The sequence below is a fragment of the Papilio machaon genome, chromosome 20, assembly GCF_912999745.1.
Source record: "Papilio machaon chromosome 20, ilPapMach1.1, whole genome shotgun sequence".
Lineage (NCBI taxonomy): Eukaryota > Metazoa > Arthropoda > Insecta > Lepidoptera > Papilionidae > Papilio > Papilio machaon.
The window spans coordinates 6620982-6692724 of NC_060005.1; the positions used below are offsets into that span (position 1 = coordinate 6620982).

Sequence of the window (71743 nt, forward strand, 5' to 3'; positions counted from 1 at the left end):
TGATGGCGTGTTTGTTAAACGTTTTTATGTAATCTTGTTTAGTTTTGTATCGGGAAAAAGTTTAATCGTTACGTCTGATGTCTGGCAATCAATCAAACTTTTCTTTTTAGGAATACATTTTGTTGAGTTTCATTTAATTATTAATACTGTAGTATTCTACTGTTGTGACGCTTGTATTTCATCCCCTTTTCTCTTTTTTACAAAAAAACTGCAGATAGTTGTTTAAATTTAAAAATAAAAATGTAGCCTATTACATGCCCGCGTGCATCAGCTCTAACTTCCCGTTAAAATCGGTCCAGCCATTCTGGAGATTACAGATAGAGATGTCAGATTTAAATTTTAAAAATTTGTTTTTCATAAATACGTAATAGTGAGTTTTGTTGACTTCTACAATGTACAAAATCTTATTATTAATGTAGAAGTGTTTTTAACACATTTTGTAAACTTAAAAAAAACCTAAATAAACATTTTATTTCTGCATGCTCTCAGTTTAATTTACAAATGTCATCAGATAACGCAATCCTATATTATTATACGATACGATACGTTTTCATTAAAGTAATTTATAGGAAACAAAAATAGTGATTATTTTTTATCTTTTCAATAAAAAATACGAAATGCTAACATTCATTCAATTAATTAACTAATCTTACTTCTTACTAATATTATAAATGCGAATATTTAGATGGATGGATGGATGTTTGTTTGAAGGTATCTCCAGAACGGCTGTTTAGATCTCAATGAAAATTTGCGTAGATGTAGAGCATAGTGTGGAAGAACACGTAGGCTACTTATTACGTTTTTATTTTTTAATTCCGTGCGAACTGAGTGGCGACCAACAGCTAGTATTTTATTAGCCGACTTCAAAAAGAAGGAGGTTATAATTGTTTCCGCTTGCGAAACATAGTACAGACACTCCAATTTCATAATATATATTATGTTTAGTTAGGAATATGTATTTATATGTATAATTACTCAGTTAATCTTCTGAAATTACTGAAATAGATCTTCTTAATCTGATTTCCCTTTTATACAGTTTGTCTTGATTTGGGTGAATGTAAAATCGAGTAAGGCGATTCCTTATGCCCTTAAAGGTAGTCTAGTTTATTACATTACTTTGTAGGGCTTGATAATTGATGATGATCGCTTTAAAGTAGAAAGTCTGAACGTTTGAGTAAGCTTTTACTTATTAAAGACATAAACGGGTTAAGAAATCAAGAATTACAAATTTTGATCTTTAATTCCGACTTCATTTGTTTCATATTACTCCCCAGAGTGTTATAAAGCATCCGGACCTCATGATTATATATGAATGTGGAAGAGACGATAGAGGTATGTCAGGACTGTGCCAAATGAAAGTCCGTAGTCTCTGTATATCCCTCTGGGTTACGTGCGTGATAGTTGAGCGGGCATCGTGTTTTAAATTTATTATTATTTACACTCTGAATCGAACCTAAGATTGGCAATAAAAAACACTCGTATGGTAACAAGAAATCTAGTTTATGGTTGTTTATGATTTGTAAAAATTTCCATAATATTTTAATTAATTAGATAATAGACTAGTCGACGGTGACACATATCCTGTTCTCTAGCAGTAGTCGGCGCCGCTTAACTCCATTATGATTATTTCACACGAGGACAAAACACTACAGTAGGACAGGGCAATACTGAAATGAATTGGTTGAATGCACAACGCTGATACAGGACAGTACCGTTTTGGTTATAGAATCAAACAATATCTGGTCAGATGAGAGAGGCGCTACTATCGCTTTTAGTTCTGGCAGAAAATATTAAATGAAAGACTTGACCTCACAGCTAAAGTGGAAAAAGATCCTTGTGACACTCTTTTGGAGTACTGCTATCGTGATTTACTTTGACTTATGCTCACCAGGTCAGATATCCATGTCGGTCTATAAGTGTACGTTTAAGCAATGCAGTACATCAATGTGTACTTCGCCTCATTGTTCTGCGCATGTGTGAAAATAACATTGACAATTCATATTTCAGTATTAATGTCTTCGTTGATTTTTATTATGACACTAGCTGTCTGCTTCCCTTCGCGCAGAAATAAAAAATAATAAAAAGTAGCCTATGTTTTCTTCCAGACTTTGTTCTCTATCTGTGCCAAATGTCATTAAGATCCGTTGAGCCGTTCCGGAGATACCTTCTAAGCAACATCCGTTCATCCATCCATATAAACTTTCGCATTTATAATATAGAAATAGAGGTTTCATCTCAAGTGTTTTATTTTTTATTCGTGATTCACACTTTGTGTTTGGCATTTGGTGCTAATGTATAACTTCTTTTTGAAGTCGGCTAAAAATAAAATATTTATACACGAATAAAAAAAAACAATCAATATACATTATTTATTTTATACTAATATTCTATATCGGATTGAATGCACAACTTACTAATATTATAAATGCGAATGTTTAGATGGATGGATGGATGTTTGAAGGTATCTCCAGAAAGGCTGCATGGATCTCGCTGAAATTTGGCAACAAAACATAGCCTGAAAGAAGACATAGGCTACTAATTAGTTTCTATTTTAATTCCGCGCGGACGAAGTCGCGGGCGACAGCTATTATTGTATTAAACAGCGGTGACCTGGACCATTTATATTCTACATATTTTATCATTCCAAAGTGAATCTGTTATCTAAATAATATCTTAATTGTTTTATAAGTGACTTTATCAATTCTAATCGCCAATTTATAACATAGTCAATGACTTTGTTTGTTTAAATTTTGTTATTGTATAATTATTATTTATACATATTATTTCATATTAATATTATAAATGCGAATGTTTGGATGAATGTTTGTTACTTACAGAACGGATCAACGGATCTCAATTAAATGTGGTATAGAAGTACATAGCCTGGAAGAACACATAGGCTACCCATAATCACATAAATGTATACGGTCCCTGTGAGATACGTTTGAGTATGTTACTCGATAACTCTGCAACGGTTCAACATATCTTATTGAAATTTGGCACAAGAATAGAACATATTTTCAAATAACTTAAATTACTACTGTACATTGTATTATTTTAATCCTGCGCGGATAAAGTCGCGGACAAAAGTTAGTTGTATGTAAATTACATTTAGGTAAGAAGAAATCAAATGCCAACTGAATACAACTATATCATGGTAATGTTCTAAATAGATTAATCTATATATATAAAAGAAAGTTGTGTTAGTTACACCATTTATAACTCAAGAACGGCTGAATCGATTTGACTGAAAATTGGTGGGCAGGTAGCTTAGAACCAGGAATAGGACATAGGATAATTTTTACCCCGTTTTCTATTTTTTATTCCGCGCGGACGGAGTCGCGGGTAAAAGCTAGTTTAGATTATTTGAAAAATCTATTCAATATCCGTTTTCTAAAAATACTAAATTCAATCAAGAACATCATTACAGCGTAGACAAAAGAAATATTTTACGTCTACGACGACAACGAAATTTATCTTATCGGCCTCCAATATATAGTTTGCGTCCAAAAATACATTCAAATATCCGCCGCCATTCCACTGAAATACACCGAAAACAATACGTCTGAAATAGGAATGATCTTTTGACACAATTCCTATTAAACCCTTATTTATAGTTAACAATATAAATTACAAGCGATTTTAATATTTATGTCCATACAAATAAAGATCTGACGCTACTTTGTCAGCCGCAAGATTACATCTGTTAATCTTACTCGGAGAAATGTCAGAAATATTCCAATACGACGCCCCACGATCGTAAACTTGTGGATTAGTTGTGGAACGCTTTGCGTTTTACTTACTAGTGTGACAAGATAAATATATTTTTTTTGTTTTTTTACTTATCTAACCACTGTTAAAGTATCCTGCAAAATATATACAGAGATGTTAAAATAACAGGTAAATAAAAAACTGTTAAAACTTAATATATATACTTATACTTAAATAATGTAGTAGCCTTAAGTCAAATTAAAATTATAAAGAAAATGCCTTGTTCTCCCTTAAGATTGTGGTCACCCTATTCAAAACAATTTTAACCTATCGCTATACGAAGTGTGATTGGTCATCCTCAGTCCTTGAGTAATTCCCGATAACAAATTACGTTTCCTTGTCACCCTAAATCAATATAAGCCCAGGCGTAAATCAGAGTCGCGTCTTCGAAATTACATTTAGTAGTAAATTTAACATCAAAAATCGAATCAAAGGAACGTTAATAAGAGATTCAGAGTACGGAAATTCTTTTGTTTTCACAAAATGGTTTATACAATTAATTGCCAGTTTATTTAGTCGCTAGTCGAGCGATTTGCGGGTGGTATGTACTTTGTGCACATGCTTTCGCACCAGTGGAAGTTAGGATAAACGACTTCATGAAAACGACTATTTCACGAACGCCGTGGCTTTTGGGATTTGTAGACTTTTTTGTTTGGGTAGCGAACTCTTTGATCAAATCACAAAACAGCTTAGGTTTTAACTAACAAACAGAATACGTACAAATAAAATAGGAGAAAATTAGTGTACTGCGGCAGATAGGAAAGCGGTGACAACTTTGTGACGGCCGGGCTCGCCTTTCGTCTGTAGGTATGCAGTACGACTCCGATGTATAAATAAAATCACATGTTTATTATGAAATACATTTAAACACAAGAACATGGTGATGAAGATTTGAAAACGATGAAGAAGTGAAGAACACATTTTAAAAGTTTGAAGATGAAGTTATTGAGTTCTTTAAATAATTCTAATTTTAACTAATATTATAAATGCGAATGTTTAAATAGATGGATGGAAAGATGTTTGTTTGAAAGTATCTCCAGAATGGCTCAGCGGATCTTGATGAAATTTGACATAGATGTGGATGATCGTCTGGAAAAACACATAGGCTACTTATTATGTTTTTTTAATTCTAAGCGGATGGAGTCACTGGCGACAACCAGTAACTAAATAAAATTATTCTTGTAAGATAAATATTTTTACTTATAACAGTATTTTAAATAATTCAAAAGTTAAAGTGAAGTCTTTATCGAAAAATTATTTTGACTTATGACCGAAACTTAAAGTTAAAATTCATTTCTTTTTGTGATAATTAAATGGAATTGTCCCAATTATATTAAATTTATTACAAGAAACATTCCCTTGTTTCCAAGAAAAGAAAAAGTATTTCATAATAAATATAAACGACATTTAAATTTAACTGCATTAATTTAAGGTTCATATTTGTAAAACAATATTTTACAATCACAAGATCAAAGGCAGCAATTTGTCATTAGTTTTAGAGCGATATTTATTTCTTAAAATCATGTAAAATGCCGAATAAATTACGAAATCCTTTACGTATCCACTCCCGCAACACCTGTATTAAAAACATAAGAAATAAACGATTAATTAAAATTTATTTAAGATAGGAAAAAAAGAAGTGAATATTAAATACTTTAAAATATCAAAATTAAATTAACGTCTCATAATTTTATAATACAGAAATAATCTAACTACTCCTTCGTGTCACACCGTCATGGTAATTTAAAATAATTTAATAGTTTTTATAATATTTCTAAAATATAATAGATAATATAAAATATATATAAATGAAAAAAATATTAATAATATTTAACGAGCCATTTTCACAGAGAAACGTAGAAACTTTCCTCAACACAAAGAAATTCTTGCAATAATTCTCAAATGTTTCTTTTGATCTCATTTTTAGACAGTTATTGTTTGTTGAAATATATTTTTGAGAAAGTTATCTTATTTATGACGATGTTTGTGAAAGATAAATGATAACTACACATTTACCTGGATTTTGTGATAAAACGAAGACGACAAATTAATTTGCAAAATTTATCCTAATTTATCTATTATTTTCGTTCCTTTATTAATTATTTACTCACATAGTATCCTCTCCTTCATATCAGCTCACTGTTATCTGAAAAAATAAACAAGTTTCATTAATATTTATTAAGAAACTAGCGGTTGCCCGCGACTCCGTCCGCGCGGAATTAAAACTTAATTAGCAGCTTTTGTGTTCTTCCAAACTATGTTCTATATGTATGCCAAATTTTTAGGAAGATCCATGCAGCCGTTCTGAAGATCCATCCATCCACCCATCCATCCATGGATCCAGACATTCTCATTTATAATATTAGTAAGCTAGATATTTCTAAGTACTTTCTTGATAATGTTGTAATTACTATTTTGTATTATTTAACAAGACGTGTTATTGCAAAACTAAAAGATTCGCTAACAATTCCGCTCGCGACTCCACATATAAACTACGACGTCTAGACTAGTGGCCGGCGTCGGCGCGCCATGCCCTAGTAATGTGGTAATCAATTTCTGTACTCCAATACATTACGTACTCTAACGCCACATAAATGGGGTAGATAGACTAAAAGCTTGTTCTTTTATTTGGTTTCAACACCAAAAAACCCGTGATATGATATGGTTGTGGATTATTGGTTGGCAGTAGAGTAAAATAGTACTACAGAGCAATAAATTGTCTAGAAGTTATTATTATTTTTGGACGTGAATGTTCGTTTCGTTGTGACTTCTCTCAGAGTCGAGTTTTTTTATTAATTAGTACTTTTCATTACCAACCAAGGTCTAAGTAAAGCATTAAAAATGTAACCTCAAAGCAAATTCTCGTCATGCCAACTTTTGATAACTCATGTGTAACCGCACTGCATTCAAATCCTAGGACAGCATTTAATAACGTTATTAGAAATATATACAAACAATTTATAGACCATACGATTCGAATCGACTATGAGGTGGGTTAAGACGCGCGTCATTGTATCCCCAATCACGTAGGTCATAAAGCCCATTATCGCGTGTCATACCAAAGTGTCAAAGAATGCCTGCCAGTGTCACGCAATGTCTTACTGGACCATGGCGCCAACTCAGGTCTTCCACAATTAAATATATCAATCGAAAAAAGAATTCTAAATCTTATTGTTCAGACTATATAGGTTGTTTTCCTTTGACGTGTTGTTTTGCAATACATACATGTAATGTTGTTTCGCATACGCGCTGCGACTCCGTCCTCAGCCGGACACTATATTGGCTCATTTCGAGGCGGCCCGTTCATACAAATTGCGATTTTAATGCCGTTTTAAACGGACCCTTTCCTTTTTCCATTTGTCATTCCGAACCGTTTCGTGTTTACAACGGGATGGAGAGAATTAAGTACATTCAGTAAATGGGCGAGGGACGTGTTCGGGAAGGCAACTGCTCGCTTACTATCGCGAAGAATCGATTTACTATCAGCACGTATCGATTCCGCATCGCGATATCGATATTCGCTCGCTCTCTATGCTAATCGAGTGTTAAGAAGACAGATTTAAGGACTTTCGAAGGTACGTCTTCCGTACTAATTTACTCGCCGTCTAGACAATGTCTTTAAATGTTCATTATTTGTTATACAATGGGTAGAACTATAACTCTTTAGAATATATTACAAATAAATATATCAAGATGCAATATTTATTTGTAATTGTGTGCATTTAAATATCAACTTTATATAACACTTGCTTTTGTCCGTGATTCTATTAGCTCGGAATTTAAAAAAAAATAGTCTATGTGTTCATACAGACTTTGTGATATATTAATGACAAATCTCATCAAGATTCGCTAAGCCATTCTAGAAATATCTTCTGACAAGCCTCCATCCCTACATCTAAACTGGCATTTACAAATACACATATTAATTGATTACCTTATTATCTATATAATACATTTTATAAAAAACTAGCTTTTACCCGCGACTCCGTCCACGCGGAATAAAAAATAGAAAACGGGGTAAAAATTATCCTATGTCCGTTTCCTGGTTCTAAGCTACCTGCCCACCAATTTTCAGTCAAATCGATTCAGCCGTTCTTGAGTTATAAATGGTGTAACTAACACGACTTTCTTTTATATATATAGATAGTATGCCACTGGTTGTTTGAGTCATGGGATTCCGCAGCTTCTTAAGATGTTGGTTGAAGCTCTTCGCTATCAGTCCATTCACCGATACGACTATCGGAATAATGGTAGTCGATTTCATACGCCACATCGCGGTAACCTCGTGAGCCAAGTCTAAGTAAACAGTATTTCATTTTAAAAATTTTAAATTTTTGCGTAAAATTGCAATTTGTTGATGATTCAGGGTTTGGATTGAAACTAGGTGTAAATGCAATCATTGTAAAATATACTTCTAATGATTTATTTTATATCAACAATGAGAACCTTATATTAAGTAAAGTGCTTTTCAGATATCTTCTCAGCTTAAGGTCATGCGTACTGAGCAGTACCTACGTAAAATTGTATTCTGCGCAACGACTCGCGTGAAGTCAAGAACCGCCATCTGAAAACTACTATATTCTGCTATTTGGCTAATATCTATAACTGGTACAGATTAGTTTTTTATATTACAAGTAAATATATAATGTACTTTACGAGTCTAATTCCAACGAGTTCTTATGCTAGGCAAAGCTTTGTCTACTTAACAACCAAATACTACACTTTACAAGCAATAATTTATATTGGATTAGTGGTATCTTTGCAGTGCGCTCCTGCCCACCTATGATTTTTAAAAACATCGTTATAGTATTAAATCTTATTACGTACGAATAGAGTTCAAAATAAAGTAAGCGATAACATGTGCTACAGATATCCGAATCTAATTTTGACACGTGTCAAATGATGTTAAATAAATTAAATAGTTTATGAGCCCGTTCGGATATTTTGCCCTAAAGTTTGGACTTCTAAATTAATGGTTATAAATATGTGAAACGTTTTACGCAACGACACATTAGTGTAGTGATGTTAGACCACATTGATCAATAAACAACATGGAACTATTGGTGGTTATTTATAGGAGATTTACATTTAACTAGAAACCCTTCCAAAGTATGACGATTATTTCGCATTTAGAATATTACGCTGTCGCGTTCTGATTTTAATCTATATGTAAAATGTTGAATGATTTTTAGTTCTTATTTACTCAAAGCGTCTTTTAAACTCAAACTTAACAGTAGTAGATCCCGCAACAACAATATTTGTTGGGTGCACGAATTAGTCGGGTCGACCGGTGAAATACCACGACCACACAGAAGACAGGCGTGAAGTGGAAGCAATTCCGCGTTTCGTCTGATGAGTGTGGTGCCGGAGGCCTAATTTTAGTCCTCTTTCTTTTCCCACCCTTTTTTTAGGAAAGGATGGGACGGGGAAGTGGATTTGGCGGAGGAGGGGACGCATAGGAAGGAGAAATATCCTCTTTCTGAGCGTCCCCTTCTCCGTTGATTAAAGGTAGGCAACGCATCTGCATTTGCGGATGTCTATGGGCAACGGTCGCCTCGCTATTTCGTCGAATCCAGGTGGCCGTTTGCTCGTTTGCCACCTTTTGATATATTAAAAAAAAAACTAGCCCTTATTTACCTTGCCTCTGACTCACAATCTCCTGTACATCGATTTAGAGGAAGAACAAGCCTTAATTTTGGATCCGCGCTTGAGCAAATTTCGTTACAATTAATTTAAAACGTACAGAGGACAAGGTCTGTTACTGTGGCGATAAGCAAGGTGTTGTATGTCGAGACATAACAACCTTTTCTTGGAATTATAAGTTCTTACATGACAAAAATTACGTCAACGCATTTTTGACTTATAAAACCATAAGCTTAGATATTTATACAGCGAGTAAATATTGTAGATGTCTATAAAAGGAGGGTCACAAATTTAGCTGATATTGTAACATCCTGTATATGTATATTTATTTATACAGATTTAGGCCCTAACCATTTAAATATACTATCAAAACAATTCCTTGATTTTACAGTGCGGTAAAATAAGTCCAGAAGCTCATTGGATATATGTAGCCCACCCAGCTGACGATAGAAAAGCTTCAAAGTAAGATAGGATCGATACTTGTGAAGATTCGAACCCACGACCGCAAGTAGTCTATACCCTAAACCATTGAGTTATTGGCATTTCTTATTATAAACGATTAAACAAAATTGATGTTCATTTCAATTCAGTTACAGATTAATATTTCAATATTATGTTGATTTTATATATTTAACACTTCGTCTCTACTGACTGTTTTCTGTTGTTATTTCACTTCAAGTTTGATCAAAGATTACATGAAGTTGTACGCTGCATTTTGTTTGTAAATTCGCTTCCTTGTTTACATTCGCTTTAGCAACACGCGGGAACATGTTTCATTCACAGAAATATTATGTAAGTGACTGTTTACAATGGTAAGATAACTGGCACTCTGAATGTAGACCATCCAGTGGCCTCAAAAGTTACTTGGATGACATTTCTTTGATGTAACAAATATAATCCAAAGCAATCACTTTAAAGCATACATCATGCTAGGGATAGCGAACTAATGCTTCGTCATCATAAAATGTTTTGAGCACGTAACTAATTAAAAAATGTCTTATGAACTAGGAAAAAAAGTAGGACAAGCGTACGCGAATGATCCTAAAAATTACAAAATCTAAATTAATTAATGTCACATGTATGACATCATTTAAAGGTTTAATTTTACGTCAATTGAGATAAAAACTGTAATTGTTAACCGACGTGCACATGCGTATATGTACGAATGTAAAAGACGAGAGAGGTGTGTCGGGAACACGCTATATGGAAGTCCATAGTCTCAGCCTACCCCTCTGGGTTACGAGGGTGAGTTATGTTGTTATTTGTTTTAAAGAAAAGATTATCGAAAATATTCACAATTGATACAGACTTCCAGCAATAACAATTCAAATATTTAAATCAAGAATAAAACAAACAATAGTCTATAGAATCACGTACTACCCTAATTCATACAACAACATACAAACATTACGAGCGGGAGCTAAGCAACAGTAACAGTGCCCAAATACGTACACGGATTTACTTCGTCAGAAATAGAAGCTGGAATACGTGTGTTCTAAAATGTCGGCAGATCGCCTGATTGATATATGGACCGATCCGACACGCCAGCGCAAGCGCAAAGATTAAATAACAGAATCGACAAACTAGATCATTAAAATAATCATAATTTCGAAATGGAAATTTTTAATGTATTACAGCTACTTCAGTAAAAAAAAATTGATGGCACATTTGATTCATTTTTTTAAGCATCAGCTTGGAATAGTACTTTTTTATATTAAAAACTAGATAATAAAGTCGTCTATATGCGTAGTGGTGTGCACTTCTACAAATTTATTTTGTACCAACTTTCGCGTCTGTTACTTTTAATTTAATCTTTGCCAAAAAAGTAAACCGATGAAATTCGGAGAAAACACAATAAAGTCCGTATTCAAATATCCGTATTTAGCTGTAAATGGATTACTTTTTTTTAACATTTTGTTTTTAGAATGCGTAAAATGTTTTTAATTTATTCGCAACTAATAAATTGGATAGAAAAATAGTTTTGTTTTTGAATCAATTTGACCAATTTGAATTAACGTTGCGTTAAAACTACTAAAGAAAGTTATTAATTAAACATTAAAATATGTATTTATACAAAATACAAAGTATGCGTGTCCGTGATATTAACAACTTGTATTTAAATCACAAAAGGACCAATATATATCTATTGGATTTATATGACCGCTTATACCCTTATTTGTGCATTTTGCTGCGACAGTAAATTGTAAACATGCACTTACAGAGCAAAGCTATTATCCGAGCTGTCATTTCGCATTGATTTGCCTGACATTACTAATTTACCAAGACTTATTGACGATGAAAAGTCGATTATAATGTGCTTTTAATATCTTATACCGGATATGTCGTAAATTATTTGTAAACATCGGCTGACATCTTGTGTTAATTGTCACGTTTTGAAAATTACCGTCACGGTTTATAGGAAGAAAGTGAAGGCCCACATAAATAAAACGAAGAGGACTAACAAGCGAAAAGGAAAGTACTTTTGTAAGTAGATGTATATTTTCAATATTATTATCTAATCTGATTAGATTGTATTTGTTTAAACTTTGAGACATTATTAAAACTCTCTCGAGGGTCAGGCCGCAACCGTGATATAACCTAGATTCCGCTTACCCTGAAGAAGAGCCCCCAAACTAGTCAGTGTCTTCACCGGATTAAGTACATATAAATGCAGCCGTTTTCAACTAGTTATAATTATATTGTACTGGCAAAGTAATTTTATCAAGAAGCTTGTAAGCGTTGCTATTTGAACAATCTCTGATTGATATTCTATTCGTCTTACTAACGGTTAAAGTAACTTTTATGGACTTAAGAGAGTGAGTGAATTTTTATATTTTTATTCTTACATAATATGCATAATTAACAAGCTAAGCTAAGTACTTGGACAAGTGACTAAATAGTGTTGGTGCATAAATCAAGTGCGGGCGCGACCCGCGGCAATTACTGTCCCGCTCGTGTTCGTTGACAAGCCACTTGCCCGACAAACTGACAACTGGCAACAACGCGTAACCATGTTTGTAGTAAGCTTAGTTTAGTTCTAATAAACACCAGCTATTGCTGTTACGGCTTTATCAATGAAGAAAAGTAAACTAAAATTTGAAGATGATCAAAACTTTTTGAATATGTGAGTATAGGTTGTGCGTGTTATTTAAAATTTTGTGAATACTAAACAATGCTATGTTTACCTTACTCCAGTCCAGCGTTTGAAATCAGCACTGAACTGGAATTATATAAACTGGACATAATGGTATCAGTTACTTTCTCAATTTTGTAAATTTAGAAAAATTAAGTGATCTTAAAAAAACTGAAGTAAATAATAATTTCCAATAACATTCAACGAAGAAAAAAAGATGTCAAAAATTGGAAAATCTTCAATTTTGATAAAACGAAACCAGTTGTGCAAATCTCACATAAAATTGATAAGCAGGGAGATGATGTTTTGAATTGAAATTTTATCGGTATTTGAATTCAATTTAAAAGGCTCGCTGTAACAACTGAGATAATTAATGTCATTGCTATCAATCAAAGTTTTGCAACAATAAGCTCGTTAACATATACAGAAGGGAGTATGGAATAATTTAAACTAATTGTTGTAAATACAAAATTGCAAAATACCTTGAAATGTCCTCACAAAAGTCAACGTTTACTTTGAATACTTTAATTGGTTAGTGTCAGTTGACATCCAAACATACGCAATTTGAATAAATGTTAAATATAGTTAAATTTCTAGCAAATAATTTTAATATAAATTCCAATAAGTAAAACAAAATTGTTGCCAACAAACTTTTAATTTTTAATCTGGCTTCAGATTGCCATAGTCAACTTATTTCTGAACATTTTAAGAGTTAATTTTTATGAGATAAAATCAGAAATCTCTTTAAAATATTCCAGTAGTAGCTGTCGACTGCAACTTAGTACTAAGAAAAAAAACTGACTTTAGTTCCATCTCCATTCCAAACATCTGTCACTCTCCAAATTTCACCCAGGTCCGTTCCGTCGTTCTGTAGTTACGTGGTTATAAAAAAAACAAACAATAATATTAGTAAGATGTATTCTGGCTACCGAAGTATTTATTTTGCAATAATTTATTTAACAACATAATTAAAGATTATAAATGAATACCAAACAATTATAAAATGGTGTAGAATTGAAAAATAGAACCATCAACAAATATTGATACTAAACATTAAAATCTATTTAATAAAAAAAGACTTTAAGGTGTTAATAATAAGAATGAAAATCAATTGTTTCAATTAGATGGAAATACGCAATCTGTGCGTACAGTTGTATGAATTAATTCTAAATTAACACACTGTGGCTGCAAACATATTCAGTAACTAATTAGTTATGTTATGTTAACTAGCGCTCGCGAGAAGGTTTACGTAAAATGTACACAATTTGTATGAATTGCGTACACGTGTCTTTAAAATAACTCTGAACATTTAAACGTTAAAAAGGAAAATCATTTCGTCATAATTCTTCATCAAGCATTCGTTTTCTGAAAAACGTTTGATCGTCGAAAGATTAAAATTTAAATTCATAGCTTTAATTTACTGTGGGCCTCAAAACATATTGTGACAAACGCCATCGTATCGTCGTCGATAAAATTTGTTCAGCGGGCGTACAGTTAACCAACTATGTAATTATTTTAGAAAAAAAAAAAAAATGGGACCCATCTGTAAGCACTTCCTTTCGATTAAAATAATTTTTATCAAAATCGGACCACCAGGGGCGGAGTTTCGCGGTAACACACATAAAAAAAATACAGTCGAATTGATAACCTCCTTCTTTTTGAAGTCGACTAAAAATCTCAGACTAATTTTGACTCAATTAAGGATGACGATACGAAGGCGATTGTCACAAAATTACGTACTAAGCCCACTGGTTAGTTTATTACATCTTTCTGAGTATCATTTTTAATTGGAAAATATTAAACGTTTTATTTACATGTTAATTACATATTTTTCTAATGAAAATTACTAAGCTACGATAAGCAATGTACTATTTTCTTCTAGATCTTATCAATACGAGATTGTTCCGGTTAATTTAGGTTATAAAACTATTGCTCTTTACCTATAGATGTAAAAAAATAAAAATATATTTTGTTTAAACTATCATTACAGCTATCTTCAACGGAAAAGATTTCGTCTAACAAATATATAGTCTCACGGCGAGTCCGTAAATAATTCTCGCGTGCAGTTTATTTCAATTAGTTGGCAAAATCGAATGGCGTTAAAAGAGGGTGCGGGGATTTATGTATTTTATGATCCCGTCATCGGCCACCGTGCGACGCAAAAACTGTCCGACTGTCCGTACGCTTGCGTTTATTCATGTTGATTTATGACAACTCACGCCGTTGCTGTAAAGAGGTTATATTGTTTGCTTTGATAATCTAGACCCGTCAAAGACCCGACCAGTGGCGCCACCTGTCTACATTTATTTATTAGATTTTGAAATAAATTATGACTAGACGGCGACGTTAATTAATAAATATTATTATAATAATTATGAAATTATTAACATTGTGAGTCAATAAAGGTTTAGACATAATTAATATGAATTACGGGAATTGAGCAATGAGCAATAAAGAGGTAAGGAGAGACACAGAGAGGGGAAGAAGAGAAGAGATAAGAAGAAGTTAATATTTAACAAAAGACAAACTCAGATCTGCCAGCTGTAAATTAAATCTTACTTTCACAAGTAATTTTAACAAATAGTGGTGGTAAATTGAACCATTATCATGTTAAGTTAAAAGCCTTATTTATATCAGTACTTAAGCAAAATTGAGTAAAACGATGTTATTCCTTGATGTCGTTGCTTTGCAAAAGACTGTTCAGAATAGTTTTCTATAGCACTGAGGGTATAAACCGAAAACTCGTGAGTTTATTAAGGAATTTTTAACTGGCACAAAATGTTTTCGTCAACGGAGACATTTTTAACAAGCAAATTACAGATCACAATCGGTTGTTGCTCCACGTTCCAATTAATGAGAAATAACACCGATTACAACTGCTATTATTCAATCTAACTTAATTCCATAGATTCAATATCATTCTGTTGGAATTTCAATTTTGGGAATATCAAATAATATCGAATAAGTGGACGTCAAATGCATGTTGTCCAAAAGACAATCCGAATTCTCATTTAGTTTAATAAAAAGAATTCACTTCCTACTACTAATGAAAAATATATTATCATTCAAGGCAAGGCAAAGGTATCACCAGCCGTTTCTTATTCGAAAAAGGTGGAAAGGTAAAGAACTTCACCGAGGTGGGGTATTAAGAAAGGAGAAATATCCTATTTTTGTACGTCCAGTCCAATGTCCTGTACATTGTCTAGATAAGGAAGCAGCTGTCCGAAGATTTGCAGCCTTTCAACTAATAGCAGAAAGTTGTTGTGATGATTGTATGGTCGTAATGCACAAACTTCTATTTATACTAAGCCACCGTGCATCTTGTTTTCAACGTTCCAGACGCTAGGTTTATTGGACGTGTACCAAAAATCGTAGTAACACTCGGACAGTAAATTTACGTTACTCAATTTTTTTTTCACCAAAGACTGGGATTTTTATTTTAATTTGTAATAAATTTCAACGATCGCCGGTTGTTGACAACGCAACTGGTATTGCACTTTATTCTGTCGTGTCGTTGTGGTAACAATTCATTAGAATAAAGAAAACAAGTTGATTATTTTAGTGAAAAATATACAGTGGTTCTATTACACTGAATTGTTTCATAAACTCAGGCATTTTTACTGCGTATTATCACCGCTATTTTGCATATGAAATATACAGCAAATAGTGCAGAAAACATTAAAACAATCAAGAAACAGACAGGAAATATGACCAAATTAAATTCTGTGTTAAACGTTTGTTATATTGTCGAAGTAGAAAAGACATAAAAAGAGAAAGAAGTGATATGGATCACACTAAGATTATATTGTGTTATTTCTACTATTCTTCAGTAAATTACAATTTTATCTGTTGTTAATTTAAAAAAAAAACTACCTCACGACTGTAAATAAAATCAAAAGCAAAAAAATGTTTAACATGATAAAATTAAAAAGAATGGCCGTTAATAAATCACGGCAGCCGCATGATATACGTTCGATTAAAAAAGTGAAAATTACGCGGGAAAAGAATAATTTATCAACAGAAAGTCCTCTAGACGTTCTACATACTAGACTGCAGAGGCGTTCGTCTGAAATTCTACGTGACGTGAGGTAATACGATGAAATCTTTACAGCGTGTAACACTTTCTTTTTATTCCTCCGTCGTCAACGGCCAATCGTCTGACGATAAATAAAGCTGCACAGACTATCCTAAGTCTCTCGATTGCATTAACTGTTTTAAATTTAGTCTGTAGGTAAAAATATGAACTAAACTTTTTTATCAACGATCTGTGGTGTTTTGGTTAAATGTTAAATTGACATAACCTAGTGATTACGGTGTTCTTTGCTCTGTAGATCACAAGTTGCGACTTATAAACCTGTAAAAATGTTCAGAAATAATACAAAATTTGTTTTCAACTCAGATTTTCGGTTTATTAAATATGAGCTATCTTTTACCTTTTCTTTTCAAGCATAAATATACTTATCTGTTTACAGTATTGAACTTAAAAGTATCACCTGGGGTGGTACATAGACATAATAATGACGTCATAAAGAGAGACCACCGCGGTAAGGGAAGCGTGCTTCGCGACTGATGATAAATTCAACGCTTTACGAGCTGTGCCACACTTGCCATTATCTGTCACCTTTGAATAATGTTTTAGTTTTCCTCTATATTATATTATCGCTGTAGCTATTGCTTGTAGCATTTTTTACTAAATTAATAGCCAGAACAAATATTCCCAAAAGTATTTTTCCCGTATACCTCTTTCAAAATGGTATACGGTATAAGCTAAGAGTTGAATAGCATACTTCATTTTCTTTTGGTGCCATCTCTTAACGAAGATTGGCGATCATCATAGCAATTTGAACTCTGGACACAGCAGCTCTAAATATAGAACGTGTACTTTTATGGTACCACTGGCGCAGATTTTTAAACCAAGATGTTCTTCCCCTTCGTGGACTTATTTTCCCTTATAGCATACAAGATGACATAATCAAGAAGGGAGACACCGCAATGACGACTCAAAGATTGATTTGGAAGCCTAGTTAAAACGTGTTTTCTCGAATCCAAATAGAGTAGAATCCCCGGAAAACCCCGATGAAACAAACCTGCTAACTGCGGAACTATTAATATGTAGATTTGTATGGGCATTTCAAACAATACAAGGGGATTTCTAAAAAGTTCATAGTCAACAGTTTTACCATCCCTAATGCTCTCGTGTGGCCAAATTAAAAAGGCAAAAGGAACATAGTTGGCAAATTGGCGCTCAGTCTCCGTCGCGTCGCTTGTCCATTTCCGATGGAGCGTTTTATGAGCGACGGCCGAGTTCATTGTTTAAGATTTTAATAATAAATCACCTATTGTTTCAAGCAAACTGAGCTCGACGAAAGAAACGCACACCCCAATAGCTTGTGTCAGCCACTATTAAACCTTGCTATGGCACCATAAGCTGTATTTCAGCGCAATAAGAGTTTAAATTGCTTAAACTTGGACACGAAGAACAGGACACGCTTGTTGAAACTAGGATTTAACAAATAATAAAAGTGTACAATTTGAAAGCGACCGGTGTTAAGAGTTGCAGTTTTAAATTCCTTTACAAAGAGTAATTATCGTAGTCGATAAAACTGGTAAAGCTTCGATAATTTTAGTTGAAGAATTTTTCCACTTTAAAATTGGACAAATCGCTATTAATGTCAAAGACTAAAAAAGGCATAGACCGATCTTTCTTTAAATTAAAAATGAATGCACAAGACAAGTACTTATAAATGTTCCCCTTTAATAAATATACAAGGTCTTTCAATTTGATAAAGTATATTTGTATTTATTGAAAATCAAAACCATAAGGTAGTTCTAGTGTATACAAACGTACAGACATGTCGTAAAGGATCCGTTATATTTGCAATAAACCGAGCCACCTGATCATTCAATTTGCTGTTAACATATTTAATGTTTATTTTATTTAAATTATACCTTCCTTCTACGCCTTAATATATTTTACTGTGGGAATACTATTGTGACCTATATCTTTTGTATTGAAACTTAAGTATACATAAATTGAAATTAATTTCTCTGAGTATGTTTTTACGATCAACACAACTAATAAATACACTTAGATTAATTTTCTATAGTTCTTACAAACAGATTAAAGAGACATTGACATGATTTTATGCGAAAAAACGATATTTTTAACTTCTTACCGAAACATTTTATAATTTAGCAAGAAATTGATATTTTTTTTGCAAATGAAACCATATATCAGTTATAATAATTACCGATTAATATAAGAAAATTTTCTAAATAACAGAATCTAAAACACACATAGAAAATAAAAGTTCTGTCGAATTGATAACCTCCTTCTTTTTGAAGTCGGCTAAAAATACAAACAAAAGAAAATATTTAAAGAATATTAACAAACTATTATTGATGAATCGTCTCCATGCATGTCATAAGGCTAATTTGTTAGTATAAGTTACTGCATAAGCCAAGTGTGGCAATACGTTTATTTATTGAAAGAAAATGTTTAAATTACACAGAGTCGGTTGTCATTCCAACAACACGGACGACGTTATTAATTTGTAATTATAAACATGGCATTGTAATCCAAACGGTTGACATCTCTATCGAATCGTAATATTGATTCTTCCTCAATGTTTACAAAAGTCATCAAAGAAACTCGATTATCGTATCGATTTATCGTCGATCATAAATTCATCGATTTAAGATGCTTCGTGGAATTCAATTCGATTTAGAACATCGATTGATTCTTGCTACTGTTTGATTGAATCCATTTTCTATTACGTTAAGTTTTTAAGAACGTAGTTTATTAGTGTATTATTTTATTGCATATTTTAAATATGTATAGTTAAATCAAAGCATACGAAACTGTCGTACATGTATACGTAGATAACCATGGAAGAGGAAATAGGTGTGCTAGGACCTCAGTAAATGGAAATCCGTAGTCTCTGTCTACCTATTATTATTATTATACTTAAGTGAATATGAAAAAATGAAAGAAGCATACTATTAGGGTAATGTGTTGTTTAGTTGGTTACGCTTATAGATTCATTATTATATAAAATACATGGAACCGCGGGAACGAAGTTAGTCTAGAGTAATATTAAAACAACAGTTCAAAGACATCCAAACAAGTTTACATTCGTGCGGCGAGCCGGCGAGCAAAGCGCGGTGCATTTCTCCCGCTCTCTCCGCTCTCCGCCGATAACGAATTAATGCAACCAAATTATGCAAATGTATTCGATATTCCAAAAACTGTCTAATGAATAGGAAACGATTCTAATAAACACAAAATCACGTTAACAAGCGTGTGACAAAGATGATTTTCTTTAAAATATTTGACTGGTATTTTATAATTAAAGTAGAATACAATATCAAATTAAAGATAATTATCAGAAATTATTGAATCACTCTGATTTGTAGCATTAATATCTAAATTAGTGCAGTTATATAATAAATAGCTGTCGCCCGTGACAATTAAAAACGAAACTTATTAGTAGCCTAATTGTTCTTCCAGACTATGCTCTACATCCATGCCAAATTTCAACCAGATCCGTTTAACCGTTCTGGAGCTACCTTCATACAAACATCCATCCATCCATCCAAACATTCGCATTTATAATGTTACTAGCTGTTGCCCGTGACTCTGTCCGCGCAGCATTAACAAAAACAGTACAACCGTGCACAATTTAACAAGATCCTTTCAGCCGTTCCGGAGATACCTTCAAACAAACATCAATCAATCCATCCATCCATGTAAACATTCGTATTTATAATATATAATATAATATTCTATAATATACCTATATACTGTTAGTAAGATTATAATTCAATAAACAAAAACAGTAAACATTAATCAAGGTGCGGGAGTAACAAAACGATATGGAAAAATTTACGACCGCCCAGAGAATAGCTACCTAACAACATTTTTATAAAGAGCCTCCATTAATTTATAAGTTCACGTAATGACCGAGTGGCTCGACTGGTTGTCGGTGGGGCGATACAGTCGTGGAAACCAATGGCAAAATGCTATACAATGTCATTTTGCCGCCATCTTGGCCATTGGTTGACAGATGGCGCGAACGCAACGCGCGCTCGAATCGGATCTTAAAAGGAAACAGTAAAAACCCGTAAAAAGTGTCACGCGGGCGGGTCTAGTTTTTTTTATAACGAACAGAAAAGTATTAATGTTCACCACAAATTTTCTTTCAAGTAAATTATAAATATAACAACTGAATAAGTGATATTATTTATAATTTACAATATGAAAAGAAAGTCCACGTATTAACCAGAAACCTGAGTGTGGAATAAAACATTCTGCCAAAGAGGTGGCATACTGGCCACAAAGACCTTTGTCATTTTGTGTTAGAAAAAGATAGACGAAAAATATAAAAACGCGCGGGAAGTGTTAACAAATAGATGTAGTAGATTTTAGAGTTTAAATGAAATGTTAAATATGTATATACTTTTAGTATAAGGGATTTTAACAACAGAATAAACGCATTTTTACACTATTCGTTTTGTTATTGTTTTCATAATATTGCGATAATCCTTACCCTCACAATTCGATAGCAGTTGCTATTATAAATCAGTGTAACCCGCAAAGGAGGCTTAATGCAAAGCACGTTCGCATATGCTAATACGTCGATAACCGTTTCGAGTTTAGACTAACACGTAATTGCTACACCTAAAAGTCATTATAACCAATAAAATGGCATAATTTATTCGAGATTAATGCAAATTTTATTTAGAGTTATTAATTGAAAATTGCTTTAATGTCTTCAGTAACGTATGCATTACAAGTTAACATTTGATAGATGCATCCTTATATGTTATATTAACTTCTTACATCATAAATATATCAAACTAGTTGTCGCCCGCGACCCTGTTGAAATAAAAAATAAACTTAATAAGGCCTATGTGTTCTTCCAGACTATGTTCTACATCTATACCAAATTTCATCAAGATTAGTGATGCAACGGATGTCTGTTTCCGTTTCCGCAAGTGCGGAAGTTCCGCACGCTTTTCAACATCCGTTTCTGCTTCTGTTTCCGCAACTTTTATAACGGAGATAAAACGGAACTTTACGACGGCTGAGATCCAAATGCGCAGCGCGAGGCGCGCAGTCCGTGCGCGGCCTTTCAACACTTGTCGCATTTGTTTGTTTACGTACTTTTTAATCGTACGTAATATTTTCTGCTGCTGTTTGAAACAATCAGTTACTCTTGCTGGAGTAAACTGTCTAGTTGTTGTCCATATAAAATTCGACAACTGGCAAAATGTGACTATTTCATACTTACGAGTTATTAAATGTACTTTTGAATAAGTGATAACCATGTAATATGTCATCATCATTATTATCATCAGGTCACTATACATCCCCACTGAGGGGCTCGGAGCCTACCCCAAATTAGGGGTGACTAGGCCATAGTCAACCACACTGGCCCAGAGCGGGTTGACTTCACACATATCATTGAATTTTTTCTCAGATATGTGCAGGCAGCATCACTATGTTTTCCTTCACCGTAAGAACGTCGGATAAATGTACATATGTAAATCGAAAAACACATTGGTACATGGCGGGATTCGAACCCAGGCCCTGCAGATTGCAAGTCAAGTGCCACGAGCCACCGACGCCTAATAATTATATCTTTTTCTAATCTAGATTTGGTGTATTTGATACTTAACACATTCACTGTTTACAAAATAAAAAAAGGTAACAGCTGGGAGCCAAAACTTTTTATGGTGAATTTTTATTTAGTATCTGGGAATGTTTGAACATATGTATAATTATTTCAATAAAAAAAACACATTTTTTGCAATTGGTTTAGTTCACTAATATGTAGATATTTGTTCCACGATCCCATTTCTGTGTACTAATATGTTACAAGATTTTGACAAAGTCAAGTTTTTCATCAAATTCCAGAATATTGAGTAAAACATGTAAGGATACTAATCAAAACAAGCTTTTATCTTCTTGGTTCAAGATCTTGTAACATTTCATACACATCCACACATACACACACGTATACACACACATACACACACATACAGGACATACATATATTTAAAAAATATACATACATAACATAAAGTTCAGACTTAGCTTCATGTGATACAAGATATTTGTATGTTTGCCTCCGTACGAACGTGGTACTAATCACTATAACACTGTAAGAATGAAACTAATACTCTTTTTCGTTAGTTGACTATATTGCCAGAGTGGCCACCCACACAAAGCAACATGGACTCGCTTCAAACGCCGGCGGCTTACCGGCTACTACAAAGTGAACGGGCCCCTCGCTCGGATCCGAGGGGGAGGCGCTGCTACTAATAGCTCTGCCCACTCGGATCCGAGTGGTCAGCAGTGAATGTATTAATAAAGAAATATATTTGTAAAATGGTTTTAATATTTAAAAGCCTCCGTTTGTCAACACGTATTTTAACTTATTGCAGCACAGTAAAAATACATACATTGAAGGCCAGACACCGATATCCAATGCCTTAATAAATTAAAATATACAAACTGTTTTTACCAAAAAAAAAATGTAAATATGTTTTTTTTTCATATTATTTACACTTCTGTTTCCGCATCCGTTTCCGTTTCCGTTTCTGCCAAAATTTATTTTTGACATCTGTTTCCGTTTCTGGTTCCGCTAAGACACTTCCGTTGCATCACTAATCAAGATCCGTTGAACCGTTCAGGAGATTCCTTCAAACTAACATCCATCCATCTATCTTCGCTTTTATAATATTAGTAAGATTATTAACACAATTTTGTTTGTTTTTTATACCTAAAAAACTATGGAATTAACCTATAAATTACCTAAAAAGGTTCATTGTTTCATTATTGAATGAAAAGATGATCTGTAGTGTACTAAGTGAGATCTGTAATCAAGTTAGAATAGTCTAAGTAATGGTTAAGTTACCGTCGCGTATTGCACCGTGCAATAAATAACTAATACTGCGCACTTTATCGCTAAACGTACAAAATTGCGAGATTTTATCTTTATAGCCTAGCTTAATAGCTTCGAGGTTGGCCTTAACGGGTTCTTAACGAAATTCAGTAGCCTCCCTCTCTCGCTAAGTGATCTAACTTAATGTAAACTTAACCCAAATGTATTCACTATCATTGCTTATTGCTTGTACATTGCTATATATGGAGAGCAATGCTTTATAAAGAGTTACAATTCTATTTCTAATCGATACAAATTTAGATTTACTTATTGCAAAAATATAGAATATCAAACTGTTTATTTACAAAGGAATCAGAACATCGAATGATAATAAAAAACAATCACTGATACATTGAGCTGTTGTTTTTTTTATAGGAGAAGGGGGCAAACGAGCAACGGACCGAAATATGTTGTTGTAGTTCTAATAAGACAGCCATAATGATTTCAATTAATGTTTATAACCAGTGTAATACAAAGCAATACAAGTGAATTTGGCGGAAAAGGGGACATATTCTCTTTCTTTGCGTCCCCTTCTCTGTTGATTAAAGGCAGGCAAAGTATCTGCATTTGCGGATGTCTATGGGCAACAGTTGTTACGCTATTTCGGAGACTGCAGATCGCCGTTTGCTCGTTTGTAATTTATGACAATTTTACTAATAAGTTTACAGACTAAAAAGCAGAACGCATTCGACACCATTAAAAATAATATCTCAATTCGTAAGATATATGCTTTTATCAAATGCAATAAATTCAAAAATATATATGTACTTATGTCTTAGAGGGCTATAAATTACATATTGATTACATACATGGTGTTATATTTTGAACTATAGTGGAGTTAAAATTTGGTGTTATATAGCAAAATGTGTTTAGTTGAGCAGATTCTGCAAGATTTAAAAGGTAGAGCTCGCATCAGCGTTGGCTCGAATTGCATGCTCGATCAATACGACGACCACACAGAAAACAGGCATGAAGTGTTTCGTCTCATGGGTGTGTGTCTCGGACTCCCATTCTAGTCCTCTCCTCGCCCCAGCATGTTTCTATAAAGAAAGAATGGAAAAGGGAAATGATTGACAAGTATTTATTTTAACATTTGTAATAAATAGATCTATTAATTGATTCAAGTTCACATCTCAAACTATGTCGTGAGTTTTAAATCTTTAGTTAACATCGACCAGTTTAATTCGATTAACACGTCATCGGAATGTTACAAATCGATTTTCCAAATATTCAAAATAAATTAGTTGACAAATAAAAATGTTTCAGCACCCATGCCGTCGCTATTCGAAGTAGGTATATACCGATCAATCTAAATATAAAAATTATAAAATCGCAGAGCATCGAAACAATTTTAATGTTGTGATTAAAATCGATATTTATATAAAACTGTCGTAACACCGATTTCGGTTTGGCCGAATCGTTATTTTGACAGCTGTCACATTGTTCAAAGTCTTTTATGCAAATTTCCCGTCACATTAAGAAGTTAAGAACGAGCTGTATTTTATACTTTTATATTTTAACTCCATTGTGTACGATATCTTCTCACGTTGTTCTCAGAATGTTATATTTAAATTTAATCTTTTAAAAATTCTAAACGGAGCTACTGTTATTAAATAGCGAAGTGAAGAATGTTAACTATTTTCCTCAATAGATTGTATCAGCTTTAAGGTTAAGAAATCTTACATATCTCGTATTAATAAACTAAGAAGAGTAATAAAATGTGACATTGGATAGGAAGTGGAAACGTTCTCTTTCTAAGGGTCTCCTCCTCCGTCGATTAAAGTTAGGCAACGCATGTGCATTAGCGGATGTCTATGGGATGCGCCATTTCGCCAATTGGCGAATTCTGGTGGCCGCTTGCTCGCTTGCCACCTTATAATATTTAAAAAAACTTCCGTCAATACTTCTATATTGGGCTTTCCCTAAGTTGTTATTATTGGTATAATCGGATGGATGATTTGGGAACATACAGAACAAATCTACAAATATTTTTTTTCATAAACATTATGATTTCGTAGAAATACAAAGTGATATATGGCGATATGTTTGTGACGTAATATTAAAGAACGCATTACGAAACGTGAGAAATGTTAAACAAGGAATTATGCTGACATTCCAGTCAAAATTGTTGGCCACTAACAAAATTTAATAAACCGTTTGCTAGTCGACGATTATTCGTTATAAAAATACCGAAAGCGCGCGACGGAGGACGGAACTATTTTTAAGAAATACAATAAAGTATTTCCTAGAAATCGTCTTAATTCTTCGGTGCTGTATCGACGGTGTGATTGAGTTTATTTGCAGAATACAGCGTGTGATATTTTTTGTGGGGACCGAGTCGTCTGCGGCGCGGCTTGGCGTCTTGCCAGCCACATATCTATGACACTATCGAAGTTTGTCTGTGTCCGTCGTCTATCACCATTTACTATCACTAACTCCATATAAAGGTAAACGTTTGGACCAATTTTTTGATTGTTACCACTATTATTGAACCAAATCCCTTATAAAATCAGAACATTTTTTGCTAATATCAAAAGCACTTTAATCCAAAATGGCGTTTGCGAAAATAAAACTTATAAAAGATAACTAATGCATTACCATTGATTATTACGTCACTGATACAAAGTTGACATATCAGGGAATCAGACGCGCGCTTGCAAACGCGCGCTTTCCGACACAAGTATTGTAGCCCGTATTCGGCGCAGGCGCGTCAATTATCTCGCGATAATGTCTGACGACGAGCTTTAAGTCGTTTTTAGGGTTGGCAGATGGTACAAAATTATAATTACTATTATTCCTTTACAGTTGAAATATGTATGCATTCTTACTTATAGGTAGTATGTAATATACGATACGTCAATTTCTTCCGAATTTGTAAAAAAAATGAAAACACCCTGATGGAACGAAGTTCCTTTCGGTTATTAGTGAAGGAATTGTAATAATTTTTTTTTTTTAGTCGCGACACCACACTGTTCAATGCGAAATAGAAATGAAAATATCTGCCTTGCTTTCCTTAAGAGAGAGAGAGACAAACAGAGAAACATGCGACGCCGCACAGCTTATAATAGCTTACTATAGCAAAAAGTGTCGTGACAACTTTTCGTAAGAATTTTTTCCGTCTAGCCCCCTTTCACAACGCGCGATAAGGAACTTCGTTCCAAAAGATATGTAAGAAAATGAGTGTCTATAATATTTTCTATTGAGATTGTTTTAGGCAACTTATACTTGCGCCCCACATTATGGCCATGAGGGAACAAGGAGGTTTAGTGGGTATGCTCCCATTCGGGGAGAGAATCTCACATAACTCTCGTGTCTTCCCCGAGGCACGGAGTATGCATTAAGCATTCCTCCTTGGAAAAAAAAAAAGGCAACTTATACTTTTGTCTTTGGTCGTTCGATTCTAACCCTTTGCGTGCTGTCAAGCGATCATGATTGCAACGACTGTAGCTAACCATCAAATTATTTTTACCGAACTATTCTCGTCTCGTATTAACTGTACGATTGATGGCCGACTGTCGTTTGTTTTGACAGTCGAGTAACATTGTCACGAGAGCTTGTAAAGAGATCGAATAAAATAGCTACTGAAATATTGTTCCCTTTGATGGTAAGTAGGTTTTGTGGGACTTTTATTAACAATATTTTATTATAGCTTAAGCGAAGCTTATTTTAAATACATTATATATAAAATACGAAGAAGTTCCATTAAGATATGGATATTTTATATCAGAAGGTAAACGAGCTGTTGATCGCTTATTATTTGATCCGACGCACATGGACTTCCGCAACACCAGAGGTATCTCAGATGCATTGCTGGCATTTAAGAAAAGAAGGTAATTGAGATTAAAAATATATTAATTTATTCTAATAGATTATTAATGTACTTCATAAGTCTTAATTTGTCAATATGCCAAGTATAATTTGATGATTGGTTGTAATCGTTAGCTCTGTTATAGTTTTGCCAACTCTAACTCTTTGGTGAGCGTACAATGAGGTCATTTATACATCATCGGTATATCAATAATCAATTTTACAATTAGAACACATACAGGAATAGCTGTGTTAAATTGATTCATCATGGCATTACCGATTTGTAATTGGTGACAAAAATGTTTAGCCACAAAGACTATGGATTTCTTTGTAGCGGTATTGCGATACTTGGCCTGTTTTATTCTTACATTGTATATTGTGTTTTTTTCTTTAAAACAAGGTATCCAATTTAAAAATATATATATTTGTGATTGAATTCAGAATTAGTATAAATTAAAGTCATTATACTAATACTATAAATGCCACTGTTTAGATTTATGGATGGATAGATGGAAGTTTGTTAGAAGGTATCTCCGGAACGGCTCAACGGATCTTAATGAACAATTGGCACAGATTTAGAACATAGTCTAGAAGAACACGTAGACTACTTATTCAGTTTCTTTTTAATTCCACTCGGACAGAGTCGCGGGCGAAAGCTATTATACTGAAGAAATTGTTGGATAAAGTTTTATACATTGCATAACAAATATAATTTGTCACACAGAATCAATATGGCCAGTAGAAGCTGACAGATTTATTTGCCTGTGGTCTGTGATTGTCATAAGACCATGGGAAATGTCCGATCATTTGTCAGTCTTCTGTAAAATGTCACCTCATCAAAAATTCGGGGAGACTGACTCGTAAACTATCATAAACAGATGTTAAATAACAACATACATCTTTATGTAATAGAAGTTTTATTTATTTTAGATCGGTTTGGATGCACAAAGATAAGTGTTAGTTTTGTTATTAATTAATACTAGCTGTCGCCCGCGAATGCATCCGCGAGGAATTTAAAGAAAAACAACCTTATAAGTAGCCTATGTGTTCATCCAGAATATGTTCTACATCCATGCAAAATTTCATCGAGAACCGTTGAGCTGTACTTCTTACAAACATACATCCATCCACCTAAATGTATTTTTAATATTAGTAAGATTATAAAAGTGCAAAAAATTGGCAACCCTGTTTCTGACAAATGCGGTTCGAGTTCGTGATTATATACATCCTTCCACGAGCACATCATGAATATTGTATGAGTGTCCGTCTTGTTAAACACACGAGCAACTGTTGGTTTATCCTCAATGGAAATGATAGAGCGCGGGTTCGAAGCCACCGGCCATAATTTGATCATACTACGAAGCTTCGGATGTTTATTTTTGTCTTTAAGACACGTTTTCTTCTTGTATTTGTTGGTTTGATCGACGTTGATATAACTTGTGGAAACAGAGTTGCTAAATGTGTATTTAAATTAATTCTCATCTATAAATTCTTACTAATAAGTAACAACCCTATTTATTATTTATTTGGTTTACAGATATTATTAATAACTTAATTCCAAATAATCGTAAATCGTAAGATTTAGGCCTTTCAATTGACGATACGAAATTCAGCGAAATTCCCGTCAAAAACTTTCCTGCTTGAAAATCTGTCAAGATCGTCGCGAAAAAATCGCCATGATTTTCAAGACAGAGGAACAATCAGCTGACAAGTAATCACTATCACTATGCCTGTACTAATAGAGTAGGCGACTCGCTTCGACGATTCAACGTTGTGTGTACGCAGCCCGCGCAACGCGATACTCGAGACGCACGGATACAACATTAGCTTCGAAGATTTTCTTTAACTTGTGTACAAAGGGCTTTATGGATAAATAAAAAAAATGAATGATAAGAAAATCGGGATTTGTTGTTTTCAAACAAGTATCTTATGGATAGGTCTGTCAGTTTGTTCATGAATGTTATCGAATAGTTGATCATTACATCTTATATATAAAATTCTAGTGTCACAATCTTAGTTACCATACTCCTCCCAAACGGCTTCACCGATTTCTATGAAATTATATATGCATATTTAGTGGGTCTGAGAATCGGCTTCTATCTATTTTTCATACCCCATTATTCTTTTAAATGCGCGCGAACGGTTTCTCGGGTGACAGCTAGTTATATATCTAAAATTTCTTTCCATAGCACGTAAGTACTAAAAAATATCGTGCATAAAATATCATCAACTATAAAGTTATAATTCAAAATCATGTTTTCCAGCGCTATGTGATATTTAGGTAAAATGTCGTCTGATCTAGGCATTAATATAACGAGTTAATTAAGCAGCTTTATAAACGTGTTTCCAACTAGTCGAGGTGCGAGCCGACAAATAATACGTATTAAATATAATCACATTGGATAGGATGCATTCACAAGATCTTATCAACTTCACGAGATAACTCCCGCTGAAGTTTAAGTAATTAAAAACACTACAGCTTCAATTATCTGCTTTACGATTGACTTTGCCCCAAAACTCCATGGAATTGAGTCAACCCACTCATCAGAATTGATCAACTGTTTAGGCTACAGGTCACAAAGGAATTGACATACGAACCTACAAACTTAAAAATTTACTTTTAAAATAATTGCGACAGAGATTCCCTAATTGAAGTCACAAATTAGACAACTTTTAAAAGTGCCAATCTTTTTAAAAAAAAAAACCAAAACAATAAAAGTTTTATAAAACGGTCGGTTTGCTTTCAAGAACAATGTATGATTATTTCATAACACCAATGGGTTAGTAGAAAAAAACGAAGACATATCAAAATGTTATGACTGGTCACGTATTGGCATAATGTCTGTCCACATGAAATACCGCACGCAGCGTCGCGTCGCTTGTCTTGGCATCGCCTCAACTGTATGCCATGCCGCCACTGACCACTTAATCTCGATAATACGCTACTAGTGAAAACTAAGGCAATTTCACACAAACGTTATTCACTTGTTGTGTGGCGACAGTCTTATACTTAAGAGATCTTTGTCCTCGTAATGATGGAGACCATTAAATGTTCAACATCTAAGTCAGCTTTTCGTATAAATTTTTTAATAATAAATAATTTAACAAATTTTTGTTCCGCTATATTATTTTATCGTCTTATAGAACTTTAATACGAAAATATCATAAGTATCAAATTTTATTATACTTAAGAACTAAAAATATTTTACTTCACTAAAATACACATAGTGCATCCCAGCCCTAATATCACGCAACATTAAAAATAACACTTCTCGGCACATTAGTCGCGATGTGAATTTCTCCACAGAAAAACTGACAAATAGATACGCTAGTAATTACCACCCAGCGTTGCTTAGAACTGTAAATATGCGGCGACAGAGACACTCGTAATGTCTAGAAAAACACAAATCTGACAAATTAATTGAGTGAAAAAACTAGTATTAGAATTTATTTACATATTACATATGGCATATTTTTATTAATGTTTAAACAATGGCACGATTTTCGCGGAATTTCGAGCTCGAATGTCGAGATGTCTGTCCTCGGCGTTATTTCCAAACCAATACGACTTTTTGTCAAAGACTGGCAACGCATCTGCAGTTCCTCTACTAATGCAATTGTCCATAGATGTCAAAGATCACCCCGGTGTACCTACCGTTCGTTTGCCTTCTTCTCGAGTATAAAAAAAAAAAACAAAGTGTACAATATCCAAATTAGCAAAGTCCTAGGTCTTACGCCCTAAGAAGACATAGTTACTGGGTGAGCTGTCATCACAAGATTGGCAGAACTCCACAGCATTAGATGCGTCCGTGATTTATATTGACGTGGCGTTCGACGTTTTGTGAACTGACTGAGTCAGTGCGGTACTTTGATCACATATAACAACTGAGCACATTCAAGGGCAAGTTAAAGATAGATAAGGGCATTACACTTCAATTGACTAATGTAAACATGTCATTCAGTAATCTATTTTTAATTTTTCCAAGTCGTAAGAAATAGGATTCTTACCACGATTAAGCTTTTTGAAGCACCTGATATTTTTTTAATTTATCATGTTGAATAATCATATAAATTAAAGCATTTTTAACCCCATTTTATGAAAGTCATTTTCAAAATCCTTTAAAAATATTATTTCAGACATTCCCAACGATTACAAAGTCAATGCCCTTTAAAAAAACAATTTGTATGTTACAAAGTTATAAAACACTTAATTGCAAACAAAATGGAACTCTAATGTTAGAGCATTAAATTCATATTTTGTGTAAATATATGTTTGCAGACTAGGCTCCCACAGCGTCAGTTCATCTCTAGGGATTAAGACGGTGTTTTACTGTGAATAAATGGTCTCCTTATGTGACATCGGAGACACGTACTCGTGTAACATGTATTTTAGTCGGTTGAAGCTAAGACAAAGTAGTTATGTTTGACGATAAATTGATAATAAATGAAATCTCTAAGCATGATTTTGAACTTAAAACGTTCATAGAAAATTAAGTTTTTGACAAGATTGTCAAAGTAAGTAATTTGTTGAACAGACTTGGAGTGTTAAAAACTAGATGAACGAATATGTTAGTAGGTAAATATCTCAGTAAAACTATATAACAAACTGTTATCTATATATATAAAAGAAAGTCGTGTTAGTTACACTATTTATAACTCAAGATCGGTCGAACTGATTTAGCTGAAAATTGATGGGGAGGTAGCTTAGAACTAGGAGACGGACATAGGAACTTTTTTATCTTGTGTGCATTTTTTTTATTCCGCTCGGACGGAGTCGCGGGTAAAAGCTAGTATAAAATAAAGAAGTACATAATCAAAATATTTAAATAGTTATGTCAACAATCAACACAATTTATGTACCCTTAATGATAAAAGACAAGAATAGCTTGTAAATATATGAATTAACAAAGTCATTGTTTCCTAAACGAGTCGATGAATCGAATATATTATCGATTAATCGCAGCGTTCAAATACGGGAATCGATAATCGATTCATTCGTTTTTCATTCCGATGTCAATTCCACGTTTCATTCTATAAATGAACTGCTAAAATTTATTTTCTAAATTAACATAATATGTCAATTATATCCATATTATGATTTAGTTCTAAAAGGTTTTTAAATGAGGTTAATTTATTTATGAAAAGATAGTTGTAGCTTTTGGCAACTTTACTTAGCATTGAAAGGTTATATATCCTATACACTGAAACATAAAATTATTAATTTATTTCTTGTTTTCAGTAAGTTCAATGAATACACTGAAAATTTTTCACAGACAACAGCCATAAAAAATGTTTTTAACAGAAGAAACGATATATTAAATAGGAATACTGAGTTTCATAGTAGACGCTTTAAAACAATAGTAAATCGATGTTATTTCGAGATATGGTCTAGAATTTAAATTACCATTTAAAATTCTACAAACGTAAAACACTACGTAAAGTACAGCAGTACTAGAAAGACGAGAAAGCTGTTAAAAACTTCCTACCTACATACATCGGTTCCTTCATTCACTGACGCATACAAAAATAAACAGTACGAAGTAAAACGAGTACAGTCGCGACCAAATAAACGGGCGAGTTTAAATAATAACAAATAAAATTCATCTTCTTAAAATTCGTCTAGTTCAGGAAACTTTCTTTCGTATTTAAGATAAATTATATATCTAATTTTGTCCTCTACCTAAAATAAAACCTAAGTAAAATCTGCTATCTATCCAATAGGTTTATTATTAACTTATTGATAACTAAAGTATAAGAAATTAAGAAACAGTATACCTAAGTATTATGTATACTTAACCTTCATAAAGGTATTATATGTTATTTTATATTTATTTTTCAGTGAGCGAAGGACCGCGTCCGCAAAATACCTGTCCTACTCACCCTAATGAAGGGCCTCCGATGAGCTCGAAACTAGTCGACACCGAACAAATAAGTGAGTGTTTAGACGTTTATATATTAGTTTGTAATAATCTCACGAAACTTTTTATTATTATTTGATATTTGAAGAACAATTGAAATTCGTTATTTCCATTACAAAATGCTAACATGGGACAATCCAACGATAAAATAAGAGTTGAGAGACACGTTAGTACATTATAGTACATTCATAAAAACCAATAAACTTAAACAATTTAGTATTCGAGTTTGGCAAGATAAATAGTTGAAACAAATCTAATAACAATAGACATTGCATAGGAATTATAATTAGCTTTCAGCTATCAACCGCTATATAACAAAAGGTATACGCCAATTTGACTCTTGTTCCAAAGCAAAGACGGACATCATCTATTTTCAGACTCCGTTACATTCCATCCATGCCAGTTAAACGATTACATGGCATGTTGATTTTGTTCTAATAAAAAAGCCACTATTCAAAACAAATTGTGAGCAAGAATATTTATAACGTATAGTAGTTATAACTTTGTTATTTATACGTTTACGTTATTTATTTTACTTGTTATTTATTAAAACATTATTTTCAACTTGATATTGATACGAAATCTAAACATCCAAGTTCGATTTCCGCCATGCACCAATGTGTTTTTCGAATTTAATTTCGAATAATCAAATTTTATTTGTACCGACGTTCTTATAGTGAAGGAAAACATCGTGATGCAATCTGCACAAATCGTTGAATAAATTCCAAGATGTGTATGTAGTCAACCCTTAATGGGTTACCTTGGTTGACTAAGGTTAAGTCACCAATATCTTGGGTAGGCTCCTAACCCCTAGATGGGCAAACATTACACATATATGAGCTGACGGAAATAAGTACAAAATCTTTACCATTAGTTTCCACTGCTGATAAACTTATAACAACAATAGTCAACTCTACTTCAATTATCTCGTTATACTAAAAAAAAAAGTTATAATAATGTATGTCGTTTCGTAAACTGGTGCTTTATGTATTCAAATAAAAAATATTTTACTTATATTGAAATACAAATAAAATAGATTTTAGATAAAATAAAATTCTAACTGTGTCAGTTTTATTGTCCCCAAGTGTACATGTAACGAAAGTCTAAATGATATTTGCTAAGCAAAGCTTTTAATGATTGTCCACAGTAGCTTGTTACGCCTTAAGACCTGTTAGGGACTGTTACAAAATGTTACTAGAAATTTAAATACGTTATTTTTTTATAAAAATAATACTAAAATATAGTTCTTTTTAAGGTGAAAATCTCTTAAAAATAACCTTGAATTAAACGTAATTATTTTAATTTCTGTGACAACTTTCCTTGATCTGTTAATTATATACCTCTTGTGTTATAACTTTAAATACAGGGCGGTATCGTTCGAAAGCGCTAACTTAACTGCTTAATAAGTTTAAGTTAAAATAATTATATATGACAACACAACACATTCGGGTCAAAGTTATCTCGTTTTGGATTCGCCTTGTACATAAATAAGTATATTTATTTCAACAAGTTCAGATATATACAAATAGTAAGGAAAATATAACCATGATCTTACTACTCCAACATAATCTAAGACAAAAGATGTACAATCTCTGATGAAGTTGGTTGAAGTTTTCTGACTAAATCATCTATCAAATACCTTACTCTAACAGTCATGAGTCAACTGAAAATATGACAGATTCTTTAAAAGTTCTATTTTTTTTAAATTTAACCCGTTAATTACATGAAAACAAAATCTCTATAATAACCATCAAACAGCGACTGTCACTGACTGTACCATGCGTTTGTTTATAGATTATATTTATAGCGAGTTATCGATATATAAAAATTTGGACAAACACAGACACGCATAAAAAAATAATAAAAGCAAAACCTTGTCAGACAAACATAGCGATAAAATACTTGGGCACCAGTCATGTTCAATGCAAGCGCTTTTGATCTATTTATCTATTTCAGATTGAACACGCCGGACTAGGAAGAATCAACACCGATGACATGCCGTGACGTAGCGTGACGTCACGTCGCGTGAACTGTATTACGTAATAATTATATTAATGAGATGATGAGGGAAATGACCTAGTTTGTAACTGGCGATTTAATAAACACTAACCACTATGCCAATATAGCGTCGGTGGCTCAGGGGTTAGGCACTTGACTTGTAATCTGCGGGCCCTGGGTTCGAATCCCGCCATGTATCAATGTTTTTCGATTTATACATGTACATTTATTCGACGTTCTTACGGTGAAGGTAAACATCGTTATGCAACCTGCATATGTGCAAATATACGTCACCAACCAACCAACCCGCGCTGGGCCAGCGAGGTTGACTATGGCCTAGTCACGCCTATCTTAAGGTCGACTCCGAGCCCCCTCAGGAGGTACCTATAGTGGGCTGTGCCGAACGACTGTGCTAAAAAAATAGTGACGTTTTACAGGAAAATAAGAAATAAAGAAAGATACAATCAAAAGATATAAATTACGTGAAACACTGGCATTTTTTAGGAGGAGACATTAGAAGAATAGTTACTTTTGGAATAAAATTTTTCTTTTTCCTGATTCACACGTTTATAGTTTTAATATCTCCAAAAGCTTTCATATACAAAAACTTTATCCATACAACATTATAACCTCCTTTCTACTATACGAAAATTACACTTACATAAAATAAAATAAAATAAAATGTAAAGTAAAAGCTATAAAAGTTAACATTTCATAACGTTTAAAATAATTACAGTTATTATTTTTTTAACAAACAGCCGGTCATAATTTGCGAAGTTACTGCACGAAGTCGGTACTTGCCCGCTTGTCATTTGGTTGGCAAACGTGTCCATTTTCACTGCTTGAACACAATATGTACAAAACATTGTATACTATTGTCATCTCTTTTATTCTTTTTGAAAACATAGAGATAACGATATTTTCTTGTACAGTTTTTAAGGCAGTGGACACTAACGATTGAAAGAACATGAGTAAAACGAAACGCTCAAATGAATGAAGCGAAACAAATGAAAGGCTATAAAGAGCCGCGCTTTTCGGATAGTTGGTCAAAATACAAAAAAATCGGTTATTATAAATACAGAAGCGCGTCAGATTGAGACAGGGTGAGTTAATTATAATCGGAAAGTGTACATGTGAAATTTTAGCCCGCTCGACAAAGTCCAGGTGGAGTTTTTATCCTTGCAAATTCATGACTCTGGTATTTCTATATGTACCATGCAAATGGACAGATAAATAAACTTTTTAAATCAGACTTTTCTTCATGTAATTATCATTACTGCCACGCTCTAGCAATTCCAAAAATCCCCGCTTCGCCTCCCTGACATATATGGAAGCCTTCTTTTTATGGAAGTAAACTTAAATTTCAGTTTTATGATATATATTTTACTGAACTATATAACAATTAATTAAATTTAAAAGAATGAGATAAAATTAATTATAATGATTTAGTAAAATACTAGTCGTATAACTGAAGATATAAAAAGTTATGACCTAAACACAGCGCTGTCTACCGTAAACTTTACTTACTAACTTAGCCTCAGAAAGTCCCATAACTTGGAGGTAACAAATGAAAGTTTTCTATATATAAGCTATGCTTTATTCAATTAACTCAAAATGATTTATATTTATGACTTTTTCAAACTATTATCTGTTACATTGTAAGTGAAGAAAATTTAATTTAACCTTAAATAGAACCTATATTTTTCCAGCTACTTAAAATTATCTCTTTAAACGTACTTATAGTATTATAATTTTTTATTACCTAACGATATTTACAATGTAGAATTTAAGTAAATATGCATTGTTACATAATTATTAACAGAAGTATCGAATTTTATGAATTGATTCTACCAGAACTTTAAGTTTGAATACTCATATACTATGTCAGTTTAAATGGTAACACAAAGTAATTCATGAACTATATGCCATTTATATGTTTACAGATATATATATATATGTCGCAATCAGAAGAAGAAATCAACTTTAATAAATCGAAATTAGAACACGAGCTGTGTTCGAAGAGACTTCTTGTACGATGCGCGTCTGACATTAGTCATTCTGGAAATATGGTTCGTAGCTAAAGCATTGTTCGTTGTACATGAGCCTGTGAATCAATTATAACGAGTTGAGAAGTGATAAGCAGTGTATTCCTTGAATCCGATATTACCCATAGCCGCCCACAAGTGATCTCAATCAATAATAATTCTGATAGCGAGCCACCCCGGCCGTTATCAGAAGTGGGATCCATATCGGTTCAAGTCGTAATTGAGAAAATGGAGATGAGCGCAATTTTTTTCAGTTGGTATTTGTAAAATTCTCCGTGAAATATGACATTGAGAAAAGAAAAGAAATAACATGACGTTTCCGTCCGTCATTAAGGAAAATTATTCCGACTACGCAATTAATTTGGTAGAACGTAAATAAGAAACGTTGATGTGGAAGATTATGATAAATTTATTTGATTTTGTGTACGATCTAGAGGTTTCAGCAACTAAATACGCAAACGAAGTATGCGTGAGTCGCTACGTAGCAGTACGAGGTATACGCATATCGATACAAGTGAGCCGCTAACATAATTTGGGAATCCTATGGCACACAATAATTTGAAGAAAACTATTTCGAAGATAAATTACGAGGAAAGAAAGAAAAATCCAACGCGCATGCGTGGATCCATGACATTATGCTTCGAGAAACCAAATGTCAAAAGAAAATAATTGAAAAAAATATGAAGTTGATATTGCAGAATGATTACGTAAAAATGTATTGCTACATGAATAATAACAAGCTACCTCAGACATTGGTTCAGCATGGGCTTTGAATCATTATTTGGAGCAGCGGTGCCCGATATCCAAAATAACACCTCAAACCAATCCTTGAGTACAAGTCTCAAAATAATTCAATGCGGGTTAATACGGAAGTCCAAAATGATCATCAACAATTAAGAAACGATATTCTAGAACAGAATGAAACGAATTGAAATTGGAAAGAAGGCTTGAAGAGCAAGGTAGACGCAAGGGGTCTAGAGGTCTTCCAAAAGCAGTTGGGTCGTGCAACCTATTGAATGCTTTGAATACATTCTGCGTGAATGTGTGTTCTTTCATATCAACAGTAGTTGGTTTCAACTTAATCATCCGGTGAGCTCGTTTCTGTACTATTTTATGTGTTTTAGCTGGTATGCTATTGGGCACTAGTCGTGACGTATTCTAGTAAAATTCGATAATTTAAAACTATTGGTTTAATGTGTGGCACCAAAATAATAGTTCAATTAGTATTTCGGTTATTTGTGCAATGCAGTTATGTTCGGAGTTATTTAGTGAGTCGGTTATTTTACATTTTGGGATTTTTATTTCTCATTAATCAATAATGTCATGTCAATTTTGTAATTAAAGGATGTTGTTTTCAATGATTGACGTTTCAGAAAAATAAAACTGATTGTCAAAATTTAAAAATATAGCGATTTCTTTGAATGTCAACTGACATAACCTGACAGTTTTAATGAAAATTATTTAAACAGAAATGAATTAAATCGTGTAGCTGTTTCTTAAAAGCGAAAATGTGTTTAGACGTGATTAGATTTAACAGATAGTAAACTCTTCTCGGTCTTAAGTTCAATTAAATTCATTTTTTTGTTTATGGCTTTCCCTTAGCGGATTAGGCCTTCGGTCTTAAGTTGTAATAGTGCAAGTAAATAAATGGTTTGTTGACATTAACTAGTTGAAACGGTTTTGTGTCTAGGACTTAATGTGGGTGTCGCAAAGATGTTAGAATTAACGAGTACAGTTCAGTAAAATCGATAAAAACGGGTTGGCATTGATATTGAATCTTTGGGTTTTAACGTAATCATAAATACGCTTACGAGAATTTGAATCTGGTGCCTAGGAGCTATGCTTGCTAAGAAAAAAAAAAGGACTTAGAGTTTGGTACTAACTGAATGAAAATATGGCATGTAATGACAGGATGTTTTCATTACGAATTTTATTGTTGTTTCTTTACCGATTATTTTTCCTTTACTTAACGTCAAAACTTTAAAATATGTAAATTGTGAATAAGGAAGTTTGACTTCTACTAAATTTAAGAAGTAAATCTTTGAAATGATGTTGTCGACGTTATCGTACGAAATGACATTTGGTGCAGATGGTTTGATTGTTTGAGCCATGTTGCCATGAGTTAGTAACGGAGAGAATTTTGTATTGGAGATATTAATGTCCTTAAGGTCAAACATTCTTACAGTTAATTGATATGATTATTAACTATTCGTAAATCGTAATGATGCGTATGATGTCAGAATAAGACGAGCGGTGTGACACAGTAATCTCTGCGGTTTCGTTTTGTTTTTGCAGATGTACAATATGAAGGAAGTCTGTTATGAGGATAGCACGGGGACGTGCTAATGTCAGTATGGCCGAGACTGGCGGGTTTAAGCCACTGCAGCAGCGTCTGCGTGGCAGCGGTTGGTGGATACCAGCGACGTTTGCAGGATTGCAAAGCTTGATGCAAGATAAGTCGAGTTGATAATGAATTTGGTGATATTTAGTAAAGCTAATTTGTAACAGAAACTCGGGTAAAGATCTCTATCGGCCGTATTGTGTTCGACCGTACCAGTAGTTATTACGTCGTAACCGTAGCCCTGTGGAAATCGGTATCTCTTGGGGCAGCTCAAGTAGTCCGTGGGTGAGCGGTGCGCGTTCTACTCTGGCGGAGGTCGGGGTCAGGAGGACCGGTTTGTGTGACTGTCATGTCACAGGGTGACAGGCAGGGGTCTCAAGGACCATGGTGTGGAGCTGTCACATCACAGGGTGACGGGCAGAGGTCTCGAGGACCGTGATGTGGAACTGTAACGTCACAGGGTGACGGGCAGAGATCGAGGTCTGGAGGACCGCAGTGTGTGTGATGCACTGACCTCTATAAATGGACAGGCTGAAGATGTGATGTTTTGTGTATTTGATTTTTGATTTTCGTTATTTTGGCGTTGACTGTATTGTTGGTTGGTAGCGGTGGTGATGATTCAAACTAATAATAGAAATAGAATTAACTGTTACTACCGTGAACATGCGCTTTTAGGGCAGAACTAAGCAAAAGCTATCATTTCCAAGCAAATAGCCTATCCATTTGTACAGATCCGTGGTGTGATATCACGGTAACACACGTGTTTGGTCGGCCGGAGAGCCGTGGAGAGATTCGGCGGGAGAGCCGTGGTGAAAGATTCGGCTAGAGAGCCGTTGAGTGAAATTCGGTCGAGAGGCCGTGGCGTTAGAGATCTTACTCGGTGGGTTTCTGGGAGATTGGGAGTAACTAACGTTGTAGAGTATTTAAGTTGATTTTTACGGCGGTGTCCCGTTAGATAACAGAAGTTGGGCCAGGAGTGGCCGAGCGTAACAAAATATTTCCTTGAGTTAATGTTCACATGCTAAGAGCACACTGAGACCGGTGTTTGCAATCTAACATCACCCGAGGACGGGTGTTCGCAGGACGGCCGTGTCGCAATCAGAAGAAGAAATCAACTTTAATAAATCGAAATTAGAACACGAGCTGTGTTCGAAGAGACTTCTTGTACGATGCGCGTCTGACATTAGTCATTCTGGAAATATGGTTCGTAGCTAAAGCATTGTTCGTTGTACATGAGCCTGTGAATCAATTATAACGAGTTGAGAAGTGATAAGCAGTGTATTCCTTGAATCCGATATTACCCATAGCCGCCCACAAGTGATCTCAATCAATAATAATTCTGATAGCGAGCCACCCCGGCCGTTATATATATATATATATATATATATATATACATATATCCATAATATCTTTGACATCGATCCGTAACAACCACATTGTGAATGCTGGCATTTTAATAAAAGACCAATTCAAATACCTCCCACTTACCTGAACTAAGTACTTCAATATCGTGACAATGATTCATTATTTATAACACTAATTAATAATTTAACATTTTATTTAAAAATCAATTATTCACAAACACTGTGCACAATTCAAGAAAATAACACATAAAACACTTACACAAAATTAAACTTTTTATTTTTTATTTAATTAATTAACGTGCTGAATCTTTAGTTGAAATCGTGTTGCGCGTGCGCCGGTCAATATGGCGGGAGCGGGTGCGCGCTTTGCCGCCGAAAGTAACACTGAGCCACCGGCCCAGACAGCAATAAACTACAACTAGTTGTATTTTTTATTTTTCATTTATTTTGATGCTGAAAAAAAAACAAAATGGGTGCAATTATCGTCTCGCTCCGTCTCCTGTGTGGTAAGTCTAATTTGCAAAGTGTATCGCGAAACAGTGAAACTCTACCTTTTAATTTTGGTACTCTGGTATAGGAAAATAACATAATGTAATACATCATTTTCTTTTTAGAATGTGTTCAATAAAACAATACATTGCAATTATATATTTCATCTCGCAAGAAAATGTATGATTACGTTTGTTACTACCAAAAAAAGTAACCGCAACAGCAATAATCAGTCACTTTTTTTTTATTTAAGTATTGCGTATTTTTTCTTCATGTAACTGAAGGGCGATTACATTTTTTAATTTATATTCCCATCAGTTTGGACAGGATAATCCGTAAGTCCGAATTTCGGTAGAGCTTTCATTTCATCCGACTCCAAACGGTTTAATCTTGACATATTTCAGATATAAATATATAGCGAATATATGTTTCATATTTATATATGTACTGCAGTCCACTGATGTTAAGTGGGTGACTGCATTTTAATAATAAGATTACTATGACAAGTTAATTTAATTGAAATATTTGTACCCATCATTTGTTTTCCTACTCGGTTCCGTGAGTTTTTACCATCGCAAAACTATTTCCTCCCTCAATTCCGGTGTTAGGGTAGAGCAACCGCCCAGGGCGCTTATAGACAGGGGTGCCACAAGTCTGTGAATTGCATTCTCATATACTGTTTAACCCTGTTTAAAAAAAGAGGGCGCTGTAGAATTCTTGACCAAGGCACTAGTAGAGGTAAAATAGTTACTGTCCTCTGCGCACGGAATAACAGTATATAGCTGTAAAAATAATAAAATAATAGTAAATTATGATAAATATTTTGCATGCAAATAAATCACAAGAAGTCCAAGTTACACATTACCTACGTAAGACAATTTTCTTAATTCTCATTCAGTCGAGACAAAGGCGTCAGATTTCTGCCACCACCGCCGGCAAATTCCGACACAATGCACCTGACAACCGATTATAATCTGCAAATTTATTGCAACTATAAAAATATTAAACTAAACCTTATTACATTGTAATAAGGGTTAAGTAAAAAGCAAGAGTATATTTAGCTGTTAACACTGGCCGAAAGATTTATAAGTAAAAATTGCCAACAAATGTAATATGCTGCCAGTACTTTTTATCGAATCACAATTTGCTTACAGTTAATTTGATTTGATTTTTTAATCATTGGGATTTTCCAAATACAAAATACAAAAAAAAAACTTAATTTACTGGTACGTGATACCTGAAAATTAAGCTATAGTAAAAAATGGTCCAGACAGACCTTAGGGTCCACAGAATTCCACGGAAGTACATTAAATAGATCTTTTATACTATAAACTCATGGTATCCCGCTTATTACTAAAACGGTAGCACATTCGTTATTCTAAAGTCGCAAACTTTAACATGCACGCAATGTATGCACGGCAATTTGTAATTGTTCACGCTCCATAAAACGTGTACAGACCTTTTAAGGACTGATCCGTTAACTATACTCAGGGAATTAAGCTCTTGACTCTAATGAGACTAAATGAGCCCTAACTATATTGAATAAACGCATCTAGTTATCCAAAGGTAACGACACACTAAGAGTATGGCTGAATAATCAAAACCTATACCAATATTTTTTGCTAATTCGAAATTATTTTGCTGAGGAGCACATACCGTAATAGATATTCGGTAAGTCCATTGTCCAGTGGACTGCCATAAACTGATGATAATGAGATTGTAACCCTTTTTTCCCTATTGCAACTAGTAATATTAAATTAACCACAAGTGAATATTTTCGTAAAAAAAAAAATAAACTATTCCATCTACTGATTATTTTCTTCTACATTTTTTTTATTAACAAAACTATTTTATAAATAAAAGGTGACACTTTGGTTACTCAACGCCCCATATACTAACAATCCAACAAACTTTCCCTAAAAAAACTAGCTGTAGAAACGGGTCACATCGGCCTTGAAAAAACCGACACAAATTTATCGACGAAATCGATATTAAGATCGTAAATGAACAGTTCTGACCTAATCGAGGACCGCTCTAAATAGTCTTACGACCTTCTCTATTCCACAAATTACGTTTTTCTACTCAAACTATGTTAATTCAACGTTCCTTTTTACCAAGGTATAAAGTTCAAAATTGTTTAAATTTATTGTAATTATAAAATTGTGAATGAACTTCGAGTGACGATCGATTACAATTGTGATCACTTTGTGAAAGTATTTGGATTCGATTTAGTGTGTCCGTACCTTTATGTTTATTATTTTCCGTTAAAATAGATAATACGGATGGTTAACTTTATGTAAATTAGATTAATATAAATTCATGTTGTAATTCAAAGCGTTTTCTTTTACGTTTCGAAATAATTATGTCACGTTTTACTTCGACAGAATTGTAGAGTTTAAAAAAGTTAATGATTTTACTTTTTATATAGAAAATACGACAATAACTATATATAAAACAATAATAAAAATTAATAAGTTGAATATAATTTAGTTAATTAAAAGAAAAAAACCTACTGCAATACACATTGTACATTTTGAACGCGCAACATGTTTGGTTTGAAAACGCGTGCGCAGTATAATAGGATAACTGAACGAATCACAAACTACACAGTACAAGCTTCCTTATCCGAACTACCAGTTATTCCTAGTTAACTTTGTACTACTTTATCTATATTATGCAGTTATATTTTCGCCCTTTAAGACCGTTATATACATATTATGTATCACATAATGCTGCTGAGTGTGGGCGACCAGCCCTTAAGATAAAGTATGAGATATCTCCACCCTTACCGACCAATTAATGAAGAATCATTAATAGGTCGCTGGAATTAATTAGAGGATTGAGGCATTCAATCATTTGGCAGTTAATCAATGTGTTTTTGGAACTAAATATGTACATTTGTTCAACGGTCTTACGTTAAAGGAAAACATCGTGATGCAACCGAAATATATCGGCGAAGAAATTCAAAGATATGTGTGAAGTCAACGCGCACTGGCCCAGCGTGGTTGACTATTGCCTAGTCACTCCTAATATCTTCTCCGACCCCTTGCTGAGGACATATAAGTTGACGAAGACGACGATTATCAAATTCCGCTCTAAAATGGTGCTAAAAGAAATCGTCTCTTTCAGTACTACATATTTTTAATCTACATTGTGTAATTAGGAGTAGAGTGTCAACTTTTCACCATAAAATAATACCACTGTAATATTTTGTATCCATCCATCCATTCAGCCTCGTAACGCCCACTGCTGGGCATAGGCCTCCCTCAAAGATCGCCACAATGATCGGTCCTGTGCAACTCGCATCCAGGATACTTCCGCAACCTTGACCAGATCATCGGTCCATCTTGCGGAAGGCCCACCCACACTGCGTCGACCTGTACATGGCCGCCATTCCAGTACTTTGCGGTCCCATCAGCTCATTTTGTATATTTCGCTAATATTATAAATGCGAATGTTTTAAGTTATGGATAGATGGAAATTTGTTAGAAGTTATCTCCAGAACGGCTGCATGGATCGTGCTGAAATTAAGTTTTTTTTATTCCGCGACCAGAGTCGGGGGCGAGGGTTAGTCTGGGGATAGTTTTAGTAAGATAATGTGATACAGTCGTCAGATATAATAATGAACTATCAAGCCAGCAGTTTTAATCCAGGTAATAAAACTTTACTTTTTAGACATATTAAAATCGATTCATAGAATCGATATCCATTGTTTAATGTTATGTAAATCGACTCGACTCGTTTTAAAATAGAAGCCTTTGCTAACATGGTGTCCATGCTAAACTGTGTGCAATCATTAATCGTTCAGACAGACAGTGAAATGTGTTGATGTAGGTAATGTCAGTCGGGTCGGCACCTACTCTGTGAATTATGCGTCTGTGAATATTTTTTACATGTATTTTTGTGTATTTTTAAAATAACAAATTTTAAAGTTAGAAATGAGTTGCAAATTATCGTTAACTAGCTTTTACCCGCGACTCCGTCCGCACGGAATATAAAATAGAAAACGGGGTAAAAATTATCCTATGTCCGTTTCCTGGTTCTAAGCTACCTGCCCACCAATTTTCAGTCAAATCGATTCAGCCGTTCTTGAGTTATAAATAGTGTAACTAACACGACTTTCTTTTATATATATAGATTTTAAATATTTTTTCTTTTAAAACAGTCAACAACAGAGTGTTCAGTTAAGGTTTTGTACAGCCCTATGATGAAAGAACGATTTAAAAATCAAACGCACCGTCCTCTCAATACTGAACAATAGAATGTTAACGAATGTTTTGGAATAGCATTCGTCAAAAAAAACCTCCTTTCTTACAAACAAAATATTGACTAGTAAATTACAGTTTGTCAGTTTCTCTAGAAATTTGTCCACGTACTCCTGATCTAGACAAGATGGGACAATACTGAACTTATGATACGATACTTGTTTTCATTTATTTGTCATTAAAATAACATTATTTTTCTTAGTAAAAACGTGATAACGATCTTATTATCATCTTTCTTTTACGATACGTTTCGTAAATCATTGTATTCAAATTGCGCAATATTTCAGAAATAACTGTACAACAACCGCAGATAATTCAAGATAAGGCCAATCACGTCGAAGGAGGCGTCAAATCTCATTCACAAATCTGACAGACGCCCGCGCAATCCATTCATCGATTTCACCAGAACGCGTCCAAAATTTTACATTCTTCAAAACAGACCAAAAACGAACAAAGATTTTAAAAAAAAATTCAACCAAAAATGTGTTGTATTTCTTTAGAAAAAAACACGAAAATCGAATAAACCATTTAATTTATTGTTCTTTTAAAAGAATACGGTATAATTAATTATTCATAACATGCAACACTCACTATCACCTCGCTTGTCACAGTTGACAGTTGTTTTTTTTAACGCGCGCGAGTGATAGGGCATGCGAAAAGCCACACGTCCCTTTACCGAAGCATTTGCATCAAATGCATGTTGAATATGAAATAGTTTTTTAAAATGCAGTTGTTACAATCGAAAATACATTATTTAGTTTTATACAATTGATACAAAATAGTTATCCGGTGCGAATGGAAATTAACATCAATATGTGCAAAATATAAAAATGTAAATACTATACTAAAAAAAATATATCTAATATATAAAATTCTCGTGTCGCGGTGTTTGTGGTTAAACTCCTCTGAAGCGGCTTGACCGATTCTCATGAAATTTTGTGTGCATATTGGGTAGGTCTGAGAATCGGACAACATCTATTTTTCATACCGCTATTAAGTTTTTTTAACTGCGCGCGGACGAAGTCGCGGGCGACAGCTAGTACTTACTATGAAAATATTCAAATAAACCTGAGAAACAGTATTTAAAAGAACATAATATATGCAACGTGATATACCTCTAAGTAGTATACATTTAAATCGCCAATTTCTTCTAATAATTAAAGCTTGAATTACCTACGAAATAAAAAAAAGTTTTATAGCAAATTACATCAGCATATATTTTTAAGTTGTTGTTGAATTTGTTGTACGTTTTTAATATTATATCATTGAATTTTAATAACTTATATATATCCAAATGCAAATAACTATCGTATTCACTGCCATTTTGCGAATACCAAAATTTTCAATTAGCATTCATAGCGCCGTAACAAAATCGATAATTCGCTCACTAAACGATGTCATTCACATAATGAGGTCATGTGAAATCTCCTCACGACTGTCATGTGTACCACCCAAGATAATGTCATAGTCATAGAGACCACCAAGAATCCGTCGTTGCCATATTTCAATGTCATTGTTTATGACTCACTACTCTGCAATGACTGCTCACAACTTCGATAAACGAGCGCTTTCGTTTGCTAGCAAAATATGTACTTTTTTTATTGATGTTGACATTTAGCGTAGGACAAAGGCAAGAACTAGATGGAATCGTATTTGCAGGTATTAATTTTAAAATCTTTGTGAGGAGACGAACGCGGAGGTGAAGTGCCGCTGCGAATGCAGAGTAATGAAGTCGATGGCAGGAGATGAAAAAAAAAAAATACTGAGGAAATAAAAAGAAGGTATTTATTTGACAGCCTTAAGAAATTGCGATTTCCATATCTCCTCAAATCTTCGTCACAACTACGCAAAAATATTACGGGAGTAGATGGGGATGCGGAGGTACGTTTTCATGCGGATGTTCCGCACTTGCACAGCCGGAGGTGAGGTTTCCTGGCAACCCTACTACTGATCGTGTACCGCAGCCGCTGCGATCTTACCTGAGAGGCAAAATTAAACTAAACAGATTTTAGCGAGGTAAGGTATAGTTTTTTCTGCCGCAAAATGTCATATTTTTTTTATTATAACAATGATTGTTAATTATTATGTTGTTAATGTTAATGTAGAGAAGTTATTTAAGAAAAGAGACATAATTATTGGAAAAAGGCAATCAATAACATAACTCTTAAATACAACTATGAAAGTAAACTATGTTTCTAATATTACTTGAACAAGTATTTGTTATTATTGACTTTAACAGTAAAAGAGATTGATACAGATAGGTCAATGTTGAGTCAGTAAAACAAATTATCTATCAAACAAGGCCGGAAAAGCATTCCGAGTCTATTTGAACTATACTGAACAAGTGCCGACCACTTACGGGGTAATTAGACGCTTAACAGCCAAGTAGTGGTGTAAACATAACGGTTATTTTAGGAAAGCAGTAAATCGGGCAGTCAACTGAAATGTTGAATTACTGAACTTTAACTTCCTAGTCCTACTTGCTTTACACTTCCGAATAGGCGTATATCAATATTAAAGATAACGCCATCTAGTGTCGAATAGCTATATTACCGATTTCGTAATAAATCAATTTTTAAATAATTGTTTTTTTTTTAATATTTACAACCTAAATTAAACATTTCTAGAAACATTTGCCCCCTAATTGATTAATGAATTGCAGTATCTGAATGCAATAGACCAAACTGCAATGGCAACCCAATCCTAGTACTGGCAATGATCTACAAAACGCGCCATATTTATTTCTTTTCTGACGTTGCTGTCAAACTATCAAAACAGCACGTGTAAAAATGCGTATAGAAACTTGTTATTTTTGCTCATCCAGGATATATCCTGGTCATGGAATTCAATTTGTAAGAAATGATTGCAAGGTAATCATATTTTCCTCCTTAATTTACATGTTTTATACATGAATTATATTTACATTGCGTGCAATTACACCATACTAAATATATACTGATAGATTTTCAGATTTTGTCGCTCTAAATGCCATGCAGCATTTAAAAAGAAGAAGAACCCACGTAAAACTAAATGGACTAAAGCGTACCGTAAGACAGCTGGTAAAGAATTGGCTATTGACCCTTCATTTGAATTTGAAAAACGTCGCCACATTCCAGTGAAATATAGCAGGGAATTATGGGAAAAGACTATTGAAGCGATGAAGAAAGTTGAGGAGATTCGTCAGAGACGTTCAAACAACTACATAATGCAGAGATTGCGGAAGGGTCGCGAAGTCGAGTGGCAACGAGATGTTAGAGAAGTGCAAAGGGATATTTCTCTTATAAGGTAAATAGATTTTAATTTAGATTATATTTATAACACAATCTCGTTGATTACTATTCCATCCATTCAGCATCGTAATCTTTAATTACTATTAATTGAAATATATTTCACCTAAAAATTACACTATACATATACTGTATTACATGTAAATTGAACTAAAGATTCAATAAGTTATCAATCAAGTTGAAATTTAATGCACAGTGAATTTTATAATTAATTTAGGCATTAGATATTATATATAGGTTAAGACTGTTAAAGTTAAAAATAAGTAAGGATGCTTTTAGAAGTGTTTATTTTAAAATTAAGAATTGTTTAATATATTTTGAAACTTAATTCTCAATTACAGATCACCTGCAGCTGGTCTTAAACAGAGACAAGCAGAGGAAGAAACAGCAATGGACATTGAAGCAGAAACTATAGAGGTGATGGATGCTAAGGGTCGCAGGACTGTTGTGGAGGCTCCTGTCATGGTGCCTGCGATGAGAGAAATGATTGAAGATTGTGGGGAAGTAGACTTGTAAGGTGTATAGTTTTACAAATGCAAAAATTCAAATTAACAGTTTCAATAAATACATGAAAAATTATTGAGTTATTTCATTTAATGCTATGGAATTAGTCAACAAGTATTTTGTTGACGTTTAGAAAAATGTCGGTGGCTCAGGAGTTAAGCACTTGACTTGCAATCTGCGGGTCCTGGATTCGAATCCCATCATGTACCAACGTGTTTTTCGATTTACATATGTACATTTATCTGACGTTCTTACAATTAAGGAAAACATCGTGATGCTGCACATATCTGAGAATAAATTCAATGATATGTGTGAAGTCAACCCACACTTGGCCAGCGTGGTTGACTATGGCCTAGTCACCACTAACTTAGGGTATGCTCCTCGGTGGAGATGTATAGTGAGCTGATGATGATGAATCAAAATGTAACAATGTATTTACAATTGCATTTTCTAATATTGTTAAAAAACCTAGTTTACATATTATTTATAACCTCATAGTGTTATAAATTATTATTTTTTAAAAGTACAATTTAAATTCTGTGCCAACCCTACGTAGAGACAAGTGTAGATTTATGATTTGGAGTTATTAAATTTTCTAATTGAATTGTCTCAGAAACAAGCCTATTACTTTATGATAGGCATAAAGTTGGCTCCTCACGCTTGGCAAATAATGACAAATAGAAAATACTAAACTAACATGTAGACGGATTTGCTTGTTTTTGTTTGATATTCTCTGTTAGTGCCAGTGATTGGCGTCAGTATTTTCTACACAAATCAAAGTATATTGAATAATGATACTGCCAATCTGGAATAAACTAGTTCACGAAGCGTGTTTTTTTTATATTACAATGTGGCAAACGAGCAAGCGGCCACATGAATTCGCCGAAATAGTGAAGCGACCTCTGCCCATAGACATTTGCAATTGCAGATGCGTTGTCTACATTCAATCGACGAAGGAGGAGACGCACAAAAAGAGAATATTTAACCTTCCTATGCATCTCCTCCTCCATCAAATCCATCTCCCCTTCCCATACTTGGAGATGTCTGTTTGTGTTGGGCGTTTATGATCGGTGTTTGACACGTGTTTAAGAATTGTAGCTGTTTGTAGCAAACACCCAGCGTAAAGAGTTAAGCCGGCTCTTAGGGTATAGAAGGTAGGATTAACTCTTAAGTATGAAATTAGTGTGATGTAGTAGTATACAAAAGTTTCATCATGAGTCGCCTGATATAAAAGTAGTATTGATTTCCAACGCCGCCAAGACTTTAATCCTCTTAAGTCTATTGTCAGAAGTTGTCAACATTTTTACGCTGTATGTAATGTCCGAAAGATGTAAAGCTTTATAATACTTCTTATTTTTGTAATTTCAATTGAAAAGGTTGCTGGAAAATAATTGTAGTTTGACCACTGACATTTTCTGAATGCGTGGGAGCTGCATCTACATATTTCTAGGACAGGATTTTTTTTCTAAAAGGGACATAAGTCAAATAAGTGTTTGAAAATGTAATTATATGTGATTGCTTAGTACTTAACTATTATTATTTATATAGAATAATGGAGATGAAAATAAAGACCCAAACTAAAAAGGTTGATGATGCCCGCCTAATTCAATTATGTGGTACCATTTGCTAGACTAAATAATTACACAAACTAGTCTTACATTAGTTCCCGTTGCATGTCACGAGCTACACTATAATAAGGAGTCAAATACTGCTTCATTAGTAAAGTTAAAAACGATAATGAATATTTTCTCGTTTATTTTAAGTTTTTTGGTTGCGGTCATTTCGTATTTAGTGTACACAAGTTATGTGAATACATATTCAAGTATAGTTACTAAACCTGATAAGAGATATGATTATATAATTGGTAAGTATCTTATTAACTGTTTTTTAATTAAATATGTTTAATAAGCGAATGTTTTGAAAGCGCCTGCAACTTTATTTTAGCAATTCAAATGACAAAATAGAGGAAAATAACGAAAGGGTTGGAATAAAACTTTAGTTAGTTAAAATATAAATTATATTACAATAATTATTTAAATATGTAGCTTTGAAATTATTTAAACTTGAAATTAACTTTACGATGATATACAGTGGGAGCTGGCACAGCCGGGTGCGTGTTGGCCGCGCGACTATCCGAGGATCCTGACGTCAAAGTGTTGCTGGTGGAGGCAGGAGACCACATGGGCTTTTTCACCAAAATCCCGCTCACGTCCACCGCCGCGCAGCAGGGACCTAACGATTGGTCGGTCAGGACCACGCCGCAGAAGTACTCGTCTTTCGGTCTTTGGGATCAGGTATCAACTACCCTAGTCTAAAAGAGAGAGCCTAAAAAGAGGTAGAGGTTTCCAGTGCTGATACACTAGTGCAAATACGTTTTGTTATTTCTGTTTTAAAAAAATGTTTGCGTTGTTCAAGTAAGTACCTACTTAAGCAGAGAAAACTAACGGTTTGGTTGACAAATTAATACCCCACCTTGAAAAAAAAAACTTTTTAATTCATGCAAAACTTTATCTGTCATTTTTCCAGACTCAATTTCTACCGAGAGGCAAAGGTTTAGGAGGTTCAGGTCAGATAAACTTCCTACTTCACGGTTTCGGTTTACCCGAGGACTACAACAGATGGTCTAGGAAGGGCTTCAAGGGCTGGACCTTTAAGGACTTGAAGCCTTACTTCATCAAGGCCTTCGGGACAACTATGAGCGAGTATGATTCAACATATTGTCACGAAACGTCGCTTTGTAATGCGGTATGTGTGTATGTTGATGAACTAAACTAGAAAAAAATAGTTACTTTTAGTTACATTGAATTTAAAACAATAGACAAACGATCGATTACAACAAACACATAGTTTAAACAAACACAATCACAAGATTACCTTTTAATTTAGGCGCCAATGAAACTAAAGTTACTGTCGGATGACAACGAGCTGATGATGACGTTCAAACGGGCGTCGTCCAGCCTCGGCGGACGCGGCACCGTGCTGCGCCGTCCCGCAGCCACGGTCAGCGCTGGTCTGCGCCACTCCTCCTGGGATGGGTACTTGAAGCTCGCCATGCAGAGACCTAATCTACATGTCTTGATCAACACGCAAGCGGTTTCAGTAAGTTTAAAGTGACTTTCAACTTGATTAACAACATATTGTTATAATTCTTTTGCAATTCTTCTATCGAGCAGGTCTGTTTTAGTAAATTTTAATTGACAGGAATGAGTAAGTTTTGGAGTTAAAGTTGAAAGCACTTCAGTATAAATTAGTACACATGGCTGAACATGTAACTAACAGCTTGTCTCATTAATTATTTTCCTCATAGCATTGAAACATAATCAAAATACATAGTTTCTTACATCTTATTTGTTAGATCCGCTTCGACAACGTAACAGCGACGTCGCTGTACATCCTACAGAACCACCGCAGCCTAGATAATATCTTCGTGGATCGCGAGATCATTCTGTGCGCGGGGGCCGTCAAGTCACCGCAGATATTGATGTTGTCTGGTATTGGAAGACGGGATCTTATAAAACGGTACGTAACTTTTTAGTGTCGAGATAATGTATAGAAAATTATTTGTAAAAAAATCTTAAAATGTGTTTTTTATTAACAAGGGTTTTCAAAGCTATATTTTAATGGTAATGTATTCTTGAGTGATTTGATTTCCTAAGTTTTAGACACAGACAATAATGGAATTTTATGACTTCCTCTCGGAAAATACCACTGCATTATATTAGAAATTGACTAAACTCGTAGCGAAACTCGTCACTCTTTAATACACTTGAATTGGAAACTACAAGTTTTATATTCATATTTTGTCCAGGTTAAAGATAAACCTTGTGATAGAGAACGATCACGTTGGTGCAAATCTGCACGATCACATGAACATGCCGCTGTACGTCAGCGTGCGGAAGCCTGTCAGCATCACGCTCGCCAAGGTCTTCACAGCGAGCACGCTCTGGGAGTACGTGTGGAGGAGACAAGGTTACCAACACATTACTTTTATTCTTTTCTTTAATTATAAAGAAGAAATTATTGAAAACGTATGATAGAAATTTTTCTTCTTAAAATGTTTAATAGAAGTTTCGTTTGTAATAGTGGTTTATGATAAAAAAAAAACTCTGCTGTCACAGATACAGTGGGATAATGATAGAAAGAAGATGATGATGATGATGATTGTAACAGGCTACCTGTCTTTCCCGCCGGTGTCGGGTGTGGAGTACCAGAACAAGTCCGCGGTGATGGTGTTCGCGCTGGGCTCAGCCAGCGAGCGCCTGCTCAGAGATCTCTCTAACTACAAACATCAGGTTACGTTCTCGTCACTAACAGTCGACTTCCACTGCTGCAGCACTTGTATATAAAAGTAGGTTATCTAATTTCCAGTGGAACATTTGCAGGTGTACCGCGACACGTATCCGTTCCACAATGACACGCGCAAGGAGGGCTTCATGTTCCTGACGACGTGTTCCCAGCCGCGGTCCCGCGGCCGCGTCACGCTGCGGGACGCCAGCACGTCTGTCCCGCCGCTCGTCGACACAAACTACCTGCATCAGTATCATGACGTCACGTGCATGATTAAAGGTTATTTATTTCTATTATTTTTGTTTACATACAATACATTTCATAGTGCAGATTAATTACTTATTTTCTTTAATTTTTTTAGCTATTCGTCGTGCGGAACGTCTGGTGTCAACGAAAGCGTTCCAAGAAATAGGGGCCAGGATACACTGGCCGCGGCCCGAGCGCTGCAGGACTTTGTGGAGGTACAGCGCCGACGACCAGGCTGGATTGAAACCAAAGAGAAAGAGGTCTCATGTTTGTACTTCTAGCATCGAAACTAATAACACAAATTAGACTTTTTTTTAAAGAACTTCTAAGAAAGACTATGTAAAGAATGCGATTTACCTTGCATTTCCAAGAAATTATAATATTTATTTTGTTAAAAAGAAATAGTCCAACTGAATGTATTTCAATGAATTGTTAATACATGTTCTTTACTTAGATTCAAATCAATGAAACAAGAAAAAAAGCCAAGAGAAGCCGCTAAAGTCAAAACAAAATCACCAAAGATGAGTCCCCCTGTCGAATACCTGGAGTGCTTGCTGCGAGAGGTCGCGGTGACCGGCCACCACGCCGCCGGCACCTGCGCAGGAGGTACCGTCGTCGATAATCACTTAAGGTACTTCAATTACAAATATTATACTTAAATCTAACTTCAACTGTTAAATAAAACAGTAAACATATATTTCGTAAACGCCTGAAATTTGTTTCGAGCAATATTTTAAATTGGTTTAACTACTAAAATATTTTCAGGCGCTTTCATACATCACAGCAAATGAAAGTCTTTGTACTAAATAAAAAAATTATGACTTGCTAAGTGATTTATTAAAATTACAGAGTGAAAGGCGTCAATGGGCTGAGAATAATGGATGCCAGTGTATTACCTACGCCGCTATCTCTGTACCCAAACTCAGTACTGATCGGAATGGCAGAGAAGGCTGCAGATCTTATACGTAACACGCCCGAAACGTAAATTTAATTACGTTAATTTTTTTATTAATACTTTGCCACTTCATTGATATTAATATATATACGAGTGAAAGTAATTTTGATAAACAATTTTGTGTTTGTGAATTACTATTAGAATGTTAGTCATAGGAATAAAATATTTCATATGAATTAAATATCTTTTATTTTAATTATCGATTTATTCTAAAATATTTTTTTCGATTTTCTTTTTCTTTTCCAAATGCAATTTTGTAACAATATCAATAATCATCTCTTTGCTGTTCGTTACAAACACTTGCAGGATGACTTCAAAATCTCGCTCCGGAATAGGAATGGGCATGTTTTTTGGCGGCAAATGCATATTATAGAAGTTGTATGTAGCCTGGAATAAATAAAACTAGAATGTAATATTAAAATTAGATTTAATTTAATATTTATTACATAGAAAAAATAATAAAAGTAACAATGAAAGTTTTTAAATTAGTTGAAATGAAGTAAATATTTTAACAATATTTCTGCGATTCGCCGTTATGAATGGCTTTTGAATGTCACATTTTTACCCGACTGACAAAAAAGTAATCAAATGTAGAGAAAGTAGGAAGTAGAATTTTTAATACACCTCCATCATTTTTTTTTAAGCATATTTTAAAATAAAATAGTGTAGAGCTGGCAGCTACCTCGGACAAAGAATTAGTCTAGCCATTCAAAGGGGGAACGCTGCCAGTATCTTCGGAACCTTGCCTAAAGGGACACCTTTTAATGATATATTTTAGTTTTTATGTATTATATTTAAATTAAATCCATGTTTATTTATTCAAGTTACAAATAGTGTTACTTATAACATTAACATTTATTTACAATAAAATGTTTAACATTTTAAAATATCAGTTTTAAAATTAAGGCACTAGATGGCGCTATATTATGTTCGACTCGGTTTTTGAATAATTGCTGTCGCCCGCAACTCCGACCGTACGAAATTAAAAAATAACTTAATAAGTAGCCTATCTGTTTTTCTATACAATGTTTTACATCCGTGCCAAATGTGATCAAGATCTGTTGTGTCGTTCTCGAGATACCTTCTAACATCCATCCATTAAAACTTTCGCATTTATAATATTAGTAAGAAGTGAGATTTATTTGCCAATACCGCGGTGGATTTTAAATCCGTTCTATACAAAAATGTAAAGATTTAAGTAGATCCCGTGAAAGTCATTTTTATTCAAGTCAGTTATTTTATCTGAAAAATGTACTTGCCGGTTTAAAAGGACACGTGTGAGGTAAGTTGGTATATTTCTTCATAAAGTCCGTTAACCATTTAACTTGGACTACTTCGCAGATCTTGTAAGTCAACTTGAAGTTACGACCTGACTTCATTTGAAGGATTATAGCTATCTGAAATTGTTATAAAACGGTGTTTTTTTTTTAAAGTAAATAATATGTTTTCGTGAAGTGAATTTCGTATTCGTTTAACTTTTAGAATCAGAATTAATTTTAACTTATACAATGTCCAGTAAATATTTAACATCAGCCTACTTATGATAAATGTTTTCAGATATCTTAGCGGCTCTTAAATTCGCGCGAGTCACTGCACAGAACACAATTTTTGGTGTAGCGGGGCGGGGCGTAGCGCAGCGCGACTATAAACTTGGGACGCCAAGATATTTAAAAAGAAAAATTTCTGCGTTATATTTGAGGCTTACGTTTCTTCATAATTGATTTAATGTCTTACATTCTATGTAAGATATGTTGGTGAATGTGTTTGTACTCACGCTAACATTATTGTTGTATGGGACAAGCGTGGTGCCTGTCATGTTTGTGACCAGCGCGTGGTCGCTGGTGCGCGCCGCAGACGCCGAACAGTTCGTTAAGTACTTCGGGTTCCACGACCTTATTGTGATAGGATTGTCACCCCCATCCTGTCATATTGTCACTTAAATTTTATCCGTCTCACAAAAGACAAGAATTAAGAAGCATTTTGTAATTAATGCTTGTCTATTCTAAGTTTAACAACTTTTGCTAACATTACGCAATAAATGTATAATAAATAAAAAAAAATAAAATTAAAATTTCAAATATAAGTTAAAAATAAATATAGAATTCAGCTAGATAAAGCTTTTAAAGTAATTCTTTCTTTTTTAAACAAAAATTATAATTCTAATTTCATATAAATTTTATACCATACTCACAGCGCAACAATACCGCGAAAGGTATAATAAAATGAAATAAAATAGAAACTTGCACTCCATTTTTGCTCCACACAACTATTATAAAAAATAAAAAATAATACTATATATAAATATATGATAACTGTTCGCTATATTACATTTTAACGAACCAAAGCTATTGTAATCATTAATGAGATACATCACTGTAATAAGAGATCTTTATCACAATACAAAACCCTATCTACACAAACAAATGACACATAGGTACATATAGTTACTCTATTTAGTCACAATTTATTCATAATTATTATAGTAAAATAATTTCGTGTATACTTCCGATTTGAGTACTGGCAACATCGTAGAACTTCCTATATAATTAATATATGAACAAGTATCTTGTTCGTGGTTACATACTTTAACCTAACATCACAAACAAAACAATAGACCTCGCATGATTTGTGACAAATATTCGTGCTAGGCCCACATTTAACAATTTTTCAATTTATCCTGGATAATTTATAAATCCTTACTACTGAAAAAACTGACGTAGACGCCAGCAACAACAACATCTGTTGCACGAATTGGCCTGCTCGACCGGTGCAATACCACGACCACACAGACGACAGGCGTGAAGTGGAAGCAATTCCACGTTTCGTATAATGAGTGTGGTGCCGGAGGCCTAATTTTAAATCTCTTAGCCTACCCACCCTTTTTAGCCGACTTCAAAAAGAAGGAGGTTATCAATTCGACTGATTTTTTTTTTTTTATCTTATAAGGAAATAATGGGAAGGGGAAGTAGTTTTGAGAACTGGATCCAAAGAAATATTATCCTTCTGCGCGTCTCTCCGATTAAAGGTTGACAACACATTTGCAATTGCTGATGTCTATGGGCAGCGGTCGCTTTGCTATTTCAGCGAATCAGGAGGTCGCTTACTCGTTTGTCACCTTATAATATATAAATATAGAAAACCATAATAAGATATTGTTCTAACACGAAAAAGGGTTTTGTATATGTATTTTCTTTTTTATATCATAAGGTGGCAAACGAACAAACGGCCACCTGGATTCGCTGCAATAGCGAAGCCACCGTTGTCCATAGACATCCGCAAATGCAGATGCATTGCCTACCTTTAATCAACGGAGAAGGGGACGCACAGAAAGAGGATATTTCTTCTTCCTATGCGTCCCCTTTTACGCCAAATCCACTTCCTCTTCCCATCCTTTCCTAATAAAAAAGGGTGGGAAGGGAAAGAGGACTGAAATTAGGCCTCCGGTACAACATAAATCAAATACTCGACTGACTATCATTTGTTTCAATCATATTACTTTATCTATACCTACGTATGTTTCTAACAATACATCTTACTATGGTATAACAATACATCGCTTCCAAAGCCGGCGTATGCGCAGACTGACGTATCAATTGTTATAATTAAAACAAGCTTGATCACTTCTTGCATATTAACTTATGTCCCCTACTAAGGATTTTAATGGCGGTTCATCACTTACACATATAATTTTTTTAATGTTTGTTTGTTCCAAGTTAAGTTGAACCGCTGGACGGATTTTGACGGGTCTTGGACTGGAAGGTAAATGATACACGCGGGCATATTATAGACTACTTAGTTTAAGTCTATTATACAGGATTTTTTAATTTAATTCTGCGACCACGAGTACCAAATAACTAACAAGTTCGAGTTAACACAATATGTGTCAAGAATTTATTCATAGGTCAAACACGTCATTATGACATATTTTATCCAAAAAAGTACTGTATAAAAATCATTAAAACAAGTAGCATTATTAAGAATCTTCTTGTTACAATTTAAAAAAAAACATGACAACTTAAAAAATATACTTAACTCTTATTCACATTCGAGTTAAATTCGATAATTGTTACATTTATACATATGGTAAGGGCTTGGACCTTTTTTATCACATGACAAAAATAATAACAAGTAAATATTACGTTTATATAGCCAGGTTTCCTTTCAAAGTGCAGTGTTAATGCTGACTCGATACCGCGTTGTTTTTATTTCGTTTATTAACCAGGAAATGTGCGAGACGCAAGGTAGGCTCGATGGAAAAGTTGCCATCGTCACCGGAGGCAGTTCCGGGATCGGATTCGAAGCTGCGAAGAATTTAGCATATAGAGGGGCTAGAGTTATTATCGCCAGTCGAAATTCTACTAAACTAGTCAAAGCTAGAAATAAAATACAAAGTGTCACCGGTAATAAGAACATAGAGCATAGAGTGCTTGATCTTGGATCGCTAAAATCTGTTCGGAACTTCACGGACTTTACGATAAAGACAGAAGAAAGACTCGATGTGTTAGTGAACAATGCAGGAGCGCTAGGTCTATCAGATCGGCTGACAGAAGACGGATTGAACCTTACAATGCAAGTAAATTACTTCGGTACATTTTTATTAACTTATCTATTGCTGCCTTTGTTAAAAGCATCCGCTCCGAGTAGGATTATTAACAGTGTTGCAGTAGCAATGTACATCGGACATTTGGATTTCGATCATTGGAACGACGTTGGGAGATACACTACAGTACAAGTAATGGCTAATTCCAAGCTGGCAATGGATTTATTTAGTGCGGAGTTGAGCCGACGCTTTAAAGATAGTGGAGTTACTGCAAATACTTTTGATCCTTACATCACAAAAGACACTGATATTTTAAATAACATGGAAGGTCTTTCGAAGAATATCTCTCAGTTGTTTGTTGATATAGTGGGTCAGCCTAAAGAGGATGTTGGTAAGCAGATCGCAATGTTAGCTGCCGATCCAGATATGGCAAATATAACTGGGAAACATTACAAGTTTTGTAGAGAATGGATAAATCATTGGCTAGCATATGAAGAAGATTTTACTCAACAACTTTGGGACGCTTCAAAGCAAGTTGTAAATATAACTGCGGACGAAGACTGGGACATATAATTTTAAGGTGATTGAAGTGCAATTGTGAAAATTATAGGGTGAAATAAAAGCTTGATTAATAAACCATCTTTGTAATTTTTTTTTTTTATATATCCATCTCAAATTGTCGTTTCCACAAAAAATACGATAAATTATTTAACATGATAACCATTTAACTGTAGGCTCATTTAACAAAATGATTTAACTGTTTTACGAAATCTTAACACATACTGTGACCATTCTCTTTGATCAAGGTTATTCAACTTTTTATTTTATAAATTACCTTTATTAAAAACGTAATTCCAAAGTTTAATTGTAACCTTGGCTTTATCACAGATAAAACAATACTTTACAGGCTTTATATAAAAGAGCAGACAAGTAAAAGCTTTGTTCTTAATTACAAATAACCTCTTACGACTTACAAATTTCTGAACAAAACTAAACAAAATAGCCAGGATATGACAAAAAACATGTAGTCTGTCAAAATGGCTACTAATAGCTCGTCTAGCCTCCATGATCATTGGCTGGCGATGCCTTTGTATTTATATCTCACTATGTAATACAAATGCTATGGATTTTCTTTTCATTGAGAGACCTCAATATGTATGCTTATAGCTAAACTAGAATATCTTGGCCCGGTTAGAGTTGCGCTGGTATCACGGTTAGAACCACTTTTGTGTACAATTTGGTTAGAACTGTTGGAAAATATGTTAAACATGGGCGTAGAAGATTGCATTAGAGAAAAAACTTGACGAAAATATCTACTGAAACTTTTTTGATATTGAGAGGAGGGCGTTAGTAAGCTGTCATAATTTAGTATGACGGGTCAAATAACTTTGTCGGTCTATAACTCTTGTCTTTCGACAGTGTACACTCACAGTCAACAAGTTTAACGTATATAGTATGTGTACTTTTTTCCATGAAAATTTATTTACGCAATTTGTGCTCTCGCGTTGAGAAACCCTTACTTCATCAGATAGCAATACTTTGGATCAACATGACTGAACGAAATATTCCATAAATTCAGACTCATGATTACAATTGATTTTTATATTTAAGTTTTAATAAATGTTCAAGGAAAATAATCACAAGGTTTTGTGTCAAAATTAAGTTGACAAGAAGTATCTTACATGCGCACTAAGAAATAAACAAGTCCTTAGTGTTTTAACAATCGTCGTTTGATTCCTTTATTTTGTTATTAAAAATCTTTCCTAATTTCATGCGAGGAAGATATTTCTGACATACCATGTAAAAACTACACCATTTTTATATTGTATATTGCTCATGTTCACTAATGTTTACGAGGCCTTTGGAATTAATTAACACTTGGATGTCGAAACGAAACGAGTATCAATGTTTGTTAATACACTGGACCCTTGTATGGTTGAAGAGCGAAACAAGTTCAGTTGGCCCTACGACTCTAACATGAGCGGACACGGTGTGAAGTTGTACATTAACGAGTTCTCTAAATGCGAGACTGATGCCAGACTTGACGGCAAGGTGGCTCTGGTGACTGGGGCTACGTCCGGCATAGGCCTCGAGACCGCCAAGAACTTGGCCAAACGAGGCGCCAAGGTCATCATCGCAAGTCGCAATCCCGCAAAGCTGGCCAAAGCCAAGGATGACATAATCCAGTACGGAGGACATACCAACGTTTTCACAAGGCAAGTCGACTTTGAGTCTTTGACATCTATTCGAGGATTTGCCCAGGAAACTGTTGCCATTGAACCACGATTGGATATTTTGATGAATAACATTGGAGCTGTGGGTATACGAGACGGATTAACTGAAGACGGTCTTCATACTATGATGCAAGTCAATTACTTTGGTGGTTTCCTATTGACTTTCCTGCTGTTCCCGTTGCTAAAAGCATCCGCACCGAGTCGAGTCATCAACGTCTCGTCTATCGCTGTTATTCTTGGACAAATTGACTTTGACCATTGGAATGATGTTGGTCAATACGCCAGCTTTGGTTTCTATAGCAACGCGAAGTTGGCCCAGCTTTTGTCTACTGTGGAAATGAACAAGAGGATCGAGGGCAGCGGCGTCAGTATTTACACGTTCGATCCTGGAATGACTAGAACATCTATCGCCCGATATTTCGAAAGCAATTTCGTGAAACAATTTTTAAAAATTTTTGGACGACGTACGGATGCTGTTGTGAAGTTGCCAGTATTCTTGGCCGCCGATCCGAGCGTCGCCGACAAAAGCGGCAAACACTTTAGAGACTGTAAGGAATTCTACAGTAGTTGGTATGTTAACGATACGGCGCTGACGAAAAAACTTTGGGAAGTATCTAGAGGACTCGTTGGAATTAAGAAAGAAGAAGATTGGGAAATGAAATTACAGATTTAGTTTCCCAATCAGGTTAAATTAAAGAATAATGTAAAAGGTTTTTGTGTAAGTGATGTGATTTGGGTGTAATTTTGCATTGGGTCGTTCAATTCGTAATCTACCTAGGAGTATCATGGGTCTATAGTCAATCTGATTTAATTTATTGAATTTTACAACAAATTTTTAGGCTGACGGAGCTAAGAATAATGTAATTTTGTTTATCTGTGATATTTTATACTTGTACCTGTAAATAGTACCAACTATTTTAAATTTAATGTAAAACTTAATAATTCTTTATGATGTTTATATCAGGTTTTTATGAAATAGTTCTTTTCTGAAGAGTATACGCAAATTGGCCAATATATGTTAAAATTTCTGACATAATGATTGAATGACAAGGTCAGATTTATGCAACAAGACATTGGCCTAAAATGGGCCTACTATTTTACATTACCAGTTTTGAAGGTCACACAAGAACAGAAAATTAATATTATAACTTGCAAGGTTTGTTAAATCTAGGCCTACGGCTACGCATTGCTAAAGACTACGCATTTGTAATTGCGGATGTGTATGGGTAGAGATCGCCTTACTATTTCGGCGAATTCCGGTGAGCGCTGGTCCGTTTTCCACCTTATGATATAAAAAAGATTAGAATTGTTTATTACCTGACTCGAGCTAAGGTATTTAATTTTTTGTTAAAATGTACCTTTTCGATAAAAAGGGCAATAAACTCATTTTTGGGGCCTTTGACCTTGAATATTTTTATTCCAAGTTCAAGATCGATGGGGAATTTTCGAGGTACACACATAATAGGGTTCCGAACATTTCTATCAATTTTCAATTTTTGCTTATTATTGTAACTTCATTATTTAATATGACCAGATCAATTGTCCTGTAAAATATTTTAAAAAGACAAAGGATTATAGGCAATCAGTAGTAAACTTCACTGTGTAATTCCCAGTACAGTTCACTATGATGTGTTCTCTCCCTCAAAAGTAATATGGGCCTAGCATGACTATTTTGACAATCAAATTTTCCAAAATTAGTATATGTACTTTACGCCTGATACAAATATTTTATCATAAACTAGCTGTCGCCCGCGACTCCGTTCGCGCGCTGTTAATAACCTTATATGACACGTTCGTAGATTTACCATAGCAGCGCCATCTATTGATTACTTACTCAACTCAGTCGAAAGGTATCGACATCTGTTAGAATCATTTGGAGTTAACAGATAATTGTGATTGTCGAATAATAACAGACAAATAATTAGCAATAAATTAAAATTGCGACTATAATTTGAGATTTAAACTATCCTATCTCTCAAGTTGGATCGAACTGCACATGGTGTGCGAATTTTATTATAATCGGTTAAGTGGTTTAGGAGTCCATTGACGACAAACATTGTGACACGAGATATATATATATTAAGATTTTGTCGGTGACGATACTAAGGGGATTGACACAAATATTTGTGCTAAACCCACTGTATATCCTTTTTCATTTATTTCTAATTCAGTTGCAGTACTGAGACGTGCACTTGTAATGGACGTCTGTACCACACTAAGTGTGATCTCATCCACTGACTGGCGAATAGAGAGGGGAAAGGTCAAATACACTACGGGAGTCATTATGTCAGGCACTCATCGTGCTTCCGCGTAAATTACGCAAATGTGTGCCGTATGACCCAAGTAACAAGCGACTGGCTACCATTAAATAATTGCACGGTAAAAATCTGCTGTAATCATAACGAAACTAATTTTATGGCGGGAAACACTAATAGACCTCTAAGAATAGGTAACTATCAATTTTTAAGCTTATTGCGGTCATGAAAATTATAATTTTGCAACAAAGAATTTGGTCTTTTAACATCTATAAATTCAAAGTACTGCATAATAATGTAAAAATGAAGTTAATTTTGTAAGACCTAGAACTGCAGATTAAAGAAGTAGAAACACATGTTTTGATTACATTATTATTAATCTGACTTCTAAAAAATTCATTTTCTTGATACCGAAACATATAACTTAAATAATTAAGGCCATAATATGACCTGAGTATAATAAACATTTGAATTATTTACGCTCCTTCCCGCTGTAATAAAACTCCATGTTGAGCAAGACTAATATTTTAATGTACCCTCTGAATAAACATAAAAATGCACAGATAACAAATCATTCACTTGTTTATGAATACAGATACTACATCATCCTCCTTCCTTTTTTTTTTTTTTTTTTTTTTAACCAAAACATTATGCAAAAATCTTACAAACTAATTAGAACAGCAAAACTTAAACTTAACATAAAGTAAATACTTTTTTTTTTTTTAACCATAATAATAACAGAAAAAAAAAAATTAAACTATTAACATTTAGCTTAATGTAAAACTAAATAAGTATTTTAAACTTCAATTACGGAAACAAATTTTTAAACTTATTTTTCGCTGAAATAGCCGCCTGCCTAACATCAATTTTTTGCGCATTATTATTGGGTAAGAGTGAAGACGTTGCGATTGTGGTGGCCTCGTTACCTAGGTCGCGTTGTAATGCCGAGTCTGCGCTAGACGTTCCCGGGATGCAGCCGCTCTCAGTGGGTTCAGTAGCGCCATAGGCACTGCCCTGCTGACCAATATTAATCAAATGCCGCCTATTACGTCTGTAACATCTGCCCGCGGCATCACTAACAAAATAAGATCGTGGTTGCGCAGCGCGCGCCTGCACACGGCCGCGCCTGCGCCGACTCACTCCGTCCGCGATGATCACCTCCTGCCCGGCCTGCAGCTCCGGGAGCGCCCTCGAGTGCCAGTCGTATCTAGTTTTACACTTAAATTGTTTTTCTCGAATGTTTTTATAATCTTCGCTATTGTCTCGAGAAGGTTTAAGTTTGCTCAGATGAATGGGAAGCCGAGTATTTATCCTACGACCCATCAATAACTCCGAAGGTGAAGCGATGCCGTCACGCGGTGTCGCTCGAAAATTTAATAATCCTAGATAAAAATCAGTGCCCGACAAATACGATTTCTTTAACATTTCTTTTACGGTTCTAACAGTTCTCTCACTCCGTCCATTCGACTGCGGATAATGGGGCGACGTCGTGATATGATCAAAACCCCACGTCCTACAAAACGATGCGAACTCTTTCGACGCGTAAGCGGGCCCATTGTCTGTCACCAGATGGGCCGGAATGCCGTGTCGAGCAAATTGCTCCTTTAAAGCGCCGATAACTGATCTGCTACAAATATTCGTTAACATAACTACCTCAACAAAATTCGAAAAGTAATCCACTAATATAAGATAATAGTTTTTTCCTATTTGAAAAATATCTGAACCTACCTTGACCCAGGGTATATCAGGTATGTGGTGAAACAAGAGGGGTTCACGCGGAGGGCGCGGAGCGCGCTCTGTACACGCTGCGCAGCGCCGCACGCGCTGCTCGACATCGCGCGACATGCCCGGCCAGAACATGACCTCGCGCGCGTGCCGCTTGCAACGGTCTATGCCCATGTGCCCGTCGTGAACGCGTTCTATCATCTCCTTACGCAGACCGCGCGGTATATACACAAGATTGTCCTTAAAAATTATGCCATCGACGTATTCAAATAATTCCCTGTAGGACCACTGCGCGCGAACACGTTCATCGACTTCGTATTTATTGTCTGGCCAACCGTTACCTATATACGATATTAAAAGTTGACACTCTTCATCTTTGGCTGTAAATTCCTTAACAAGTTTTGTTTTTTCACTACTGAATCTGACATTTTCTAACAAAAAACAGGTCTGCTCCTCGACTTCGTTACTTATGTTATCCGACAATATTTCTCCTAGCGGAGCTCTCGACAGTGTATCCGCAATATACATATACTTTCCGGGCTTGTATACAACTTTAAAATCATAAGCTTGTGCCCTTAACATCATGCGTTGGAGGCGAGCCGGCACCGAGTCCAAAGATTTCTTAAACAAGGATTCTAATGGTTTGTGGTCTGTCTCCACCGTAACGTCCGACCTACCGAAAACATATTGATGGAACCGCTCCAACGCAAAAACGATAGCTAGTAATTCCTTTTCAATCTGCGCATAGCGACATTGCGTGTCGTTGAGCGTCATGGAGGCAAACTCGACGGGACGACCTCGCTGCAGCAGTACGGCGCCGAGCGCGCGCGCACTCGCGTCCACCGACACCAGCACTGGCGCGCGCGTCTCGTACAACGCCAACACAGGCGCGGCGCTCAGCAGCCGCTTGACGCGCGTCACCGCCGCCTCTTGTACCCTGTCCCAGCACCACACGCTATCTTTTTTTAACAAACATCTCAACGGATAAACTTCCTCGGAATAATTCGGTATATATTTCGATAAATAATTAACCATGCCCAAAAAACGTTCCAAAGACGGCCTATCTTTAGGTGGTGGCATATCCGTAATAGCCCTTAATTTACTCTTATCTATTTGCATGCCGCTAGCGCTGAAAGTATGACCTAGATAATTAATTTGTTTTACGGCGAATTCACATTTTTTACGATTAAATTTAATACCTACTTCTCTGGCCCTATCGAGAAGGGCCTTTAAGCGCCTATCGTGTTCTTCGATATTTACGCCCCAAACGACAATATCGTCTACAAACGAGTCAACGCCTTCTAAATCCTCTAGAATCTGTCGAATTTTTGAATGAAAAACTTCCGGTGCACAATTAATTCCGTACGGTAAGCGCAAGAACTGGTAACGCCCGAAAGGCGTCCCGAAGGTACATAAATCGGCGCTCGCATCATCGATCTCACACATCCAAAAACCCGAGCGCGCGTCGAGCTTGCTGAAAACGGTGGCCCCTTGCAGCCTGCAAGCTATCTCCGCGAGCGTGGGCAACGGGTAGTGTGCGCGGCGCACGGCGTTGTTGAGCGGACGCGGGTCAAGACACACGCGAATGCCGCCGTCCTTCTTGGCGGCCACCACTATCGCGTTAACCCACTCCGTCGGATGAGAAACTTTTCGTATCACGCCTAACTCCGTCATGCGATTCAATTCGACTAACAACTTTTGTCTAACCCCTATAGGTATTTTTCTAACAGGACATATCGACGGTTGTACACTCTCATCGATTACAATTTTATATTTACCCGGTAACTTGCCCAACCCCTTGAACAAATCGTCGTAAGATGTAATGTCAATAGTATGGATACGCCTTATCATACCTAATTCTTCACAAGCATTTTTTCCGAGTACACTTTGACAATTATGTTTAGTAACAATGAAATGCAAATTATATGTACGACTTTTGTATGTCCATGACAAATCACATGCTCCAACAACAGTTAAGTAATTACCACAAAATGACTGCGCTCTTGTGTTATCTGAATATAAAATAGCAAAGTCGCATCCTAGTCTTTTAAACGTATCTATAGAAATAACATTTAAATCTGAACCCGTATCTAACTTAAATAACTCGCGATTTCCACTACAATTTAAAATTAAATATTCATACCATTTGCCGCCATACTTGTTGTCCTTACATTTTTCACGAAGAGTCGAAACATGATAAAGATCCTTATCACTATCACTTTCGTAACTTTCATTTAATTGCATTACTTTTTTATAAAACTTTTGCCGACAACACTTTTTAAAATGTCCTATTTGATTGCATAAAAAACAAATAGCCTTTTTAGCTGGGCAGGTAATATCGCTATTGCAATTGTAATTAGCGCAACAAAGACATTTAACTCGCGGCGAGACTTCGGAGCGCCGACGCGCCGCCGGCAGGGGGCGCTGTTGGCCGCCGCGACCGCGCCCGCGCCGCCCGTTGCCCCATGCGCCCGCCACGGCGTCCACCGCGAGGCCCGACGCTCCCGGCTCCGGCTCCGCCGATCCGCCTTTTGTTTCTTCTATCTGCTGAGTCTCCTCGTTAGACATTTCATTTGCCTGACATATTTTTACTGCCTTAGCCAGCGTAAGATCCTCGGTCCTGAGTAATCTTTCCCTCACGACGCCATCCGCTACTCCACAAACTATTCTGTCGCGTATCAAGCCGTCTTCTAAATGTTCGAACTCACAGGACTGACTCAACAATTTAAGTGCGGTGACATATTCGTCTATGGACTCCCCTCGGTTTTGAGATCGCGTAAAAAATTTAAATCTGGTGATCGTCGTATTTTGCTTCGATCCAAAGTGTTCATTAAATTTTTTCACCAAAATCTCGATATCCTCGGCGTCCTCATCTTTCGTAAATTTAAACGTAGTATACACATCGTAACCTTCCGGGCCGATTAAATTCACTAATAGACTGCTTTGTACATCTTTTGTACTTTTGTGTACTCCCGACGCTTTCAAAAAGACTTGAAACTGTTTATACCACTTTCGCCAGGCGTCTGCGCGCGCCGCCGGCCCACCTTGTAAAATTAATTCTGCTGGAGGTCTAGCGTGCTCCATTTTAGCGCAAAACTACACTTTTCTAATAAAATCGTAATTTAACACCGCTGCCACCATGTAATAAAACTCCATGTTGAGCAAGACTAATATTTTAATGTACCCTCTGAATAAACATAAAAATGCACAGATAACAAATCATTCACTTGTTTATGAATACAGATACTACACCCGCTACAGCTCTTGACGTAGACGGCAAGAGCGCATAAGGTGCGTTAAAAGGATTCTGCGACAGAACGCGAAAGTTTGTTTTCCTTGCCTCTTGAAACGTTCCATGCATCGTTAATATATCTAATGCGTTCAACATATTTGTTAGTAAAACCACGACCTCTTCCCACCTAACTCAACGACGTGCTAGTTGAGGTAATCAGGGAAGAATTGCGCAATTGCACGTTGCTTTTGATCATGGAGTCCAGTATCATCAAATGTAATTTTAAATATAGATAGAATTACAGTACTAATTAAAAAATAGACTCATTTAATCCATTCAGACAAAATACTTAAAAAAAACAAAACATGCTAAAAAGGAACGAAAAAAAATCAAAAGCAATATTACATCTATGTATACATGTACATATTAATAAAAATGAGGTGTCTGTATGTATCGTTTAAAAAGAACATTTTTTAAAATGTTTGTCTATATGTCTGTGCGCAAGGCCGAGTTTGTTCAGGGTAATCTCCGGAACGGCTAAATCGATTTTGACAGGACCTTGAGTGGAAGCTAATGCACATGAGCTTATCATGGGGTGCTTTTTTCTTTTTTTTTTTAATTATACGCCTACGAAGACGAGTGAGATTGCTTGTTATAATAATAAAAAAAAACAGTTAGATTGACTTTATCCTATAATATATCTGATAGTGGAATCAAATGACCTCTTACTCTTCAAATTAAGAAGTTATAGAACACAGTAGAAGAAAGATCATACAAGCAAACCAGTGAAAACATTAACCTCCCATCAGTTGTATAAAAAGAGAACAGACAAATAGACGATTTAGTTGATTACGAACAAAGTGGGTCGAGTAAGTTTACGTTTAATATTTCGACAAGAATACTTGACCAAACATTCAATAGATTTATCTTGAACGGTATTTAACCACAAAATTAATGCGTCATTGTATAATGCGAAATTAAAAAAGTTATCTAACCGTTGGTTTCTGAGACAAACTCAGAAAATCATGTTTTTTATTTCACTAGCCGTTTACTTTATTTTGAAAGGGACCGCTGTTAAATGTGACTTAAAATTCATAGTGATAAGACATGAAATATTTGTAGTTAAGTATTACATTGTTAACTGCAAACAAGAAGTCCAGTAAAATATATACGAGACATCAAATCACCAATGTCGTAATCTTGGGATTTACTTTAGAACGTGCTACGATTTCGTCTCACGCACAAAAACAACAAAATTAAAACGTGTTAAGAATGAGTACGATCGAAAACAAATAATTCTGTTATACTTCAAGATTAATATGTAAAAAAAACCAAATGGGACCCATCTGCAAGCACTTCCTTTCGATTAAAATAATTTTTATCAAAATCGGACCACCAGGGGCGGAGATTCACAGTAACACACATAAAAAAAAAAATACAGTCGAATTGATAACCTCCTTCTTTTTGAAATCGGCTAAAAATACATTATAGAACATTGCACATTTACCTTTGGTTTCTGAGACCAAAAACTCTGTAAAAAATATCGTTATTCCTGTCACTATCTTTCACAGAACAGAGATAGCAATGTATAATCGCAGTTAATGATATAATCATTACAACTATTATATGAGCTATAGAAAATACCTAATTTTAGTATTGAATTTTAATATTTTTCTAGAATTTTAAAGTCAATTGTGCTTGCAATACTTACTTAATATTTCTGCGTAAAATTCTCCTTAGCCAGTGATAAATCAATGCTAGAATCATCTTCCGCATGTTTGCGACTCGCGGCTCGCGGTGAGTCGACCGAAGACGATCACTGTTTTAATGACGTCAAAACCTTTGCCCCGCACTTTCCAATAACGTAAGCGAACGTTACATCGCAAATATACTAAGTATCCATATTTATACATTTATAAAATGCATTATCATTATTCTCAGCTCACATTAAATAACTTCTGAATCTTATGATTGAATGTTTACCTCTTTTTCTATTATTTAGTGGCGCCAAATCTTATAGGAGAGGGGCGTTGAATCTTATACGCCACTGATAACATTCCTTTAGTTTTCGTATAGATTTGTCAAATAATTGTAAACTAATTGATTCCCTTATTGATCTCTGAGTTGGTATTGGTCAATAAAAGTTCAAAAATTACTATACTAGAGTCGTAATAATAATAAACAATGCTACAAAATGGAAAACAAGACAAGCATATCTATGCCGACATAATTATATTGATGTTCGTTTTGTATCTCAAAAAAATATTGAAACTACTCAAATTATATATTTATATGTTATATAACAATATATTTTATATGTTTAATTATAGATATTGTATAGAAAGTATTATTGTGAATAATTTCACAACAATCTTATTTACATAACATATTTCTGGTATATACAATGTAAATAGTAATGTGAAATATGTTATGTAAGAATTTAGGGACAGTATAATTATTGTTTTATTCGAAAAAGATACATTTAGACACTGTTTTCTTAAACACGTGTTTTAACCATTTGACAACCGATGATTTATATTATTGCCGTTAACGTTATAAGAGTATGTTTTAACCTTAAAATGTATCATTAAAACAGCTTCTGTAATCTTTCTTTTTAATCTGTATAACTTTTTATTATTTAAAAGTCATCATCGCATTTCGGAAGTCTAATCATATTTCAACAATCATGATTTCTGGTAATGTCTTAACGGGCGATGAAAGGGTTGACATATTATGTTTTGTGGTAAAATATAAT

The 71743-nt window shown here is 34.7% G+C and overlaps 5 protein-coding genes across 5 annotated transcripts; 4 read left to right on the forward strand and 1 right to left on the reverse strand.

Moving 5' to 3' along the window:
- Positions 1 to 48449: 48449 nt before the first annotated feature.
- Positions 48450 to 49586, forward strand: LOC106711432 (probable ribosome biogenesis protein RLP24). The gene is made up of 3 exons (XM_014503743.2): positions 48450 to 48593; positions 48686 to 49008; positions 49352 to 49586. The coding sequence occupies exons 1-3, from the start codon at positions 48513 to 48515 to the stop codon at positions 49524 to 49526; spliced, it is 579 nt and encodes a 192-aa protein (XP_014359229.1). The 5' UTR covers positions 48450 to 48512; the 3' UTR covers positions 49527 to 49586.
- A 1602-nt stretch (positions 49587 to 51188) lies between these two features.
- LOC106711386 (neither inactivation nor afterpotential protein G) lies at positions 51189 to 55082 on the forward strand. The gene is made up of 11 exons (XM_045682881.1): positions 51189 to 51378; positions 51606 to 51808; positions 52041 to 52259; positions 52401 to 52613; positions 52870 to 53033; positions 53323 to 53483; positions 53685 to 53806; positions 53897 to 54080; positions 54163 to 54307; positions 54502 to 54678; positions 54897 to 55082. Exons 1-11 carry the CDS (start codon positions 51252 to 51254, stop codon positions 55030 to 55032), a joined length of 1851 nt encoding a protein of 616 aa, XP_045538837.1. The 5' UTR covers positions 51189 to 51251; the 3' UTR covers positions 55033 to 55082.
- LOC106711387 lies at positions 55039 to 57529 on the reverse strand. The gene is made up of 5 exons (XM_045683031.1): positions 57506 to 57529; positions 56777 to 56923; positions 56262 to 56399; positions 55253 to 55389; positions 55039 to 55069 (listed from the first exon to the last, which is right to left on the reverse strand). The coding sequence occupies exons 1-5, from the start codon at positions 57527 to 57529 to the stop codon at positions 55039 to 55041; spliced, it is 477 nt and encodes a 158-aa protein (XP_045538987.1).
- Positions 57530 to 59188: 1659 nt separating this feature from the next.
- LOC106711455 (retinol dehydrogenase 13) lies at positions 59189 to 60150 on the forward strand. Its single transcript, XM_014503769.2, has one exon. It carries the CDS (start codon positions 59228 to 59230, stop codon positions 60113 to 60115), a length of 888 nt encoding a protein of 295 aa, XP_014359255.2. The 5' UTR covers positions 59189 to 59227; the 3' UTR covers positions 60116 to 60150.
- Positions 60151 to 61515: 1365 nt separating this feature from the next.
- LOC106711454 (retinol dehydrogenase 11) lies at positions 61516 to 63206 on the forward strand. The gene has a single exon (XM_014503768.2). It carries the CDS (start codon positions 61520 to 61522, stop codon positions 62447 to 62449), a length of 930 nt encoding a protein of 309 aa, XP_014359254.2. The 5' UTR covers positions 61516 to 61519; the 3' UTR covers positions 62450 to 63206.
- The last annotated feature ends 8537 nt before the right edge of the window (positions 63207 to 71743 follow it).

Bases quoted from the DNA above. Each gene is read 5' to 3' on its own strand.
- LOC106711432 (XM_014503743.2), top strand. From the start codon at position 48,513: ATGCGTATAGAAACTTGTTATTTTTGCTCATCCAGGATATATCCTGGT. The intron at 48,594-48,685 runs GTAATCATATTT...ATATACTGATAG, and splicing joins TTGTAAGAAATGATTGCAAG to ATTTTCAGATTTTGTCGCTC. The intron at 49,009-49,351 runs GTAAATAGATTT...TCTCAATTACAG, and splicing joins AGGGATATTTCTCTTATAAG to ATCACCTGCAGCTGGTCTTA.
- LOC106711386 (XM_045682881.1), top strand. From the start codon at position 51,252: ATGAATATTTTCTCGTTTATTTTAAGTTTTTTGGTTGCGGTCATTTCG. The intron at 52,614-52,869 runs GTAAGTTTAAAG...CTTATTTGTTAG, and splicing joins TCAACACGCAAGCGGTTTCA to ATCCGCTTCGACAACGTAAC. The intron at 54,308-54,501 runs GTCTCATGTTTG...TTCTTTACTTAG, and splicing joins TTGAAACCAAAGAGAAAGAG to ATTCAAATCAATGAAACAAG.
- LOC106711387 (XM_045683031.1), bottom strand. From the start codon at position 57,529: ATGTTGCCAGTACTCAAATCGGAA. The intron at 55,390-56,261 runs GCAAGTACATTT...TATTTATTCCAG, and splicing joins ACACGTGTCCTTTTAAACCG to GCTACATACAACTTCTATAA. The intron at 55,070-55,252 runs GCATTTGGAAAA...ATATCAATGAAG, and splicing joins ATTGATATTGTTACAAAATT to TGGCAAAGTATTAATAAAAA.
- LOC106711455 (XM_014503769.2), top strand. From the start codon at position 59,228: ATGTGCGAGACGCAAGGTAGGCTCGATGGAAAAGTTGCCATCGTCACC.
- LOC106711454 (XM_014503768.2), top strand. From the start codon at position 61,520: ATGAGCGGACACGGTGTGAAGTTGTACATTAACGAGTTCTCTAAATGC.